Source organism: Colias philodice, chromosome 7 (assembly GCF_061535455.1).
Source record: "Colias philodice isolate Cphi_HAF_F1 chromosome 7, ilColPhil1 Martin Lab GWU primary, whole genome shotgun sequence".
Taxonomy (NCBI): domain Eukaryota; kingdom Metazoa; phylum Arthropoda; class Insecta; order Lepidoptera; family Pieridae; genus Colias; species Colias philodice.
In genome coordinates this window covers 5,677,231-5,734,927 of record NC_143092.1, presented here as the reverse complement: position 1 = coordinate 5,734,927, position 57,697 = coordinate 5,677,231, and the positions used below count along the sequence as shown (strand labels likewise).

The 57,697-nt window shown below is 33.5% G+C and overlaps 1 protein-coding gene across 2 annotated transcripts; it reads right to left on the bottom strand.

The window, feature by feature from the left end:
* Positions 1-14,080: 14,080 nt before the first annotated feature.
* On the bottom strand, positions 14,081-48,385 carry Tis11 (Tis11 zinc finger protein). Of its 2 annotated transcripts, XM_089697322.1 has the most exons (3): positions 47,688-48,385; positions 24,570-24,611; positions 14,081-16,924 (listed from the first exon to the last, which is right to left on the bottom strand). In XM_089697322.1, the coding sequence occupies exons 1-3, from the start codon at positions 47,745-47,747 to the stop codon at positions 16,208-16,210; spliced, it is 819 nt and encodes a 272-aa protein (XP_089553448.1). In that variant the 5' UTR covers positions 47,748-48,385; the 3' UTR covers positions 14,081-16,207. The 2 variants fall into 2 exon arrangements, with proteins under 2 accessions (XP_089553448.1, XP_089553449.1); XM_089697323.1 differs by lacking the exon at positions 24,570-24,611 and having other exon boundaries at positions 47,688-48,383.
* Between the last annotated feature and the right edge of the window lie 9,312 nt (positions 48,386-57,697).

Sequence of the window (57,697 nt, the reverse complement as noted above, 5' to 3'; positions counted from 1 at the left end):
ATCGGCGCAGTGTTGTGATAAGGAGGTTATTGCCCCGGCTATCGGTCACAACTCACAACTCACATCGCGACCCGCACGCTGGCGAATGACGAACGATGTATGCGTGTTTGTTGCATTTTAATTATGAAGGTACCTACCTCTATTGAAGAAAACATCAATAAATTTCAGATGCCTATGGTTTGCGTTAGCATTCCATTTGGTTTCACGACTGCTGATTTACAATATAATATTAAGTAGGTACCCAAAGCTATTAATAACAATCTACCTGAACATACATTTTTATCTATTAAATCTATCCTTGTTTTATATGTGAACAAACACATTGTAATTGGCTTATAATACTTAAATACTTATGTGTTAATTGTTGTTGTTTCGATTGGTAAGCACACAACAACCTACGCCTGTTTAAATGTAAAACAATGTTGAATAAAACACATTTATAATGTAAATAAGTTACAGGCGCTACAATCCATACTAATATTATAAATGCGAAAGTAACTCTGTCTGTCTGTCTGTTACTCAATCACGCCTAAACTACTGAACCAATTTGCATGAAATTTGGTATGGAGATATTTTGATACCCGAGAAAGGACATAGGCTACCTTTTATTGCGAAATATGTACCACGGGCGAAGCCGGGGCGGACCTCTAGTTGTTTATAAGTATTAGTAAGTACCCAAATTATTATGTATTTACATAAAGTTATAATTGTGAGCTATTACCAATTTTCGACAAAGACAGTTTAAATGTTTGTTTTATTTTTTGTTTGGTTTTAATCACAGCGTGTGGTCTAAAGGGTCGAAAAGATATCCTTAACAATAGAACAAAAAAGGTTTTAAATTTTAATGTAATAATGTTAGCAGTTGAAACCTAAACGAACGTCTATTTAACAATCCTTGGACGTAGGTCAACCTTTATACGTCGAACTAAAATAGAATGCTTAATGAGCAACAATCATCTCATTATAATGACTGATAGCAGGAACATAGGCTGCCTGATAATAATGATTTATATGCTAGTAAAAACTGTCTTAAGCTTATATACTTTATCGGGCGTTGTTGTTGATATAGAAACTAATTAAACCTAGATAAGGACACGATAAGCGATTGTCTCTGACAATAGTTAATGGGAATTGGGAACAATACCTAATCGATTAAACAAGGCTCCACTTACTTGCACTCTTTAAAGTCGTTTACCAAAGCTTAGTAAGTATAGATAAGACAGTCAAATAATCTTAATATTGGTGTACTTATTGATGCTATAATTTAATATTGGTGTTGGTACTTATTGAGGCTATAATATGGCATGCTATGTTGTTGATGTTGTATGTATGTCATATTATGTGTTATGTGAGTAAATGGTTTGTATTTAAGGCATTCTACACCCTTGATGATAATAGTATTCTGGTATAATTTTTGCAATAATTAGAGGTAGATAATTCTCAATCATACTATCTTACTTTCTCCGACTAGATTGTTTTATTACTACGTGATAACGGCTTCGTTCTTTCTTTTTTGCACTTAATAATAATTGTTTGGTTTTTCGTTCAATGACCCAAAATAATTATAAATTCACAATCTAGGATTAATTTATGAGTGTCTGTAAGCAAAGTACCTGTATACTTAATTACATAAAAACTTTAATATACTTTAATTAAAAACTTAAGAATTTAACTTTAAAACCGTTCCTCATAAAAAGAAAAGTACACGATATTTGAAAGCAAAAATACTAAACAAATACAATGTAAGAACAACGTGTATTGATACAGATATTCCGTGATGTAATTACACCTAATATGCACATGATCATATGAAACGATCTCAATTGGCACGACGGACGTCTATCAACGCAATCTACGCAACAACGTACTCGTAATGTACTATTTCAGGAAGGGGGTCAATGACCAGTGTATCGCTCATTTAGCTATAAACAAAGTTTATCGAACGTACCAACAATACAATAGAATAACAGCGACAATAAAGCACCAGTCTACGGTGAACGCAGCGCATTTTTCCGCGCCATAAGTGTCGAGCACATTACTGCGTTCCATATTTTCCTGTTTATTATATGCTGCGATTACACTGTTTATATTATAATACATTACAAATTAAAATAAAGCTTAAACTTTAATTATACCTTAATATGCATTAGAATTAGAATTTTAGAATCATGCATTATTCTTCTTTTATTTATTTTTTCAATAGATATACATATACTTACATACGGATACCACTTTTGTTAGGCGCTGATATTATATTGTCTTAAATTTGTGTGCACAAGTTCTTATACGACATTCCCATATACAGGTGTTAAAATACAAGGTGGCACTTGATTAAATATTAAATAACCGCGTGTTCCAACTTAACGAATAAACGTGAGGACAGATTTTTTTATCTGTAATGATGTAGCTATATAATAATATTTTTTAGGAAACATTATTTTCTTATAATTATTATTTATTACATATAAGTTTCTGTTAAGGTAGCTGCAAAAACTAAAACAAAAAAAACTAAGTAAAAGTAGATAACTAAATAAATTTTACCTCACTCGATAATATTTAAATGATGTAAATTCGCGTTTTTATTTTGGCAGTTTGTTGACCTGATTTATCGGACAATTTATAATGTTGAATGTTATCGTTCTAACTTCTAATCGAAGAACAAAATATTTCGAACTACATAATTACGGCGACTAATTTAAAAATTGTCTCATTTCCTTATATTTTAGACATTACTTATAAATTAGTTATGTTAATTATTTTTTTCGCGTCTGTAGATCTTTAAAGAATGGGATAGAGAAAAATTGTTCCCTCATCGTCCTCGCATGTCAGCACTCCGGGTCGATTACATGATTATTGCAGAAGAAAATATTTATATCTACAATATTACTAAAGAAGGAGAAACAATGCCATTAGAAAATTATTTCAATGCGGATTCGGAATAATTGACAAATCATACTTCTTGGTTTATTGACCCAATATTTACCTACATTTATAATAGTACCCATAGGTATTCTTAACCTATGGTTCATCATCCTATAGGAAAACTGAGACACTGAGTCATTGCGTCTAACTGACTAGAAGGTTCGCGGTTAGGAACTCGTTCTCGACGCATTTATCATTTGTTGTATTGTTTGACAGTTACCATCTGCTTGAAGACACTGAATTGTCCACATAGCGCGTAACTATGAGATGTCATAAGTTGCTGATACTATGCATAACGTTAGGTAGGTACTAGGTAGTTAAATCGGTTCTGAGCGTTTTAAGTAATAGCCAACAGGTGAACATAATTATTATCTACAAAAAAATAACATTCGTCGAATTCAAATATCCTTTTTTAGAAACCCGTTAATAATAAAAAAAAGATTTTTGTTTGGCGCCTTTTAACTTTTTCCACATTCATCATCATCAGCTCATATATGTTCCCACTGCTGGGACACGGGCCTCCTATGAGGGTACAGGCCATAATCCACCACGCTGGCCAAGTGCGGGTTGGCGGATGACACATATCGTCGAACTTTTGATTCTTCGACATGTCTTCCATCACCGTTCGAGCAGTGGTGATGTTACAACATGCGCAGATAAATTGAAAAATCAATTTATTATATAAATTTATAAATCAATTTATTTCCTGCGCGCTCGCCCGGTCTCGAACCCCGGACTTATCGATTCGAAGTCCGAGGTCTCACCAATGAGCCACTACTGCTCACTGAGCCACCACTGCTCGTCAAAAAGTGGTGTTTGTTTTAACGTACTCTATCTACACGTGGCAAAAGACAAGATACAAAGTTCACGTCTTCGAATACTAGTGAATATTAATGTTAGAAATCTTTACAAATTAATGTAATTAACCTGTCTTTGTTGTTGTGTCGTAGCATTTTATTACAATGAAATTTAAGGAAAATGTATACCAATATCCGTGCATCTGTTTACTGTGAGAGATATGAAATAATAGAAATGCAGACATTTTTACGAATTTTTTTCTTTCCTGAATGTCACTAGTAAAATACAAAAACACAACAATTATGACTTTGTTATTATTATCTATATAGAAAATAAAATATGTGAGTAAAATTCTTATAAAAGCTGAAGTCATCAACCGCGTTTTAGACGTAGAAGAAACCACTAAGTCATAAGGTCACTTATTATTCATGCAAGAGTTTCCTGTACCAAAACTACGAATTTTACAAAGTTCTATTATTATTATTTTTATTTATTGAAATTATTCTTACAAATTATTACAATAACTTAAGTCTAAGTCCCACAAAACTGCACATGCAGTTTGTCTGTGGGATCAAGCCTATAACTAAACATATTATATAATATATCTATATATCTATCTATAACTAAATATATTATATCATATTACTATCTGTTATAAAATATAATTTTAAGTGAATAGGTATATCTATTTATGAGCTTGTGTTTTAGCATTCTATTGACTGAAGAAGGTGTTTCCTTAATAATCTTTTAAATTTGTGAATATTTGCTTCTGTTCGTATGTACTCTGGTAAACTATTGAGAAAATATGGTAAACGTTTATCTAGAGTTCGATCTCCAAAATAATTGTTGACTCTAGGTACTTCATATTTTCCTGAGGTCACTGACCTCGTTGTATGATTGGTATTTAACAGATTTAGAGAAGGAATAGAGCTATGGTTGTTTACAGCAAGAAGATATTTGTGCTTAAGGGGGCGCATAAAGCAAAATAACCAATCTTCTATTAGATGATACGTGTAATATGCAAGACCAAATCTAAAAAATAAAATATATATCAAACTAGATGATATGTTCAACGATTCTGTTTAATCAAAAACATAAAATATTAAAATTTACTCGATAAAAAAAAATCACCAAGTTAGCTCTAATTTTCACACTTTTACGTTTTCTACTTGACATGGTAATACTTATTAATTATTATGATTTTTTTTTCATAAACAATTATATTAAAACATTTGCAAGATATTTGTCAGAGCATTTTGTGTAATTACTTTTAGTTTTGGTTTTATCTGCGATAAACCACTTTTGGCGCTCTTTTTTTCTCGAGATAAACGTTTGATTTTGTCACGATAAAAGTGGTTTATCGCAGATAAAACCAAAACTAAAAGTAATTACACAAAATGCTCTGACAAATATCTTGCAAATGTTTTAAATTTTTAATATAATTGTTTATGAAAAAAAAATCATAATAAGTATTACCATGTCAAGTAGAAAACGTAAAAGTGTGAAAATTAGAGCTAACTTGGTGATTTTTTTTTATCGAGTAAATTTTAATATTTTATGTTTTTGATTAAACAGAATCGTTGAACATATCATCTAGTTTGATATATATTTTATTTTTTAGATTTGGTCTTGCATATTACACGTATCATCTAATAGAAGATTGGTTATTTTGCTTTATGCGCCCCCTGACTGGAAGAATATTACAAAATTTAAATAGCATTCTATAGTTATGTTTATATTTATGTTTTATTTTTTTACTGACCAAGAGTTTTAAGAATCTAATTTTCATATTTTCTAATTTGTTTAAGTTAGTTTTAGTAGTAAGTCCATAACAATCAAGAGAATAACTAAGTATTGAATCCACAAGGGCCATGTACAGACATTTTAAAGTCTTTATAGGAACTTTGTAACTTATATGATAAAATTTACCTAACAACAAATTGAACATAATCATCGCCTTTGAGATTCAGAATAATATTCTGTCTGAGAATCGTTTCGAAATGATTATTAATTATTATTTATTATGCCTTGACTATGAGGGTATACCTACAACTTGCACACGCTTGCGATAAATTTAATCACTATGCTGTCATACATAAATAAATCTAAACAATGCTTTCGAACAGTAGATAGCATATTATTAAAAGAAATATCTTAGATCATGGAAATAGCAAGACTTGAATGAGAAAAAAAGTTATGTTGTCGTACCAGTTGGAGGCTCCAGTAGTTCTGTAAGAAATATGCGTAGAAAATTTTAATACAATATGAAATAAAAATATATGTATTCAAAACATAAACATGGAAAGCATAGTAACAATGCCTATGTTATGGTGTGTGCTCGTGTTACGTAAGGCCTACGATACACAGCGTATCTTTATGAGCCTTTGTCTTGATTGCTACGAAGCGTAATGCGCGCGTACAGTCGCTTTCAACAGTGAATTAAAAAATATATATACATGGCATGGCATGTCTAGTGCAGTAATGATTAAAGCAACGTTTTTCAAGAACAAGGAAAAATATGAAATAGAGCAACAAATAAGGAACCTATAAAATTTTCAATCTACCAAATTAGGAAGCATTAAATGTATTCCACTATTAACATAATAGTTCCATAAAGATAAAACTGCCTTTGTAAATTATTTAGATAATGAGGAAATGCACACAATTCTACCTAAAATATTCGCAATAAGATCGGATGCGCAGTTCAATGATTTCAAGACATTTTTTGCACAATCAAGTTTACTAACGAGCAGGCTTTTTTCCTTCTAATATTGGCAAAAATGTCGATACTCATTCGGAAACTTATTTTCAGTTCGTACATTAACTCGGCAGGTTAAAGGCCAATGAACTTTAAATACGCAAATTTCTTTACCGACATTTTCTAATTCATTTCCCATTAATTTATTTTATAATTTATTCAAAGTGAACAAGATGGAACATAATAATATATGCATGTAAAACAATGTTTTTGTTGTCCTTTAACTACACTACTCAATCAATATTAGGAATCATAAATATTGCTACCGATTACGGGGCATTGAATGTGGAAACTGGATTTTTGCAGTTTCATTTTCATTAAAAAATGAAACAGACTATGAAAAAAGTGTTGAATGAAAAAATTAAGAACATATTATTATCTTGTATCCCGCGTTACGTTAAATTGTAAAAAATATATGCATGCTAATTCGAAATAACGCGCAAGATAATTTTATATTGCTTAAGTAAACCTAAATCATAACTTATCTATTAAATATCAAGTTAACTTAATTATTAAAGTAAAGACAAAAGTTTGATTCTATAATTTATATGATGCGATAAATATTAACTGTTTTTTTTTGTACCACTGGACGTGGTAAATGTAAAATAGTTAGTACAAAACTTATCCTGCTTATAGCCCCCGAATTTTTTTTTATAATCTTTATCTTATATATCTATGTATATAAAACTCAAAGGTGACTGATATAGTGATCTATCAACGCACAGCCCAAACCGCTGGACGTATCGGGCTGAAATTTGGCATGCAGGTAGATGTTAGGACGAAGGCATCCGCTAAGAAAGGATTTCCCGAAATTCTTGCGGGAACGGGGAAAAACGGGGATGCACGTACCAAGTCGTGGGCGGAAGCTAGTTTTACATATAAGAACAACAAATGTTTTATTTGACGATGTAAGTAAGTAATTGTTCGCGACAGTACCAAGTAGCGGTAGTAAAAATCATATCTTAGGCTACCGGGTCAGTCGCCGATATGCTCAATACATATTGTACGTGATATGAAAGTATATTAAATATTCACAACAACCAAGTACCTGCTAAACTGAAAAAAATATTTAACCCATTACGTTTATTAAAAACTAATTTTCTTAAAAAAGCATTGATACTTAAAATATTTCAACATGCTTTTATTTTTATTCTCATGAACCACAGTAAAAATGTACGCAGAATTATGAAAATATATAAAGGCTAGTTGGAAAAAAATATCTTATCGATGGTAAGCGGCTAAGCCCATAAATAAACACGGAACAATTTCGACGGAGCGGATTGTAAGTTTTGCGATTTCCTTTTTTAACGTCTACCCTTGAAAACGTGACTTTCCTTATTTATTTATTATTAATGATTTGGAATAGATTTTATTTGTATATGCTACGTCTTATATTCATCACCACTTAACAATAGATTATTATTATTTTAAGTTACTTTTCTTGCATTTTTAATCTTTCCAGAGTCGAGAGTCGATAATGTATCGCTTAGCAATGTAAAATACGTTTTATCAAGCTTTGTCTTATTTTCAATCCATTTTCCAAGTCAAATTTTCGCCGATTCTATGATTCACATTATCAGTTATCACCTCCAGCCTCCTGATTCTCACATACAATTACAAACTTGGGTAAAAATTACACACAAAGCTATATAAAGGAGGAAAACAACAAATGATAGCCAGACTTTTCATATGTGCATTAATTAATTTGTACTATTTTATTTTTCAGCCTAAAATACCCATAAATTGTCAAATTTAGTCTAATACATCAATGATTAACCAGACATTAGTGAAGTCACAAAAGAGTTATTATATACCGATATATATACTTACAGTAAATTTTATTCTACCACACATCTTGCTTGTTATCTAATCACAGTTCATTGTACAAATATTAGATAATGGGACCCCTTATCACACCCATCCAGCAGCAATTATTATTATCACTGAACTAACATTCGTTCTCGTATTTACTTTCTTGCGTTCAAAATGTCGACTGATACAAGACAATTTTAAGACGGCTTAAGCCAACTTCTTATTTGGCTTATATTTCCATATAATTGATAACGAGCAAGGAAATGTTCTTTCTGCCGGAAATATCGGCTCTTATGTACTTTGATAGAATTATGTGTCTGTTCAATCTGTTGCATTTATTATGTGTATAATATTATGATGATAATACTTCTGGTTTGGTGCAAAATATTCTTGTAATAGTTACTATGATACTAGAGTCTGGCCAGCCAAAGCTGAACCCAGTGTTTTTTGTAGCGGCCACACTATGGAATGTCATCATGGCGTTTCTGAAATGTCAGTTTTGTTGAAAACGGTTCAAATAATTTGCTTTAATAACGTTTAAATCCTGCATGTGTTGTGTTCCTAATGTACCTATATACTATGATCACCTTTAAGAATATTAAAAGTATCAAAATGTTTTTTTCCTTCTAAAGCCGATGTTACCAGGTCCATATTTTTTGAATTTGCCGCACTTTACTGGGTTCAGCTTTGGCTGGCCAGACCTTATGACTTATGTCAGGTAAGTTCGTTTAACTGTACAAAAATTATGCAATTGGCTTAAATGTCGATTTATTCAAGGCTACACACAGAGTCGTATAAATATATGATCAGCGTTATCTTTTACTATATTATCGGTAAGTAATTCATGCTTAATGTATAAAAATTATATTAGGTACCTACATATATCGTTTGTGAAGTATATTTAAGTTTATTTTTACATGAATCTACTAATAGGGCCTATTAAAATTATTATCACTAAAAATACCTAAGCCAGCCCTAACTGTAGTTCTTACCAACTAACCCTGACATAAGTCCTAAGCCAAATTATTAAAATTAATCATTATTCTTCAGATTTCACAATATCGATATAAACTACATACCTACATGCTCAGAAGAAAGTATCTTTCTACCTACATATTGTTTTTTTTTGGTCTGCAGTCAGGCCTAGGGACATTGTGCAATAAAACTACATCGAAATCCTTTTAGTCGTTTCACTGCATATATTTCGGTATTTTATTCCCGACTGTAAGACGACGATGTAATCAAACTCAAAAACTTTAAATATTTAACTTACATTATACAACAAAGTACTCACTTAAAACGATTCCATAATATTGTCTATGATAATATATAATCGATAGATAAACTAAAAGGGAATTTTTGCAAACAATTAAAAATTTCTACCTACCCGCATGTGATGCACACGTGGGGTAACCATAAAATGCATTCGTGCGTAAAAGTCACATTGCTTTAGTTTATTAGTTCTATTTATCAAAAGTAAGTCTTAATTAACAGCACACCAAGTTTATAAAAATGCGTTCATTATGTACAGCCAAGATTATCACATCCGTTTTGTATGTTTAGATGTATTTGCAAAAATGTACTTTAACTGTACGTGAATAAAGATTGTTTTATTTATTTAGTTCTCATTTGGCCGGGCCCGGGCGGTTTTGTCAAGGTTCGGCCTTATCTGGGTATTTGGTTACAAGAGTGGCCGACTGGGCTCCAGGAATTGCAACTCGATGCTAGTTAGTAAACTTCTAAATTAACAGTTTTTATGTTTATGAATTAAACCTACTGATATGACAATATCTAAACATTGTACATATGATATGTGTATAGTAACTAGGAATAAGTAGTTACTAACAAACATTTTTATTATAAATATTGCTTACTTTAAAATTAGAGATTTTATGAGCTCATAGTAATTATAAAATGGTACCTAGTTCTTCTAGCTAGTTTATATCGTTTGTTATTTATTTATTTTGTTTAATTTGTATGTATTCTTTAAGTTCTAGCCAGTTATAGGCCACATTAAAAAATTAAAACGTTTTCATAACAAAATCCAAGCAAAACTTTAATTCAATAAGACAATTTAATTACTTATAATAACTGGTACAAAAACTTTAAACAAATCTGCTAAAGTAAATTGTGTAGTTAACGAATGTAGATTACATTTTTAACTGGTATATATAACTTTTTATAATTCAGCCCCAAGGCCGTACATATTTAAAACCTCATTGTTCTGCTCACTGGTTACTCACTTAACGATAAAAAGTTAATGCGTTTTATATTGGTGTGGTTTTTACCAACTTTACTTTTTAGTAATTACTCTATTTTTCGATAGATTCGTAACTTGGTCACAGTTCCACTCGAAACATCTAAATATATGTGTATGTAACATTTGGCCAATAGGTACCTGCGACTTCTTACGCGTGGGTATAAACTAATCTCTAATATCCAATTATATCCATAATTAAGGTGTACCTATATAATATCCAGGAAAGTAATTTTTTACATTGTTATATGGTATTTCCTCAACTTTCATTTCTTTTTTTTTCAACTTTTTTATGAAACTCGGTTTAGTGTTTTAGCTGCTTCTTTGAACATATTGTATGTACATGGATGGTGGATGCCCTATAAATTCTTCCCACAATTATTTATTTATTTATTTGGTAATCCAACAGCTTTACATTTAACAAGACCACTATTTTGCTGATTAACCTTTTGAACGCCAATGACATCTATAGATGTCATGCGCAATCGTGCCCTGTGCGCCAACGACGCCTATACATGCCAAGAAACAGATCATAGATAAATACAAAATAAACATATTAAACGTTTACTTTTACGTGTTTTATTTATACAGTTTATGAACTGAATCCCCAGTTATTACATAATTGTACACAGTAAACAAAATTGCCAAGTAGTTATTAAAATATTTGATGACAAAAAATAACTTAATTAATGGCTAAAAAAGCATGTTCTCTCGCGCCAATGACATGTATACGTGCCTACTAGTGATGTAGTGTAATATTCAAGTAACTTCATTAAAATTTCAGCGAAATTACTCTAATTCGCTTAATTTTTGTAATAACTACAAAAAAAATATATAAGCTTAGTCACTGAGAAAAAAGGTAAATACTACATTCTTTGGTATAATACCATATTGTCTATATTGTGGATATTGTTGATTTGAATATTTTCCTTTTCGCCAATCATGCGCATCCCTAGCACAGTATCGATATGCAATCCCTTCTGCGCCATTGACATGAATAGATGTCGGACTGGTGACGTCGTAAGCGCGTGCCGTGTTGTTAAGTGCGGAAAGTTGTAAAAATATTTTATCGAGTAGGTATCTACCAATATTATAATCGCAAAAATGGCAAGTGAAGAGTTTTATAGTACAGAAGAACTATTGCGCATTTTAGAAGTTTTCAAAATTTATTACCTAATAAGTCTAATTAGTGCCTTTATTAGAATATTCTTATGATACAAATTGTCGCTATGTCATATCAAAATATGGTAATTGACCTAAATAGGTACCTACATATAATTAGTATTTGTAATAACTCAAGTATTAAACTAAATGTTTGGAAAATAAATATGTAGTTTTAATGCAATTCCCTTTATTTAAAGGTAATAGTTGTTTTGATATTTACAAATAAACACTCCACAATAATACCTATAGTTCATATAAACTTAATAAATAAACTCGATAAGTTATAATAATATACAGCTACACATCCCTAATCAGAAGCGAGAGATTATAAAAAAAAGGATGGTTGCCCGCGCCATTGGCATGTATACATGCCAATGGGGCGTAACTGATAGAGAATAGTGCTGTAACTTGCTGCAATTTTATATGTATTTTTGTATCTCAAAAGGTTGATTTTTTTTGTTGATAGTTGCTATAAATGTGGTCTTAAGTTTTTACAGTAGGAGATGAGGTTCAATAAATATTATTTTTGTGTTATAAGCTGTTTATTCAAATATTCAGACGTGAATTATTATGTTTATCGATAACATTTTGGACTCCCTACTATTTTCAAGGTTATCTCATTGAATTTGTGGCTTGGCGTGGAGGGCACGGCGATGCGTTTTTGCTCTGGCGGTCAAAAGGTTAACTGAACAAATAGCCAATAAGGATTACAACATAATATCATTCTCAAGAATAGACTATAAACTAGTAACAATAATATTAATAAAAAACATAACATAATGAGTGTGTGTGTGTGTGAGAGTATGTGTGTGAGTGTGTGTGTATGTGTACGTGTGCGTGCGTGTAGGTGTGTGCGTGTGTGCTAGTGCTTGTTTAAAAAACCATTTATTTTAGATATTTCATTAGCAAAGCGTTGTTTAGAGAGTAGAAAAATGTCAGCACTTGTGTACTCTGCGTTGTATACACGCATAATGCGATTTAACACACCGTTTCGTGCATAATTAGTATTAACTTTAGGGATGTAAAATAAGTTAGTCTGGCGCGTACGAAAACCGGGTACATTCAATTGCATCGATTCAAGCAATTCTGAGCAGTCAATGTGGTTATTCCATAATGCGTGAAGCAACATTAGATCACTTCGTTTACGTCGTATTTCTAGCGGTTCTATTTCGTAGCGGACACAAGCTTCGTCATAGCTGTCAAAATAAGTAAAGTTTTTAAAGCTTAAAAACCTGAGAAACCTTTTTTGTATTGATTCTATTCTATCTATGTATACGGCGTAGCTGGGAGACCAAATACTCGACGCGTAGTCGAGTATGCTTCGAATATAGGCCGAATATAGAGATTTTATACAATTTATGCTGTTAAAATCTTTACATGATCGCTTTATGAAACCAAGTTGTTTATAGGCTTTATTTACAATGATGTCAATATGTTCCGACATAATCAATTTTGAATCTAGCGATACGCCTAGATCACGTACACAGTTCACTTCTTTTATCAAAACATCGTTTATTTTATATTCAAAGTTTATTGGATATTTTTTCCTACTAAAAGTGATTTTTTGGCATTTATTAACATTTACACTTATACGATTCTTAATATAATATGCTGCCAGTCTATCTAAGTCACTTTGAATTAGGCGGCAGTGTTCGACGGATTCAATTCCGTAGTAAATTTTTTTGTCATCAGCGTACATTAAGTAGCGCACGTGTTGTATGCAGGTAAATATGTCAAATAAGTAGGCATTGTACAGCAATGGCCCGAGAATAGATCCTTGGGGTACCCCAGATACTATGCCCACAAAGTCACTCCTAGCAGAACCCAAAACTACCGCCTGTGTTCTGTTTATTATGTAAGAACAAATTATCATCTAAATATTTCATTTTGCCAATCACACCCAGAGTATTTCATATTCTTTATGGGATATCTAAGAATATCACAAAGAATATATTATTTACATTTAATATGATGAATTTGACGTCTCACTATCATTGTCTAAATATAAAAGTCTATATGCATCACAGAACAGTATTGTTTCATTAGCAACTAAAATAAATAGTTTTCATTAAATTTAATCGAAACATTACTTTCATCTTCATATAATATAGCTTTAGATAATATAATATATCTGTATGGAAGCAATTCACAAAGCATCAAGCTGGTTCGCCAACGCTTCGTCTCATGCCCAACTTACGTAATGAATGTAGCAAAAAACGTTGCAAACTATTGTGTGACTTTGGTTCCGGGTTCGATTGTTTGTTACAAGCTCTTTCACAACCACTACATATTTCGACTTATATTTCTTACACTTAAGAATGTTATAGGATTGCAGGATATGGAACTGGGAGGACAAGAAAACAAAAATAAAAAAATTTAACATATTTTGACTATAATTCAATAAAAATGCAGATGGAAAATAAGGGAAACTTACAAGAAAATGTCATAAACAAGCTTTAGCCTTAATTTGTTTTGTCCGTAAGAGATAAAAGTCATTTTTTGGAAGATTAACTTATAATGAAAATTAAATTAAAAAATTAAATACTTAATTATAAGTGACATAGGTACTAGAGTTTTAAACTAATGCCTGTTATATTAAATGACTCATGATAATATTACTAACATTAAGTTACAAAGTAATCATACTTATATTCAAATGTCCGTTTAAATACAAAAGAAATTAAATAAATCAACTTTAATGGTTTATAATTCGTAATGAACTGATAATAAATAATATTCGCGAACTTCATGAAAACGCTTAAAACTAAATACTTAATATTAGGTACAAAATTATTATCTTTTAGTGGTCAGCATGCATCGACTTGAATGACACGGAGAAAAACTGAAAATATTGTATAATCAAATATACTGGTTAACAAAACAACAACACTACCGCCTCAGTTCTATCATCGTCAGTTATAAATAATACAAAACCAAGAATAGGAAAAATGCTATTTTATTATACGTTAATATATGAGAGTACAAAAATAGTATCAATATGTGGCGCGAGGATACAATTCCTTTGTATGTAAGAATAACATGTCGTCTGTTCATATCAGAATTTCTCCTAATCACTTAATTGGTCCCTTAATTAAATCTTTAAACTTTGTTATATAAATATTATAAAATATCACACTTTAAATTCAAAGAAAAAAACTATTCTACTTCGAAACTAATCACTTAGTTCTGTCAAAAAGTACAAAATAATAACTGTGCCAATTTGAATATTATATTCAAAAGAGACAATAAATAAACAATCCATCTATTTCGATAAACTAAAAATTAAATATTATAATCGATTTATTTCTGTTATAAAGTAAAAGGCACTCATTGTGTGCGCGGTGCGCGGGCGACGGCTTGGAAGCGCGAGGGGAGAGGCCGCCTCCACGCACCCTGCAACCGCTCGCCATTTGTATCAACTGGCTTCTTACACTATTGTCTTCGATCATTTTATAATACAAGTACGTCGGTACAGAGCAAAGAGACATTGACGGGTGTATTCTCCGATTTTTATTTGCGTCCGAACACGATAGCATCGAGCGAGGGGCTCGAGTATGGATGAAAAAAATAACCACCAAAACTGAGAAACTGGTTTGCGTTCGCTGCTCGCCCTCGCTCGACGAAAAAAAGAAAAATCCTCGCAGACGAGCCGCTGGAGGCGGCGCGCGGCAGGATCGCTGCGATAGCTCTTAAATGAGCTACAGATGATTGATATGGCTAGCGGCATTCGTTAGTCGCAATCTTGTAATCATGTTCAGGTTCGCGAATATAAACTAGGTAAACAATAGCGCAATATCTCTGAGAATAAACCCGTAAAGTCTAGGTAGTCGGTCATTTCCACTCGGATAATTTTGTGGCAAAACAATTAAATTGAGGTACCAAAAGTGGAAGCGATCGACTCATGAACTGAAACGAGCCACGTCCCGTCGACGCGTACCTCGTCCGTAAGCGGTGCGGCATCGCAGCTGCTAGCTACAAATACAATAATTATAGTTAAGAGACTCGAAATAAATAATAAATTATTATCTTAATCCTTAAAAATAGATCACGAGCGCCTTCTCGCGGTACGGTACCGAGCGCGGATAGGCAGTTTACGAAATAAATAATAATAATGTAACTATAAACTAACTTTACAGAGACCACCGCTCGGCGGAGGATCGCATCGGGAAGACTTCCGCGAGCTACGCAATAAATATCTAATATTATAAGGTGCCATTTACAAGTGCGTGCCGATAACTTAAAAAGATGAATACCACTATATTCACACCGCAAACTTTCGAGACGCCAGTAACACTTTTATCTTTAAAATATTACAGGGAAATGTACTAAGGACATCAGTAGACTGGAGATCATTCGTTGAGCGGGTGTGCGGGCGCGAGGCGCGACGAGCGGGACGGCTCGGGCGCTGGCTGGAAGACGTCGAGTAGGCACTAAGGTGACGGACGATCCTTATACGCTACGCTCGATTCGTTAACTTAGGACTAGGCAGTTCGCACCTAAGCGATCACAAGATCGCCAAACGCTGATGACAGGCGGTTGAACACAGGCAGCCTTTCCTCTTCTGGGTCTGGCGATTGCGTGGGACGGAACGCAAAGGCTGACGCATGCGCGGGCGGTGACATCGCTTGAGGCGATTGAGGAGTCAACGGAGATTGCGGGGTCAACGGGGAGTGTGGGGATCGCGGCGAACGGGAACCATCGCTCATGTAAGAAGCTAGAGAACCACCGGATGACAAGGACGCTAATGAACCACCGGGGGATGAGGGCTCACGGCGTCTCGCCTCTTCTGCGTTGTGGACAAAGTGACAACGTGGTCCATATGGACAGAAACCGACCGAGTGGAAAGTGCGGCACAATTCTGTCTTGTATTTTGGGTGGCGTTGAAGATTGCGAAGCTCACGGACGCCATGAGCGAATTGACACTTGTCTCCATATTTGCATACGCCAGCTTCCTCAAAAGGTCTGCAAAGTTCGGTCTTGTATCTGCTGGTGGCTGGCGGTGGTGGGGCCGGGTCGCTGGTCGTACGTTCGAGTCGTCGATGGCCTAGGCTGTTCAGGATCCCTGCGAGAGCTCTCTGTGCAGGAACGGATGCTGCGCGTGTCAACACGGCGTGTTGGTCCCATGTGACACTGGTGGTGACCGTGGTCGCACCAACGGGGCCGAGCGCACTGTTTAGCGCCCCAGTCATCGTCTGCACTGGTCGAGATTGGTTCTGAAAAAAAGAAAACAATAGCTTTATTTAAAACCGTCACATGGATAAGAAATTGGGTGTTACCGAATACTGATATATTTAAACAGTAATTGAAAATAACCTTTAAATATCACTCAAATGGGCAAAAAATAAAATGAAATTTGAAGCAATATTTATAGAGAGATAACTAAACAACAAAATATATGGCACAAGTTTTTCTAAAGTACGGTTTAAAATTTTTTTGCTAAACAAAAAAACTTATTCAATCTGGTTGCGAAGGGTTCTATACCTGCTAGTGAACAAAAAAAGATCCCTTGGCACTGCCTTCATCTACCTGCTATTTTGGCGATGGCTTTAAGTTAAAATTGTTAATATTCCCAATTAACTAAACCTTAACTGGCACATTACAACCCCGGGGTGAACCGAATTTTAATGGCTACAACCAGATTGTATCCGTCCGGTCTCCTGCCGTGAATTATTTATTTTGTTTAAAAATGGACGCTTTCAATGTTAGCTGTTTCTTATTCCAGCGGAGTTTAAAAATGCAAATGTTCGTTTGGTCGCCTTTTGTTTCTTAGGATCGTCGAACTTAGCTACGAGACATCACCATAACAATATAAGAGGCACGGGTATAGTAGTATAGTCGCTGTGATTGTATACTATTGTTCAGTAAACGTCGTTCCGTTGCCGCAATGAGGAGTAATTGTTATCGCGACAGTATATTAGAGAAATGGTCGTCATTTGAACAGCATTCATTGATTACATGATTGCTTGTGATAGTTATTTCTGGCAATGTCTGGTATTTATTACAAAGGGTTAAGCGGCTAAACTTTTATTAGGCGTTTTATATATTAAAATAAATATCGTATAGTATTATTATTATTTTACCATCATACAGCAATAAAGATATTCTACATCAAATTATATATATGTACCTACAGCTATGCAATCAACATAGGGTAGATTCTAAAAGGGCATTGTTTATATATCATTATTCACAATATTGTTATCCAAACTGAGAGATTAACAGCTATAACTAAGGTCGTCTAGCTCCATGGTAGTTACATTAATAGTTAATGTATCTCCGCATCTTGTATGCGGCCTCAATCGATGTGAATGACACATCATTGTATATTCTATTCGCCTATGCTTTGGTCGGAGCTCATAAATACAAAAACACTTGTGTTTTAGAATACAACAGACCCATTATTATGTCTTATGATATACGCCGCAAAATCAGAAATAATGTATACCGACCGAGGAATAAACTTGTTTAAATTCTCCGCTGTTTTGGCATTTGTTGTATAGGCAATAATTCCAAACTTATTTTACATAACCTTTAGGACGCTTGTTTTGAACAATTGTATTAAAGATAAGACAATAGACAAAGACGTGCATAGGTCGGTTCGTCATTTGTTTACTCAAGTAACTTGAGTAAAATGTCTACTATAAGCATAAAGCGCAAGGCAAACAATTGTGCCAGAGCATTAAGGGTATGCGAGTGCCTATTGTGACTTTCTGTGTTTCTAGTTTCACCAATGAGAAAGATCTATTGCTAAGAATTTTCAATAAGCGATGAGCCGGCAAATTCCAGGGAACCTTTGCACTAGCTTATATATTATGTTGGATATACCTATGGAGCGGAGGATGCCATTCACATCGTAACATCTTTAACTTGTGTTGAAATAAAATAATTAATTCTAATATTACAAATCGAAGTGAAAATTACAAAATACATTATAATAGTGATTTTAAACGCTAGAAGGCGAAAGTGTGACCAACGAATGAACGGCGTTGTTCCATCTCAAAACTTGGTAGTGAAAAGCTCAAGGGTTACAACTCCGGTCACCAAGTGTCGATGGAAAACGGTGACCGAAGTGTAATTAGAGTTATCAGAGCGAAACATTGGCTAAGCGCTTTCCATCGGACGTTGCGCCGACTGAGCTGTAGGGAAAATTGTAATCACTGTCGATTTCAAACGGCCGCAACTACACCGAGGGCAATCAGACGCTATTATACACAATTTACATTAGCATGTAACAATTAGAGAAACGTCACGCCACCAGTTTACACAAGCCACCAGTATATATGCCTCCGTTTAGCAAACACGGTCTAAAGCATTTCCAAGTATAGCAAGAAAATTCCAAAGTGAGCACGGGCGATGTATCATCTCATGTGTGTGCTGTGTCTATTAGCGTGCGATTGTGTCAACCGAGCGGACACGCGGCCACAGCACTTGTTTGTTCTTCTCTTTGTTAGCAACACGTTGCATAAACCACACACTCCAATGTGCCCGAACAGGAAACTAAATTATCACGACGTATGTCGACCAATGATTAGAATACCATTTAGGGATCACTAAAACTAAAATGACTTACTTCATCGTGATTCAAGCGATTTGTAGAAAGGCCATTGACTTTTCAGATAATACTTGTGTATTCATAAAGACACAATTTTTATCAACGTTTTTAATCAGATAAGTCCAAATTATACAACGCATCAAAGATTAGATCGTAAGGAAACAGCGTAAGTGCAATTGCAACCTGTACATAAGTACATACTATTTATTAGTATGCGCCTAATTCATACGTTATGTAATAATGTAAGGCGATCTAAATCCTCTACAACTGTGGAATACACGATGATCTCAAACATATGATAATGTCAACATTACGAAAACCGGCAAATCAGCTTAAAAACCAAATGAGGATAACACAAACAGGATTTTATATAATAATTATAAAATTTACCGGCCAACTTATAAAAATGGCACCGCGCTTCGTATAGAAATGCGTTAAAGAAGGTTACCCAAATGTTTTTATTGAATATGTATCTATCACTAAAAAGATATTATTCATGAATAATATTCTGTTAATTTTTTTTTATAGTTAAGCTCGAAATAGAGTTATTTTTGTGTGGTTATCGACCCGACTGAAAACACTCATGACAGCATGTGTATTTACTTTAGCAATGAGTAAAATTTACACCTCGCCGATTCTTGCGAGTGTACATGCGAGGTCCTGCTAAATATATTCTGTTTTCAGATAACCTAAGAGGGCAACGGCACCGCAACAAAGAGACAAATTCAGGTTACCGGTTTTCAGCAAATGTTAAACGGTACAAAGATCGAATTTTAACAATTCAAATCACGACCGCGAAAAGATTTAAAACTAACCCAGTTTATAACAAAGACTAGACTAAACATTTTACATCTGTAATCTGTATACATTTAAAACAAACGCAAAAGTTATCGTATCACATTATCTAACTATAAATGTTGTTAAACTATAATATTGCTATAACGATAATATCATATTTTATTATCTTGGAGACGTTTTCATTATGGATACGTCTATTATTTCCTGCAACATAATACAAATAACATGAACTCGATTCGAAGACAGTCTCGTGACAATTGATATAGCGACAACCAAACAAGGGACCACTCGTAGCTTAATTGAACGTTAATTGGTTTTAATCAAATGCGTTCTATATTTAAATGAACTTTTAACGATATAAAACGCTCGGTCGTCGCAATAACTTTTTTGTTTTTATCAGAGATGGATTTAATGTCTAGACTTCTGCTAATCTGAACACTTTAAAGTTAAATTATCAACAAAGTTTAACATTAAACTAGACTTCGCGTGGGATTTGCGACACATGCGTCATATAGGTGGGTCCTTTCTCGGGACAGAGCTTAAATCAAGGGAGAATCAATTGTTGAATCGTTCATCGTTGTTCTTTTTCTTGTACATACATGCATTATTTAATTAATTTATTAGAAAAGTAAAACATATGAAAATAATATCAATATATTTTTTTGTAATATCCTATGATAAACAGGATTATTCATTTGGTTATGATCAAATAAGTTTGACGGGCTATCCAAATTGGCCCATTTCTCCAAGAGCCAAGACGAGGGTCTTGTCGATTGCTACCATCACGTTTATTGAATGATTGCGCGAAAATAACCAGCGCAGAGATCCTGTGTCCCCTCGTAAGTCTCACAAACAGCCTCCAATAATGGCAATATAGTCATTAACCTTTCAATCTTACGCCTCGCCCCTTTTGTCTTATATAAAAACGTTCTCTTTGTTTGTTTAGATTTGCATATAAGGGAGGTTGGTGTCGCGAGTCGCGGTTAATACTTGCGCGGATGTCTCATACATTGTTTTTCTATTGTTAAACTTTACGACGCTATTTTGCATTCGTACATTGTTTACGTATTACTATGTATAGTTCAATAAATATTGATATCTTTATTGGAGATACATAAACAACGAGATTAATAAGGCTTTCTTTGAAAGCATTAAATGGAGTATTTTGAAATCATAAACAAAGAGCTATGAATCAGTCTGTGACAGAGCGTTACAACTGACTGCTGTCTGTTTTAACTGTGTGTCGTTATATAAATGACGCATTTACCACAACCGGTCTCATTATTACAAAAGATAACATTACGAGCACATATAAATGTAATAATTGCCATACATTCCATAATCCATTAATAGCTAAAGAATGTCAATTTGTACGGTTTATGCTCTCCCGCAAAGACTAGGAATCCGATGGTAACGTAATTGGAACGAACACTTGTTGATTAGTGCAGTTGGGGAGAAGATAGAATTAGAATTGAAACATATACGAATATATTCAACGAGACAATTGCTTTTTTGGGATGTAGGAATTATGAGATAACCACGCATGTGGGCTGTGATAATTATTAAAGTATGTTGATGACTAATGAAATGATATTTCAGGATGCTAGTGATCCTACACACATATCGCATCACGCATGCCTATCGGCTATATGTTAAGCGTGACTTCGCGCGACTGGTGGGTGAGTAAGACCGGACGCGCACCGGCCACCTCGCATGCAGATTGGCCGCCGACTCTGATTGCGATGCAAGAACGCGCCGCCTATGGTAAAAATTCCATCACTCGTTCACCTTTATTTGAATACCCACAGAACGATTGTTTCTGGTTATTATTCGAAACAATACGACATATTGAATTTAGAATTTTCACAGAGACGCTAGCCGTACAGGAAATCACGTAGTAGAAGCCGATGTTTCGAGAATCGTTGAATCGTTGTCTGTTAACGACTATTACATTACGTTATTAACGACCACATCTAATGCACATATGAGTTCGTTGACATAAACAATGGCACGATATTGACACGCGGCAGTTAAACTTATAACCACAATCTCACATTGTTGAACTAGTCGACTTCGTGAAACGTGTTATAAAACAACAACAGCGTTGGGACATGACACGTAGGTACATATTGTAAAGCGCAGTCGAGAAATAATATTTACATCTTTCATCGGAGCGCTGCAACTACATGATGACTAAAGCCGCGTATAAACTAAGCGCGGCAAACCATCGAACATAGGCGCGCGCGGCGGCCGCGCACTATGTAGACGGGATCGCCGCGCGCGGCGACGCGAACATTGCCGCGCTCGAACGTGCCGCGGGGCGATCCGCTCACTGTCGGTTTTTGAGACCGCATCAAAGGAGCTTCAGGCGTTCGCTCGCGCGCCGTGTGGACGGTTTGTAGTTTTGGTGATTCGGCTCGCGCGGCGTATACGTAAAAATGGACAACGAAAAGTGCCGTTTACTAATACAATTGTATGGCGCTAATGAATTTTTGTGGAACAGCAAATCCTCCCAATACCACAATAAATCGCTGAGGTATGATGTGTGGGTAGAAATCAGTAAGAAAATGGATATACCTATTCCTTACTTGAAAAAGAAAATGACTACACTTTTGGCGTCCTACAGAAGAGATGTTCGTGATGGATCGCCTGCCGCGCGCGGCAACTACGTTCAACTTAAAATATATCTACATATTGGCTCGCGCAGCAAATGAACGTCAACTCTGGTCGAACATTGGCTCGCGCGGCTGCCGCGCTTAATTTATACGCACCTTAAGACGTTTGAGCTCGATTAAAGATGGACGAACGCGGGTTATGGCGGGCCAGTGTGGCGTGTTTATTGCGAGCGCTATAAACTTCGAAGCGAGGTGGAGCCGTAAAGCGAGTGTCAACAAAGGGCTCCGTACAAGTCGAGCATGTTTACCCCTCGGCCGTTCAAAGCAGAGGAAGTAGTCCCCTGGTCGGGCCGCTTTTAGCACCTCCTTATTTATAGATGCAACAACAGAAAGCTGCCTCGATGTCGATTTGCAGAACAGGACGAGTAAACAACGTCGCTCACGACAACTATGTTAACAGTCAACTATGGTTATAGTTATGATAATGTTTAACACGAGTCGAAATATGTATGTTAAAAATGTTTGAATAGAACAAGTCATTAGTGTCGATCATTAGGGACCTTACGTCAATCATATCTCGTTGCAGCAATTCCTTTGTCCGCGCAATTTTTATTGTTGCGTCACATCGGGCAAAACTTTCCCCGCGATTTGTAGAATATGACTAATACAAAAATAACAGTGAACAATGGAAAAACATTTTCTATGCCCAACATGTTGTTAGCTCCTATTGTGTTGACGGTCAAGTACAAGCAAATTTTCACTGCCCATTTAAGAAAGTTATCAAAACCCTTTTAAAGCGTAATGAACATAGTCTAATTGTTTTTAAGCCGAGTTGAATGTCAACAGTGAGAGATAGCGAAATGGCTGAGGACGAGTACGTACACAATTATATCTTGAAACAAAGGAGAATGGGCATTTTACTATGGAAGTTGGGCCTGAACCCTTGAGTTGGACCAATACACATGAGATATTGTTTTTATAATAGATCATAACACATACATAACGGGAAAAATATATATAAAAAAATAATCAACCGGGTTTTTGTACAGTCACATCAAGTTTTATTTCTTTGTGTATAATATTTTTTGCAATAAATAACTTTTATAAGACAATGACAATATGTTTAATGTTTATGTTACTCCAATTCACTTTCACTTACAAATACGTACTAATCTTAAGCCTTCTAATAACCGAAATACACTAATATTATGTTTTGTAGCAGGTACTACCTATACCGTGTTTATTATAATTCAACGTAGTTAGACGTTTTTTGTGGTTAAACTCAGTCACTCCAGTGACATTTAGATTTATATTTACTTCACTCTAATTAAAAACACCGTTATTGTGCGCAAAATAATAGCCAAATAAATAAAACTTTTTGCCTTGACTGTACAAGAACCCGGTTGATTTATTTTTTATTTTATTTTTTTCGTAAGGTATGTGTAATGATCTTTCACAAAAACAATATTTCGTGTGTATTGGTCTTAGCCCAAGTTTCAGGCCCAATTTGCCCATTCTCCTTTATGTTGGTTAAATACTTGACGAGTAATAATTTCAATAAAAACCTCGACCGCCAGCAAATAGACACTGTTTAGTTGCAAGTGCATCGACATTGCAAGGTCAATGTTAGTTACAAGGTTACTAGATAGCTTTTGGCTATTTTTATACTAGACTCCTAGCAAATATGATTAGATTTAATATCTTGTAATATGTATAGTGTGAAATTATTTTATATCTAATTAGGTACTATTAAAATTCGTAAACGATGCGATGACTGCGAAGCGACACGATATAACGGATTTCTTCAAAACATTAAAAATTTAAGAGCAAGCATGCTCGAAAAGTTTAGGTCATCATTTTTACGAAAATGATTGAGTTAACAGTTCAACTTACAGAGTTCGTTACTCCATCATCGACCATGTAATCGGGTCTCACCTGAAATAAAAAAAATGTTTTAATTAAAGGCATTGCATTTTTATAGTATGTATCATGTATTGGAGGTTATTACACGCATACAATGTGTAAATTGATCATAAATAAATATAAGTAGGTATAATAATATACTTCTCGATAAATGCTAAATAAGCAAGACAATAGAAGTCCTCCAAAAATGTGCTGACCCCATTAGTAAATCATCCCAAGCATTTAAACTTTTAATTTAAACGTATCCTGTAGGTTGAATAAAATTAATAAGCATCTAGTAGGCAGCGAACCGGTCTCGGATGAAAGCGATAGCTTCCTATAAGAAAGTAAAACCGTACTCTACGCCAGCTAGCGCCCGGAAAACTAAGATAATTAGTTATTTTGTACTCAACAAATTAGATCATATTTAATTTACACATAAAAGCAACAGCTGAAGATTGAAATTATATGTCATAGTCTTACGGTATACATAATATATTCGTATAGAAATTCAACAAGCCATGATAATTATTTAAGAAATTGCTCTGGGACCTACTTTGACACTAGGTAACACTTATAATGAAATAATTTTAAAGGAACTTTATTGATAAATATTCACTTCAATTTTATTAATTATAACAACAACAAAGGGTTTCAATTTGACTAAATATTTTGTTCACAATCTAACACCTGTTATCATAAAACATCTTTAGATTATTTGTGAAAATACATATTAACTAAAGAATATCGTGTTATTTTCTTTAATGTCATTAAAATCAAATTGTACGAAATTACCTACTGATCCCGCATTCCGTTGGCTAAGTGAACGATTTGTTTTATCATTACGTTAATAAATATGGCAAAACTGGTTTAACGAAATTATACCTAATTATTTATTTTACGTTAAAGTTTTAAAGAATTTATAGATGGTCTAGGAGTAACATCTTCCTATATTAAGATTTGTGGATACTCGCGAGACAGTTGACAGGCAGCACTCAGGTCCAGGGAACATTCACTTGTGAACGTTACGTCACTTCATCAGAATTGACCCCGGTACCCGAGTACCAACAAACAAGTCATCCAACGCAACCGGCTGTACCCTAATTAAATCAGACGACGATGTCTTCAATCTCACTTTGACACACAATGTAATTACTTCCAAGAAATTATATCATATCTTCTATATTCAATAGTATGCAATATACAAGGGCTCTTTCAAATTTAACAACATTGGCAGGTAAAGGTATAACGCGAATCATGTAAAAAGAACGCTGGATGAAAGTTATGGGGTGTGTTTTGGCATGTATCGAGTTTAGCACGAAAGTTATTTGCTGCTTATTTTATTGTTGAAGTAGGCTCTCGAGTCGTGGCTTCGCAACTACATATTTGTTATTCTTATACCACCTCATAACACCAAATAGACCAATAAATCGCCAATACGCAGCTTAACCGTCAGCGTTCTTTTTACATGACCCGAACTATAGTAGTTATTCATTATGCTTGTTTAATGAATACGTGAGTAGTTTTCGAATGTTTATAACGATTTTAAAGATAATCATAAAATAAATGAAAATAACCCGAAAGGTTTTCTCAATACCGGTTATTAAATGTCCGCTAACACACGGTAAAACCAAGTGTTTACGGCTCGTAACTTACAAGATGTTTATTTTAATTATATTCGTTATTACTGCCAACTAAATAAGTTTACAAATAAAAGTTATGTATAAATTAAATATTTCAATACATGTACAATTTCGCGATGGTTCTACATTGAAATAAACGAATTTTTAACGGTTTTTCATTTAATGGTACGGTGATAAGGTAATGTATCCGTGACGAGTAGGAATCGGCGATTTAATATCGTATAAAATTGTAAAGGAAAAAAAAAATATCTTCAAGCAGTTCTTGTTATGTGTAAGTGACAGTTGGAAGTCGGGTTCAGTTTTGCGCACGATCAACGAAGCAATCGCAGCCACTTGTGCTAATGAAACACTTCAATTGAATTGGGGACATTAATTCAGCGAGCGTATCGTTGCTGTTTACATTGCTAACAAATAATAATAGATACCTCCAGACGCGCATGGAAAATTACTGATCAGCCAAGTTATTACAATTTTGCTTTAAAATTAACTGTATATTCGAATAATTGAAAAGAAATACTAATTTTAAGGAAATACATATACATAATTTGCGTTTGAAAGACACAAAAAAAAACATACCGGCCGAATTGATAACCTCCCCCTTTTTTTGAAGACGGTTAAAAATACCTATGTTAAAGGGCTAAATCTAATCGATCCAAAATAAATTCAATGTTCGTCCGTATCATCAACCGTTTAAATACTTAAAACTTTAAGTACACCAGACGTTAGGATGTATGCAATTAACGGCTGATAACTGCCATAAAATAGCCACAAACTTTAATGATCGTGTTAACATCGACTTACGTTGTCTAGTTGATCAACATTATTGGATTATCTTGTAGTTAATTTACTATCATAAAGTGCATGTACGTATAAACTGTTCAGTTTTCATGACAATGACTTTCATAAGTTTCTGTCAGCATTTTCAATTACCATTTCCGTTTTAAATAAATATGATATTATTCTGTAACCTCACTTCAATGACTCACACCGTCTTACTGTTTTCAAGCTTAGGTGATAGGTGTAAGTAAGAATATTTCAATAATTATTTTATATACATAGTTAAATACGCAAGGTTGTAATAAAAGGCATAAATAATAAATACATAGTCCATTTTGCTGTAAATTATTACAATAGATAAATCGTAAATGCAGTATCTGTATAATATGTAATTATATAAACGAGCGCCGACGTCAAGGCCGAGAGCAACAGAAACATTTAATTAAAAATATTAGGCAAGAATATATTATGTCTGAATCTAATAAAGAAGTACATTGTGTGTGGTAAAATGTCTCATATAAAACACGGTTCAATTGAAAGTAGGATGTGATAATCACTAATTAAATGAGTGAGCAAAAATCGGATTTTCAAATTATAGCCTTAGTTTTGATGTCGTTTCATTAATATAAAAATATCAAAGTATTATAATGTGTTTATAGACCAGACTCGAATATCATATATCTAAAGCAATGTCGTATAATATTTCAACACAGTCCCGCTGTGCAGTGATCAATATGACATTGTGAATTGAAAACCACGTGGCGATTCTATGAAACCAATCAAATATGCCATGCTACGGACTATCGTACATTATAATTTACCTGTTGAAACCAAGGAATGTTATCTAATATTTTTTGTACATGTCAGATGTTTCTTTTTTAACTCATCTACATAAATGAAGATTAAAACAATTGAGAACTATATAGTTAAAAATTAAAATATTTCCAACAACCTCAAAAATGTTCAGTTTTATTTGTGCACTTAAATATATGAATTCAAGATAATTATGTTAAAGAATTAACTTCATTTCTAGTTTTAGTTTTATTTAATGTAAATCTTAATGTTATGTAGGCAACATGCATTCTACAATTATTATTTTAGTGAATATGTAAAACCTAGTTTTGAGCATATAATTTGTGCTTGTTACTTTGTCGTGATAATGCGACGTTATGGAGACATTATATTTGCGGATCTACGCTACAGTTGCGGGCGTGATGCACGCGACTGCAACTCTTGCGCACGATGTTGCAATCACAATATATTGTCACGCGAGTCGCATCATAGGTAAGCACTCGCAGATAATGTGTTATTCAAAACGCAGCAGCTACACTGGATTAAAATAGACAAGCATTCACTGATGCCTGTCCAAGTATGCACTGCACTAAACCTTCAATACGCACAAAATTTCAAATAGTCGCTAGAAGCATGTAATGTAAAATAATGTTAATGTACAGAAATTATCGTTCAATGTAATCTTTTCGTAATGTTTTAAAAAATAACTCTCATTAGCTAACATGCATTTACCTAACACTTACGCTAATGACATTAAAGCAATCGCAATGCTGTTTGCATTTAAGAATAATTTAGTTGCGTACATCCCGGAAACTTAACTTCGAAGGTCGGAGAGCGACAAGACGGCCTTGCCGGCGGCTGTGCCACTTTCTCCCTGTACCACATAAGATCCCACGTGCGTGCAAAACAATGCTCAGATAGTCGTTACGAAACACTCTATGGAACAGCTGACATAATCACAATTTACGTTCACTGATGTGGATTCCGCGGTGTCCCTGTGCTGGCGCATTGTCTTCGAGAGCCTTGGTTTCGGCCTATGATCACGGAACACAAGTCTTATAACTGCCTGTTATTATTTGGTTTTGTAACGTTGGCGTTTATTAACTACATAATTATACCTTAAGTGTATATAGCAAAATACATTATTATATAAAGCACTTCCTATTACTGAGTCAATAAATAAATTATTAAATGACATTTCCCTTTCTAGATTTTTGAGTCAACTCAATTCGATTATGTGGTCATAGGATTAAGAATCAGTTAATATACAATTAAATGTTTGTTCCCATCACTAACGTCAATCAACCGTAATGAATATTTAATTGTTATTTAAATACATTTCGTATAGGCCAGGGCTCTAAAGCAAAGCATTAGTATTCTCAGCGCTGTGATTTCGAAATGTAGGTCTCTTGTGTAATTCAATGTAGCTTAGCACGGGCAGCATCTTTACTTGAAATGTGTTAAATAAAGATACTCTCATAGGTCGTCATGAGATTGGTTTTGACGAGCAAACGCGAGTGTGTCATAATGAGGGAAATCGAAGGTTGTCCCGTAGCGGGGATATCGTTGCAAGTGTTGCATCAAGAGGTAACACGCTCGCGTTGTGCAACCCGGCGTTTTCACAACTTTACTGAAATACTGGATTAGCAACATTGACCACGCAGCCGACGCGGACGTGCCCACGCGCCTTCAAATTGTTTTCGTTTCAATTAAGCATTTGCATTCATAATAACAATTTGGTAGCCGAAAACCTGAATTGAACCTATATGCAACCACACACTTCACAGCATATAAATGGCATGAAATATGCTAACGTCTATTAAAATTTTACTAAAATTCCAATGTATTATATATTATATTTAACTCAGTACAAATCTATTGTAGTACCTAATAAGGATCTGATATAACAATTATGTAATACATAAATTGTTATATGTAATCTTTTTTTTAAAAAATCGACAGAATTTCCTTTATTCGCAAAGCTTGAATAATGGTTGTTTATTTCGTTATGAATTACGAAATTTATAAGTCCGTGTGATTTATAAATGAGACGAATAATGAATATACATAAGCTCCCAGTCCCAAGCTCAATCTATAATTTAAGATAGTATGTCAATATAAATTCAATAATAAAATTATTATCTATTAGCTAACTATCGAACCTAGTGGAGTCTGTTGGCGTGCGTCGTTCCAATTATATAATAATTAAATATAATTTATTTATTTATCGTGGATGAGATGTTCGGTCGTCAAGCAAAGACGCCGCGGCCGCGGCCGTATTGTGCGAGCGAATGGCTTGACCTTCGCGCGAGGCGAATGGGCCCATCAACAAACGCTTCACCTATTTTATATGCATATATATTTTATGCTTTTAATAATTACTATTCTTATGATTATCTTGCCACCCATTAAACATGCTAATAAGGCGATATTAACGAAGTTATTTGATATGAAAATATCATTTTGGCTCTAGCGGATATAAGGATAATTCATTAAACACTTTATTATTATTATTTGTATAATTTTGTAATCAAAACATTAATTCGTCATAATATGTATTAATTTATTATTTAATGTAAAATAAAATAAGATATCCTTAGAACTATTTACATATTGCGATCTATTTAGGAAATATTTATCAAAATAAAAGTTTGTATACTTAAACAGCAATAAGTAGTTCATATTTCATAAATATTAAATAGCTAGAATTGAATCAGTATTATAACAGCAAATTACACAAAATACCATAATTTCATTTCTTCAAATAGTTTGAAGAGTAAACTGTTGTTTGTATACATAATATTATAAAGCAAACGTAGATATCAAAATCACATTTATAGAAGTAATTAGATTGGTAATCAAGATAATGTTCATAACGTTAAGAATATTGTGTTAACAATCCTTTCATCGCTCGTCTAGATCAATCAGTTGATATTGATAACAAATCGCATTGGTAAAAAATTAACAATTACAAAGTATAAACTTAAATTTTAAAATTAGGAAGTGCAATAAAATGTTTAAAATAGGCTGTACAATATGGGTAACATCCTGTGAGTCGTGAGTAAGATATTGTAACAGTACCTAAGTCAAGTAGCGTCTTCAATTGTTCAATTACGGGCACTATTCGTCCATTGTTGGGGGTGCACGGAAATGGAGGGATGTGAACGCGCTTGTGGAATTAATTAAGAAATTAGACTTTTTATTAAGTATTAATATTTATTAAACCAAATAAACAAATCTATCAAATTTGAAATACCTACCCTTATATATTTTTATATATTTTTCTCATGAAAATCATATCAAAAGACAAAAATACAGTACTAATTCTATTAAACACAATATTAAATCAAACAAACGATGATATCCTACAAATTATTTGCAGCGAATTTAAAATTCATGCCAGCCCTAAGGATACATTGTGTGGGACACATTATGCGAACATACCCGGGTCGTGGGCATTCTTCTCGCTAATTACTTATTATTATGTCTCCAAGGCAACAGATGTGCCACATCCGCTTACAAAACGCGCTCAACTTTTCCCACTGCGAATTAGCGCAAATTATTACACTTGACATGACATTTCAAATGGGTAGGTACTTAGGTTTTATAGACCTAAAAATTTTAAATCCGAAAATCTGCCCAAAATTTAATGTTCAAAGAATCGAGATAACCTTACCTATAGATTTATTTTGACAAACAATAGAGCAAAAAAAAGTCAAACTAAGGAGAGATTTGGTGAGGAATCATTAGATTTACTTCCTCAATATTATGATCATCTCTAACAATTCAATTAAAACAGCGCGAATACGTAATTGACCTTTGATCGTGCGATGTTTTTCTTTATCACACACGTTGTAAATTAAATATGGTTGTCTTTATCTTGGCGGATGCGTCAGTTATGGCGACGATTGCAATAATTATGGTTTAAATTTATAGGATTATTACATATTGATGTTTACATTTTAACTATACTTGAAATGCACTAGGTTTTTCTATAATAATTATTGCAGTCTACATTGGTATATCAACTATATTCTAATGAAGTTCTTTAAATCACAAATAGTGCAAAGTATATCTACATATCACGGCATAACTTTGTGTGTAAATCAAATTATATAATATGGCAATTTAGTCGAGGCGACGAGGACGTAGGTGTTGTATTGTGCTAGTTTTGTAAAATGTTTTGACAGTAATGAAACACACCAAACTCAGTCGTGAATTATTAAATAATGCATGTTCAAGAGAGGCGTGTAAAAACCGTAAATAACCTTTTGTTCAGATGTTCCAAGCCCACGGATCTGTCAAAAATAGAGAAGTTCAACCACGATTACGACCAGTTTCACTTTCGTTTAACGACGCATGCATGCGGGTCAGTGTTGTGCATCGTTACTCGCTTTGAGTCGAATAAAATATGCGTAATACTTTCAAACAAGCTCGCTAGTTTAATTTAATATCAAATAAGCTGCCGCAATTATGTATAATGCATGTGTGAATTAGCAACATGTGTGTACCACTTCGCTTAGCAATTCATAGAAAGATGTGTTTGAGAACCGGACGTGACTCCTGCGCGATTATTTTTAGTGCATCGGCCATTGTAAATAAAGCAGTGAAAACACAAAGCAGGTTGAACAAACTGCGGTAAACTGTCGAGGAAACAATATCAGGCGGGGGTCAATCCGATAACTTTTGAACTGACTGTACTAGTTTCGGATAAGTTATCAACTTGCGTCACGTTCCGATTATTTTTATGTGACCCTTGTTTATTGGAAACATTGAGTGGTTATCTACTTCAGAATATGTGTAAGATTTCCTGTAACGAAAACAAAAAGCTCATTAGCCTCACGTCTTATGCGAATTTAATTGTATGAAATAAAAACGCGAAAGGAAAAGTACGTTAAAATTTTCCACGATGAAGCACTGATGCATGTCTGACTATCATGTCATAGATCACCCCACTTGTTACGGTGATGACTCCTCACCCAAAAGTTATGTGTTAGGGTACATAATATCGTCGTTATGAAATACTTCACTGGAAACAAGTACCTATTATATTTTCTAATTGTGTATTGAGTTGTCACTATATAGGTACATAATATATTTCTACATTATTTATCTGCAACTCATTTCTCGTTAACAAATAAATAATTAATGTTGGGAAACGCTTCAGTACAAGACTCTCATGTTTGTTTTAATTCATAGCGAATAAAAACCGTCTGTTTAATGAACATATTCGTAGAATTGATAAACTAGCTAAGAATTTACAAAAAAAGTATAATATAAACGCCAAAGAATAACCTATTTCCATATTTAATTAAATAAGAAGGAATATTAATCATTAGTATTAAGCGGTAAGCCATAACAGAAAACGAAACCCTCCACCCAATTCTCCCGAATGTGGGCCTATAAAAATTAACGAGTAACATAAACTTAATCTTCACCTTGGCCTTTCCCTACAATTGAATAATTAAAGTTCTTCTGCTAGAATAATAACGGTTGTAATGAGCACAAGAGCTCACTTTAATAATTCACGTGCATGCTTTGCTGCATTTCATGGGCCCTTGGGTACGTAGGTACGAATCCACTCGTGCGCATCAGTGCACGATGCATGCGAGCCGCGATTTGATAATACCGTGCTATCACTGATCTATACACAATCTATGAACAGGTATTTTATGTACACTCGTGTGATCCTTTACGTGAAACGAGCAATTTTATTTCATGCTACGTCTAAGAGTAAATATTAATTAAATATGTAAAGTTTTTGTGCTCAAGTTACTGAGTTTTTTTGTCGGACAAAAGTGTAATTTAAAGCAAATTTATATCGGAATACTATAATTATTAACATGTCAATTACATGATCAGACGTATTCAAAGCACTTGTATAGAAATACTAACGTATTAAATAACAACTGTTACATTGATTGATAGATTAATAGTGAATAGTCATTCAACTCTGGTACTAATTTATTAATGTTAGATTACATCCACATTACGTGTATCTAGTTGCGTTGTTACTTAGATAACCTCGGTAATAATAACGGAGTGTAATACAAGATTATGTACTGCACTTACGTTCTAATATAACATTACACAATATAATAACACAGTTAATAAGTGACCGAAATTTAAATTACATGCGACCTATATTCGTTAACGGAAAAATTTACATAACTCCAATACAAAGCAACAAGTATAAGGACTTCATTATCACAATAAATAAAGCGAGAACAAAGCAGTCATTAAACATTTCAATACGAATTTAGCTCGGGGAAGTGTCTGTGGATTGCAAAGGCGGAAATATCTGGGGACCTTGGGAAGTTCAACGCCTTTAATGACAATAATAAGTATATCATTTTCTTTACCTACCTACTTGAAATATAACAATGAAACAACTCTTTTTTTATCGTTATATGGTAGCGTAGGAGTTCATTGACACTGATAAACGACCAAGACGCTCAATACCCAATATGACGACATCCTAGCACTTCCGTCACCTGAGAGAAACCTGACCTTTGAGCTTTGCACTTTTGCACGCTCAACATGCACCATGTTATAAAACCGGTAATATGCAGTTCTAGATATATATAAAATATAAATTATAACCATAGTATTTATATCCACGTAGGCACTTAAGATAATGCGAGTTTCCTTAATCAATAATGACATTTCAGAACTCAAGGAAGATAAGTCGTCCCTACTAGTCTTTGTTATGATGACGAGGCTGAATCGTAAGCGACGAAATAGGAAATCTAAGTGTCGATCAATCGGCTACACCAAAATTGGCACGATGATGTTCACTGTGACATAGATTATGCAACAACCACGGCACTGACCTACCGTCGAGCAATGCGCCACTTTCATTATTGACACACTATCTATAAACGGAGATCAGAATTACTATCACTGAAACGAGTACGTGCTCACAGATCGAAACAACACCTGTAGCGTAACACTTATTTCACTTGTTATTCACTCTTCATTGGTTTCCTAATTCCTTATTTGGCAATATTGTGGAATTTAATTGCTTATTTATAATAAGATTAATAAGCTAAAGAAACTTTTAATCATCACTACATAGTATAAAACAAAGTCGCTTTCCCTGTCCCTATGTCCCTTTGTACGCTTAAATCTTTGAAACTACGCAACGGATTTTGATGCGGTTTTTTTTAATAGATAGAGTGATTCAAGAGGAAGGTTTATATGTATAATAACATCCATTAAATAGTGGATAAGTATTTTTGAGGTTTCTAATGTGATGTCGTAAAAAATTACATTTTTCCCGCTTAAATTGCAAACGCAGGCTGAACCCTACGAGTTTTATCAAAATAATGTACTAAGTTTTATACACATTGAAAAGGTCTACAGAAAAGTCCGCGATGGTATATGTCTATCTCTTATGGATAACCCACAATAACTTTTTTTTGTCATTTACTTTTTACGACAAATAATGGCTAATTTTCGATGCGATTTTAACCAATACAGCATTAATCCTTAACCAATTAAATACCTTGAATACATTGTTCATTTAATATAGATCTATATGGCCCTTTACACCGTATGATTTAAGTGAATATTTTCGAAGATATTACAGATTTAAAAACTGCGGGACGTACGTAGCGTTTGCTGCAGCGCTACAGGCCGGCCGGCCGGCTATCTATTTTATACCCGTGCGAAGCCGGAGCGGGACGCTATGTTTTTAATTTTTATATACAACGTTCACAGTTTTTCTGTAGTGTATTTAGTATCAGCATTGCACCCGTGCGAAGCCGGGGCGGGTCGCTAGTAATATTATAAATGCGAAAGTAACTCTGTCTGTCTGTCTGTTACTCAATCACGCCTAAACTACTGAACCAATTTGCATGAAATTTGGTATGGAGATATTTTGATATCCGAGAAAGGACATAGGCTATATAAGTACCCATAGAAAATATAAAAATTGAAATGTTTGGAAAAATACTAGTTCGGTCTCGAACGAACAAGCTATTCAGAAGTCTTTAGTCCGTTCTACATTTATGTAATAATTTTAGCTAATTGGAAATTAAAATAATACGATTTGTAATGCTACGTTTAAACCAATAAGTCATTAGTGAACGTGACGCTAGTCACAGTGATAAGTGCTATGTATATTTAAGTGTCCATTGTAATAAACAAGCGATAAACGCAATGCAATTGCGTTTCATTAATTACCATTTATTTACACACATTAGGTGAATACAAACAATAACTACAAAATTATACTATTTTAATGCGACTTGTAATTTATATTTGTATTCACAATACAACTACGTAGTGTTAATAAAGTGATTATTGTAGCTTAAATAAATAATTATAATACTGACAAACAATTAGATAAAACGCGTCTTCAAATTGTAAGCAATATAAGCTGATAAACTTTGTTTTATCATTGTAATATTGTGTCGTATGCGTAAACACTATTTATGTGTAGATTGTAGACTACTTATAACTAAATGAAGCTTCAATAAAAGTTGGCCACAAAATTAATTCAAGATAAGAATTGGAAGGGTGGAATTTATAACATTTTGTAATAGAATTAACATAGCAATGACTAAGTTAATGAAACACGGATCCATAAATTATAATTTTACATTAGTTTAAAATACAATGTGTCGGGTCGGATGACACATGCTGGCTCGCGAGGTCGTTGGTTCGTTTTACAGGTGCCCAATTGCGCAGTGCTTTTTGAATTGGGGTGACACCCTATTTACATAAAACGGAATAAGAACATACATTTAATAGTGTTACTTGTCGTTAAGTGAATGTGAATTTGATAAGTAATATATTATGAAGTCATTAAATTTTTCATTTTAAGCTAAATATTTATCGTGTAATTAATAAATTTCACACCTCCAAATCTTCCAAAAATAATAACGTTATAATATAGTAGGCAAAAAGGATATAGGCTATACCCATGTTAAAAGTTACGTGCTATTTACGCAATAATAAAATGTTGTAATGGTTAGAAGCCTAGTCATTACTCAAGGTGTACTCTGGTGTAATAAAGAGACGCAATAATATGAAATAGTAGGGATTAGGAAGGGAAATTATATAGGAAGGCGAAGCGGGTACAATGAAACAATACTAAAAGTGAAAGAGAATAAAGTTCTCTTCCTGCACCGTGAGCACATAAGATATCGCAGCACGCGCGAATTATAATCACTGTAATAGCAACGTTTGTGCAATGGTCTTATGCAAACTGCAATCGTGCGAAACATGCGCAATGTGACGCTGCAACTATTGCACTCATCTCGTTTATGGTTGTTGGTTACGGACTTTACGTATGGGCTGCCTAGCCAAATTCAGTAATAATTCCAATTTTAGGATTAATTTCATTAACTGTTAGTAGAAATGATTCATGTTAAAAAAAGGTTCAGTATTGTTAATAGCTGTCCCATAGCTGGAGAAAATAAAAACTATTTTTGAATTAAATAGTTTTTGACACCGTGAAATGAGATACGGTGCCTTCGATACCGCTTAACTGAATGGTGTATTAAAATCGGTTGAGTTAAGATTGTGATTTGTGAAACAATGACTGCGCTGGAAGGCGTCAGCTCCTCTCCGTTCGGCCATGTCATTACGAAACCAGAAAGGAAAGTTAAGACCGTTTCGGCCGAGAGAATGTCGCTATGCTCGGCTTACGCTTATGCTGTTATTGTAATGCATCTCAAAACCAACACGACGTGCCGTACACAACCAAGAGACGCGCGGTCGCAGCTCCTAAGCATGCTTTGCTGAATGAACGATTCGAGGCTATCATACTTATAACCCCTTCTCTTCCCATCTAACAAAGTCTTTTAAACACACATGACCATATATAAAATGGTTAACATAATTAGCGATAAGCGAAAAATATTCATCAAGGTTAAGAATATAAAACAACCATTCTCGAAAACATTATGTGTATAAAGCACCTACCCAATCGTCGGGTACTAAGATTTAATCTGCCTTACCTCATATGTGCATATACTTAAACTAGACCAGTCACGAAACAGTGACCCTCTTAAGCACGACCAGAATATCAAATGATGTTTTGCTGTTGCGTAACAGCACGCTGATACGTTCTTTACGAGCAATTATGTAAAAACGACTAGCAAAAGTGGGTAGGCGAGAGCAAAGCGGTCGGTCGATGCCGCAGTTATGGTAAAAGTGTTACACGCCGTGGCCTGTGCTCGATTCCGAGCAGCTGTGACGCAACAGTTGTGGCGAATGTGTGCCAAAACTGCAGTCAAACCCTCGACATGGACGTTGAGCAGGCTTAAGTATTACGTGTATTTCTATACACGCTTCAGGTGAAACGGATATCGGAACTGATTTTGAAATAATGCCAATATACAGATTTATTTCTATTCTACCTGTATAAAGGATACAAATTCCTGACAGAATATATCCCTTCGGTTGTTGTTATGATTTTTTGAAATTATAAAGACAAGGATAAGCTTGACAAAGGTATTTAAACAAAGGTTTGAACGACAGTGAGTATACAGGCCACATTGTTTTCTGTAGCAACACTAATAATGTTCCAGACGTTATCAGTCGTCGAGATAAGATAGTACATCACCCTTTGTTTATGCACTGCACTCCAACATAAGACCTCAGATATGCATTATCAATATGTATAAGTACTTACGCTAACTATTAACTTGTTTGAACTCTCTAATTTAAAGTCACGTTAACAATATAGGTAATACGATAAAATTGTGGATAAAATATTGCTTTATGAATGATATGCATTATGTAGGTAGGTACTTAAAAATGTGGAACCGCAATTATTATAAATCGAATTAACCATACTGATAACGGAGTCATGATTTTTTTACTGATAGAGACATTTTTTTTTATATTTAAGCGTTTATCATTATTTGTTGCGTATTCAAAAATTTTTGCAGTAGGTATAACGTGGGACTTAAAATGCGAACATTTCAAATTCACGTTTAATAACAAAACATGTTAACGATTTGCGATAATAGTTTGCGACACGTGACTGCTTATCAGGAATGAGTTTCCATTGAAAGCAAAGCAGGAGTCTTAGAACAGCGAAACATTGGAGGTAAGGTTTTGGAAAAATAGGAAACCAAACAAAAAGTATAAAACACACACGTACGTACATATTATTATTTCAATAAGAATGTGTCATCCTAGCATAGAACGCGAACGTAGGCGATACTCGTCACCGCCTTCACGGCAATGAACCTTCGCATTTGATGCTAAAGCAATTAGCAACGTATTATAACTACTTCGATAACATTCACTTGCATTATTATTATTTTTTTCAATATTTTTACGTTTATATTAAAAAAAATTGAGTAAGTAGGTATAGGTACCTATATGAATCTTAAAATAACACGTGGGTGTCAATATTGCGGCAATATCTGTAACCTATGCATCAGGGCCATACCACATTTGTCTTAAATTAAGTGTCCCCCAACGGTTTGTCGAAACCGATGCGTAATGGATTCTTCAGTGTGAACGATGCCCGTTCAAGGCAAGCCGCATATTAAAAATCTAAACAAAATTTGTGTTAGAAAACGCAATACCTTGACTTGTGTTGACTATAAGTGAAATGTCGAGTGGTATCCTTTTAGCGAGGCCAGGAACAAAAGGTTCCCTTATGACCGGAGACAAACGCGTAAAGCCGGCAAAGACGCGTAAAGAGACAAAGCTAATGTAGGAATTCTAAAATGGACGTTTTAAGCTAACCAGTTCAAGCTATCCTCACAATTTGCATGCAATATTATTTTTTTTAATTAGTTATTTTTTATTCATTACAAGGAGAAGTATTCTAATTACATGCAGTGAATTTATAGCTTGGGCAGCGAGGCGTTAATCGGACGGCATCGACCGGTTGCATTAGACTAGAAGTTGCTACTACGGTAGGCCCATTTCGTAATATACGTAAAGAGGTGAACGGAACAACTCGATGGATCTCGATTCTCGACTACTTAATATGAACGTAAAATACTCATAAGAGAGAATATTGATGAATGTATTGTTGTTAAAGCCTTGAAACAAAGATAGGCAATGTTGACTTTTCGTTTTGCTTGGATCAGCGTAGCAAAATGGCGCCTTGACGTCCCACGCGGAATATCATTTCGCTAACACAGCATGCGAGGAAATAATTCGATATTACTTATTGTACACGAGCAATGCAAACTGACACCACTGCTCCCACGATCGACACTTATTGTTCGAGCTGCACTCGAAGGTTTCTGCAATGTCTAGCTGTTGGGAAACGGAGGTGACTGAGGCCAGAACCGGCCGTTTGAGAAACCTCACAACTTGATTGCGAAAACCGTGGAAAGTTTGTGTTTACTTGCATGAAGACTACCAACTTTTGTACGCATTCATATTTACATGAGAAAATTTTCAACCATAACTTATGAATATATAAATGTGAACGGAAACCATGTAAATGTGTAGGAATCATTATATAAATTCTTTTATTAAATGTAAATATCGGTTATATAAATTTAATTTAGCTCGTTTTATTTCGACAATACTGATTACTGAATATCAATGTCGTCATACACAGCAAAATTTGGCAATGAATGAAGCAGACATATTGGTTTTTACTTTTTATCAGCACACGTGTAAAAATGATCGCGTCGTTTTACATAAACATCTTTATGTGAGATGAATATTACATGTAATAAATCATTGAAGCATTACTGATAACATTAAATAAAATATCAAACATACACAATCTTTTTTCGCATTTATTAATAAAATGTTTTAAGAATTTAGCATACGTCTGAAATGACACATTTTTAAAAATAAAATATTTGTACTCTCTAAAAATGTATATATATATATAATTAAATACATCTGAAATTCTGTCTACGGCAAACCTGATAAAAGCTTTATGTTACATCTCGTCTACAATATTACAATAACCCATTATTTTAAATAACCCTAACCTACATCGACGCAAACGCAGCGCAGAATTGAAAACATTAATATTCCGATAGTTTTGCGAATATTATTGTAATAATAACGTATAGTGCAATATTCAACATTAGTGCGGCTCTACGCGATAACACGCTTCGATACCCCACGTGATTACACGGCTTACTGACCAACTAACAATAGGTAATAATAATAACTTAAGATTTTGGTATGCGACTAATTAAAAAACGATTAATTGACCTAAGTTTAAATAGAAATTGAAATATAAGTATTTCATGCCCGCATCATTCGACTTAATTAGACTAGATACTTATTTGTATTTCTGTAAATGTCCACCCTCCATATTAATGATGGTATGTAAAACTAAAATTGTTTACTATTTGCGTCACCTTGCATCGACTCGAGTTATAAAAAAAGTTTTTGCAAGTTACTTTCCAATTGTTTACACTCCCCTCGAACTTTGGGATACAACCTTGTAGAAATCTGAACAAAGCTATATCTACAGACAAAGACTCTTTATCTCATGTCTGGCAAGTTGTAAAAAAATTCAATATAATGGCGTGTATTGTAAATAGGCATCAGGTAGACGGTTGTAGGTGTATTTATGAGCACAACGGTTCGGATGCTTTTCAACGGCCAAAACTCTAATAACAAAAAGTTGTAAAGGCATTACGGTGCACCTTTAAAAATTCCCACTGTCATTTATCTGAAAATGTTTAACTGCAACTGAATGTTATCATGGTAATTTTAGCTTTACGGATATCGATCATGTTTGTGGAGTTACTCAAATCGTTATTTTATTATTTTGGGAGATCGATTATAATTTATAACATTCAACCCCATTTTATCCAAAAAATATATTATGTATCTAATACATAGTTTTTTAATGATGTTATAATTTATAACATTAAAGGTACGTATATCACATACATAATATACATTTTGGGCCTTCATTTAACGTTAACTTGAATGCACTGTAAAACATTTTTAATCTAGTCTCCACTCTACCCCACCGTTATGTGCTTCGTTGAATATAAAACAGGGCAACCCTAAGCAACAAGTGGCTGTACGCAATATAAAGAAACCACAAAAACCGTGAGCAGGTAGCGTATACAAGAACAAAACGATTTATAACCATGTGATTTAGTTAATAGAACTGGTTTTACTCTGCTGCCACGAATGAAGACAAAAAGTTATCTATAAACAAGTATGACTCTTACGTCCAGGGCATAAGGTGCATATCTATAAAATTGAATAATCATAATATGAGCCACACCAGTCACACCACTTAGCCGCGTCTGTGCTTCACCCCTGCTGAGATTTGAAAAGGATTTGTCAAGTAATAACATCAGGTTCCATAAGTTATGCTATATAGTTGTCCGTATTTAAGCAAAAAGGAACCACCCAGCAAATACGCACTTCTGAGATATCAAAGGATTTACAAAAACTTTTGCAGCTCTCTTAGATGAAGAAAAATTAAAATTAATTTTATTTAAATTCATTGATAAATTACTTATTTAAGTATGTGTGTATAAATTTGCTCTGAATACTCTTAAACTTTCTAGATAATTACGAAAATGTGCATGTGGTTCCTTTTAACATTTATCAATTGATAGGTTTTCTCTTATACAAAAAGGAACCACAACCCAGGGATTTAATGATATAAATGAAACTATGTATTTATAATATCGCAATAAAGCTTTAATTAAAAAAATATATAAAATAATACTTATAGAGGACGTTTCGATGTTATCATCAAATTGCATTTTGAAATCCACCGTGTCTAGTCCATCTATGTGGTCTTCTATTGCATCATCACTAATGAGACCGTTATAAAAACTGTGCATCTTGTGGAATGAGATGTAATATGGACTGAATATCGCTAGAAGGTGAAGAAAGCTTCTCCAGAGGCACCGACGTATAAGGTTCTTCGTTATCTTCTGTAAAAAAAAAGCTTTAAATCAAAACAAAGCCGCGTGGCTTTTATACGTAGGTATATGGCGACAGCAAAATATTATTAGTTCTTATAAAGCCGTGTCTATGACTATATTGTATGTAGGTACATGCGCCATGTACAAAAAACTGGCTAAGTGCGAGTCGGACTCGCGCAACGAAGAGTTCTGTACCATTATCTATAAAAACGGCAAAAAAAAAACACGGTTTATTGTATGGGAGCTTCTTAAATATTTATTTTATTCTATTTTTTGGTATTTGTTGTTACAGCGGCATCAGAAATACATCATATGAAAATTTCAACTGTCTTACTATCAAGGTTCATGAGACAGAGGGACAGACAGACGGACAGCGGAGTCTTAGTAATAGGGTCTCGTTTTACCCTTTGGGTACGGAACCCTAAAAATCATACGCAACAGTGGCACTGTTGCGTATGATTTTTAGGGTTTTTTAGGGTTAAAAATTAAATAAACTTGTGACCCTAGCAAAAAATTAAATAAACTTGTGAAAATTTTGAATTTCGCAGGCTAGGGCCTTGTTCCGGTCAAAACAGTGGCCGCGCGAGTTTTAAAATCAAACAAATAATAATTATATGCACTGAATCATGTGGCTGAATGTACTGTACTGAATCTGAATCTAAACACATTTTACCAAAATAGTAGATAGGTACCTAGATCATCGACAGTTATTTTTTAAAACAGGGTTTAGTAGTTTCATCTCACAATGACAGATGAATCGTAACAAAATGACTCTTAATTCGACTCGCCTTCGTGAACAACAACATTGTCGTTAAAATACGTAAATCCACAGAGGATTCCTCTTGCACTTACTTAATGAACTATCTTCTTAAAATCACACCACAATCGGGAATGAATCAAAAGTGGATAAAGCGTACCTGCATCTCAGATTCAATAAGTACCTACTTAAATGCATTAAATAAAACTACTTACCCGTTGTATCTTCATTATTATCTTCGGTTTTCGTCTCCAATGCTTTTCTTACCAATTGCTTGCTTATTTATTTATTACTAAACATTTTCACATTTAATTTTAAAGGTAATTAACAAAAACAATAGAACTTACTTCGCGGAGGAAAATAACACCGTCACGTATTCGAACTACTTCGTTGAATATGTCACCTATATTGATAGATGTTCGACGTTTTACTTTAAAAATTGGAGTTTTGCACTTTGAGCTATTTAAGTATTGAAATACGTTGTTTAAAGATGAGAAGCCTTGTAACAAGTCAAGGCATTTGGTTCCATATAGCGATGATGGGTTTCAGGATGTTTTACAATATTTATTTATGCATAATAGAACCGAATGCTTGTGGTTTTATTTTGCAATAAAAAGTTACAATTAAATTATGTATCTATTTTACGCATAACCATACCACAGAAACCTGGTTCCATTTTGTGTATTAAAAATAATTGTTATTAATAGAAATATGTGTAATGTATAATGGTACCAAGTAGGTGTGGATCTGTTTTGTATAAAATGACATGATAGTAATATCGTTTATTTGTTTGAACAAAGCAGTCCCGTGGTGCTGTGGTTCGGTTTTGCTTAATATGTAAGTATTCGTTGTTGCTGGTGGTTCCTTTCTGCTTTTAGTATACCTTGTTTCCAACGTAAAAATCATGTGGTTCTTGTTTGTATAAGAATTTAGACCACTTTTGAATGAGTATTCTTCAATAAAAGCAAAAAACGAAATTTGTCGAGTGGTTCCATTTTGCATAAATACGGACAGTTCAACCAAATACATAGCATTGGCATTGAAATAAAATTAGTTCGATCTAACTTTATATTTGAAGAAATAATTATAATACAATTTATCTTCACACTTTTATACAGATTACTTATTAATTATTATTTACTAGATTTCCGCCCGCGGCTTCGCCCGCGTTTTCAAAAGAAAACCCGCATAGTTCCCGTTCCCGTGGGATTTCCGGGATAAAACCTATCCTATGTGTTAATCCAAGTTACCCTCTATATGTTTATTATGTGTGCTAAATTTCATTGTAGTCGATTCAGTAGTTTTTACGTGAAAGAGTAACAAACATCCATATTCCATACATCCTTACAAACTTTCGCCTTTATAATATATATTAGAATATTAGATGTCCTATATAGTATGTATATGTATATATGTACTACCAAATAATATGAAACACAAATATAAGAATATTTAAACAGAATTCCTTGAGGTAACACTGACATTATTTTACGTGAAATAGGTAACTTAACCTACAAAAAATCCCCATTTCTGGGAAAACGATAACTTTAAAAATTAAAATGTAGTTTAAGAGCATTAAGATATTATTATGAACAATGAGGTAGTTTTAACAATGTTACACGTACCCGCCTAGGTACCTAATTATAATTTATAATAATTGTTTTAACTATTTTAGGTTCAGCCTATATTTTTAATATTTAATCTAAAATCTTTTGTAAACATGTTTTATTAGTAAGGTATTACCTACCTATTCACTTTGCGATTACACGAAATGTAAAATTATTGTAGGTACCTAAGTACTATAATCCAAAGATTACTGATTTTTAACAATAAAGTATTAATTCGGTTCGTTGTTCACCTATAAGTTTTTATATGCCACTGACAGATACCTATATTAGGTATATTATTTACTGAAAATACGACAAACCGCCAGTATTTCTCAAGAGGCTGTAGTATCGAGTTACTTTTACTTTTAGAGGAAACTGGCTATTCGCCTGGTCCGATCAGATTTTTAATGGAACTACCGGAGTGTACAAGTCCCGCAACTAGGTATCAACTATGGCAACATCACGCAACAAGTTACTGGTTCCACAGATTTTCCGTAATCTGTAATTACGGTAGTAGGAACCATCGAGTTGAGCGGTAAAAGGTATTAGGGTAAAATCAGCTTAAAGGCTTATTAGACCACCCAATTTTTAGGGACCCTAACCCTAACTAAGAGTGGTGTAATAAGACTTAGGGAGTTAGTGTCCCGATTTAGGGCGATCGGGTCTGCCCGATCTGCCTAACTCCCTAAGCGCCCTGCAGATTGGGTAATGTAATAACGTTTAGGGCGGTTAGGGAGCTCAGTTGCCGCGCGACTAGTGCGTGGAGTGGCTGCTTTTGTATGTAAGGTGTCACCAAACTTCCCTACTACAGGTTTATATAACTTAAAAGGGAAGTTCCAAATGTTTGTGATCACACCGCCATGTTAACAAATAAATAAATTGTTTGAATCAATTGTTTATTTAATTGTTTTAAAACTCAACAAGTGATCAAATTGTTCTGCACCTACTCTAATTAATTCATTAAAACTCCCGGTTCAAGCACGCTTAGTATTTGCATATTTGAAAGCTTTTCACGTAACCGCAAATACTCTTTCACCCAGATCTTTCTCTTCTTTTTTTAATATTTGTTATTGCGTCAACGGTTGCCACTGCTACAGCAACTTTTTGAAGTTTCGATACTGACGGCGGCATAATGTAAAATGCAACAATACGTTTATCTCTCTAGACATTCGCGTATAAACTGAGTTAGGGCCCAATTCGCAGAGAAGTGTAATAAGCGCCACACTAACTAGGGTACACGCCCACCCTAGATGCAGGGCCCTTCATATCGGGTAGTGTAATAAGCCTTTTACCTTGTAAAGCTCGATTTAGCGTTGCGGATGGGAAATTTGTAATTAATAATATAGAACGTAAGTAGGTATTCTGTAGAAATATTTATTGTAATGCTATTCAAGCTAGCTTATCCAATAAATGATATTAGGGGATACCTATTAGACAAAATACTGTAATGTTTTTAAAGTTTTGTTGTGCTCCATTTACCTATGTATTATTATTTCAAGTGTTATCAAGCCTTTTTACGTTAGCGTTAAAAACGCCTACAACCTACCTACTTCTATGCTGGAATATCTTAAATACCAAGCTATAATTGGACTAAAGAAGTGAAATAAATACATTACCGAAGGGATAAACTTACGTAGGCAATATGATGTAATACTAGGTACTTATGTATTGGTAAACTAAGCAGTCGATACTTTGTTTAATACAAGTTCGAGCAGTTACACGATAAATTACTTTTATTTTCAATTTGGTATTGATGCTATACGTCAATAATTGACGTGCCTAATATGTAATATACCTAGGTAGTTACCTACTCAGGTTGTAAAATATATTGAGGTCTCTGATTTCCTGCATAATTACAAGTAGGTGCCTAAATAACAAAAAATCTTAAAATAATAACAAAGATGACACAGTCATACAATAATTACAGCGCAGACGTCTTTTACTACAGACTTTTCTTTAATTGTTGTAGGTACCCTACTTACTGCCTACACGACCAAATCACAGTATTACAATATCTATAGGAAATAATATTGTAATACTGCAACTGTGGAAATGGAAAACGAATAGGTAAGAATGTAACTAATTGCTGAGGTAGTATTTTCTGTATACCTTCCTCTCACTAGTGAATTGATGTCGTTTCCTGGTTTTTTGGAATTTTTATTTTGATAGCTTTTCCAATAAATCACTACCTAACTATATACCTACCTAAAAAATACACGACAAAGTTTATCGACGTTTTGAATCGAAAAAAAATATAAACAATTATCACCACGTGGTATTCAATTAAACAATATCAAACGTTTTGGAAGCGAGGTAATCAATTATTATTATGCTTGCGATATGGTTGGATTAATTTATGAGTAAATTTTTACTTACCTACCTACTTATTGTTTTTATATCATTCAAACGTTCGCAACGCGATTATCAGATTCATTTATGACAAAGATAAAACAGCTAAATACAATTCTGTAATCAATTCATTGTAGGTAGGTACTAAAATCGAAAGGTAAGGGTAAACTTTTATATAGGTCATCATTACACGTAGGTAGACATTGTATACGTCAATATTTCATTTAAATAAAGTTCAAAACCTATAGGAAATAAGCAGACACAGCTACAGTAATCAGTTTGTTGATGATCGGTCATCGGAGAAAAATTAAAACTGTAAGAAGTTAAGTTACCTTCAAGAACAGATCACCAAAGTCGTACAGCGCAGACTGATGCATTATGGCAGTAGACATTATGTAGAACGAAGAAGGCACTAAATTTGATCCAGGTTTTAATACTTGCTTCGCGCTTCTCTTGTCGCGAACTGATCCACTAAGACAATTTTTAGGTTAGGATTTCACTGTAATTTTTTTGCGCGAGCTAATAAAAAGTTCACGATGAATTGAACAAGAATTTTAAAATGCTGCTGTAGATCTGAAGTTGTAATATATGTGAATCAATGCGCTTTTGTTTTTTTCGTTCGGCGACCACAGATTGAATCCGAACTAGATGGCCGGGGGCGGTTTTTTTTTTAATTCACCCTCCACGTAAGTGCCAGTAAATTTTTGAACACAATTTCGCAAATGATGCGAAAATGTACAAAACAGTTCTTTGATTTCGAATTGTCTTCTTCACTTGTTTTTCGCGTCTATACGGAAATTCACAAAAAATGGTCAAAACTCTGCGCGAACTACTTAAAAGTAAACTCAGGACAATAAAAACTTTTTATTTGTCCGACTTTATACTCCAAAACGTCTTTAATTCTGGTTGTATAAATCGCAAGTTAAAAAAAAATAAATCGCAGTGTCAACGTCCGCGCAAAACGCACCACACGTTCATTCCGTATCACGCTTGCTCGCGCACTGAGCCTGCAATTCGGTTCGCCCGTGACTCGTGAGCCGGCAGCGGGCGGGTGGATTTTGTTTTCAAATCAAGCAGCACGATCACGTTTTGGAACGAGATTCGGGTACTCTCGGCCGCTATCGACAAATCTCGGCGAACTGTTTTGTTATTGCCAGCCCGCCACAACAAAAATGACAAAACTCCTTTATCCTTGTCTGTCTTTTCCAAGTACCTACAGCAAATTTGATATAATATCATATAAGTAACTTACAGAAAATAATTTATAACGGAATAGGTAATATTATGCTAGATAGTATTTATTACGAATTCAGAATACCTACCTAATAGGTATAAATATTTCATTTTTTGTTAATAAATGTACCAATATTACGTACTTATAATTTTAAAAGTAAGATGACTAGCACTAATTATGTAATTATAAAGGCAAGTAGGTACCTAGTCAATGAAAATTTTAAATTTAAATACTTATTGGATACGTACCTATATAATTTAACTACTATAAGTATTATAAATTAATATCAATTACCTACGTACCTATCAGTATTTTATTATTTGATACAAAAGTAAAATTCTAATTGTTTCTCTTTTCACATTCATTATTAATTTTAAAATTATTTTCTTCACTTCTATTAGGTATTAATATTTAGGTAATTTAGAATAATAATAAACATATTTAACAATTAACAATTACCACCGATTAATTCTTTAGTGCCTAGGTATTTGATAGATATCTGTATTAATTACATATTATGTACATATTTAGAATCATCCAGCAGCAAGTTAAACAGGTCTGTAAATATAGGTACTTAGTACTTCTATGTATATTTATTCATTTTGGCGAGGAAGTGCTAAAAAATAAGTGGCCAGAACGGTGAATAAACGCAAAAAGTAGTAATTTTAGAGCTGGTTCGACCAATCGAGGTATCCGCTGTTCGTGCTTATGCGAGAACCGTGTTCATTTATACCTTGATTTATACGAAAAGAGCGTTTTGAATAAAATTGGAATGTAAACTGACAGTTACAGTACTAGATTATCTGTGGTACTAGTACACTATTATCTGTAGAAGCTATGCTATGATCGTATGATGTATATTCTATATTCTTGACTTAAAGGTATTTTATTTCTATAATAATTTTACAAATTTTCAATAATTAAATGGTCACTCATATAACTTTATTCTGTCCTTTTCACTGAACAATTTCCATACGATATTAAACTTCTAGTTTGCAAAACTTCAAAAATCGCAGTAGGCTGCAAGTATAAAATATTTTTTAGGGGTTTTTATCAGCTGAGTTGGGGACCTATACGTGTAGGATAGAATGTCTGTTCCATAGTAATCATTTATCATGGTAGGTAGCACAGATCACAGAATCTCTATGGTAGGTAGTGACTAGTGTATCTGCAAAATAGCTTCAAAAATCAGAATATAAATACTTATAAATACTTTTTTTAACTTTCACGGGTAAAAAAATACTATCACAATAATTTTTAGTCAAATACTTAGGTATCTATTTCTCTTAATATATTATAAGGATGATTAGGCATTATAATTAAGTATACTCGCTTCCGCTAAAGCCTGTGGCATAGTCAGCGCTTGTAGCGTCCCTCGAACAACTTTTTATTATGGTATTCGTTAGTTGCAAACTTGTTTGACTCTTTGGTGTTATGCGCTATGTTGCACGGGCTTACGGGAATTAGAAGGGTTTCCAAACACCGTGGAGCTTTTTGTTTGTACATATAATATATAAGACAATTTCGAGGACGCGTCTAATTTAGCTGGCTTTTCAAAGTAATAATTTAACAAAATGTATCTCGGATTCATGTCAAAATTTTTCAAAAGAGACTAGGATATTTTTTTTATAATGTGTATGAATTGAATATGTAAGTTAATGAACGAGGTGTGTCCAGTGTCAAATAAAATTATTAATTAAACTTTTTCAAAATTGACATGATTCTAAAATATAAATTGAACAAAAATGCCTTAGTAAATGTTATGATTTATTTATTAATAATATTTGATTATGTAGGCTTTCTTTATATATTATGTTTATTAAATTCGATAACATTTTAAAAACAATTCCTCAAAGAACAAAAGAACTGCAGTCGTTATATGATCTATTCTCTCAGCAGTGTTATATTTCGCATATATAATTTTATAATGAAAATATATAGTATTTCTTGCAATATAGCTAAATAATAAATATGTATGGCTTTTTCGCTCTCATAGGAAAAATTTTGAAATGCGAGCTGAAACACAAACTCTTATAGGGTTTAGGGATCTGTAATAACATTTATTATGAGTTCATTGCTCAATGTAATATCACATCACATTTAAGTAGGTACGAGTTAAATATTTAGATATCATAGAATTTGGGATAAGCGAACGCAGATTCTTATTTACAACGAAAACGATGAAAGGAAATTCAAAAGGCATTTTCCAATTTTACTTGTGGTAATAGGAATATGCAGACTAGAAATTTATATTTAAAAGTTGGTTTTATTTTATCAGGGGACAAAAAGCTGCGTCTTGATAAATAAGTTCAAAACGACGAAGTCAAATAGTGTCATTGACTTCAATACATAAAGACGTATTACATATATGAAATGAAGTTTTTTTTTCAAAGTATTAAATTTTATAATATATAATTTAAAATCATCACACGTGACGCTATGGGTAATGGGTCAGTGTCAAATGTCGGTCACATAATGCTTACTTCTATAACATAATGCTTAGAAACACATTGTATGCAAACATAAAATATTATATTCAAAAATTCTCTATTCAAGGCAATAATACTAGCTGTGTACTTCGTAACAGAGGTGCTCCGTGCTCGGAACTTAATATTCAAGGAGATTTTTCAACATCTGATTTTTAGTCGACTTCAAATAAACGATGTCAATTCGGTTTTTTCATGACTTCCATTGGAAGATTAGTTATAAAATCATACAGAAGAAAAACATTTAGTCCTTATAATCTCGTCTGTATATAATCCTTGCGTATTGGTATAATTTTTAATATTTAAATAGATAAATATAGTAAATTTATAATATACGTCTGATTTATCTGAATGCTTACCACAAAGTCTTTTGTGCTATTAATTAGCTTGACACAAATTAAATGGAAAGTAAATAAATTTCATACCTACGAATTGTAAGGAACAACTAATTCATTTCCGAGACAAGAAAAGGCCTTGAGCAATTCGGTCTATTTGACTCGAAAGCCGAAACATTGACTTCGGTTATTCGCAAGTCAATTAATTTGCCTTTCAATTTGTATAACGCCCATTGCTCGCATATTTATGCTTATTAAGATACGTATAAATGGGTTCAAGACTCAAGATATAAAACGTCTCTCTAACAAGCTTAGGAGTTAGGACAGATAAATGCCGCTATTGTATTGTTTCTGTAACTATCTGTATTTACTGTTTGTGTATTATTATAAGGCTGCATAAAGTTAAGCTGAAAAATCGTGCTATGTATGAATTTATTTTCACTTAAAGATCAGCATTAGTAAATCATGATTAAAATATATTTTCCTGGTTATTTTAATGCGGGTTTCCTAAGACTACGCAAACAGATAAGGCTTAAAGTTCTTATCCACGCCGTAAAAAATGGAGATATGTAGATCAATTTTCTATCTAGGTTAGTGGGAACCGTATAAAAATTGTTAATTAAATATACTGTAGTTTACTTGCATAGGTAATTAAATACGACAAATATAGACGACCAAATTATTGCACAGTTGACCAGTTGACCTTTTCGAACTAGCGTGACATTTTTGCGTAAATAATCATCTAGGTTTTTCGAGGTCTCGTGTAAATTATTATTAAAATATTTAACAAACAACATATGATTTTAGGACATCTTATATTGATATTCTGCTGCATCAAATAAACTGCAGGCTTTATGACAGATATTTTTGTTACTTTTATGTCAGTAATGACAACAATAACGATGTTTTAGAAATCAGAGTTATCCCTCTCAGTAATCTCTTCTTCGATAGTTTTTACTTTTTATGCGAAATAATTTTTCAGATCGGACCAGTAGGTAGTACCTACCTAAGATTAGCGCGTTCAAACAAACCAACAAACTCTTCAGCTTTATAATATTAGTATAGATTTAATTTTTATTACGATTGGATTATTATTCTGCTCTATATATAAGTATGTATGATAAGTTAACTCGCTAAAAATAAAAATATTACTAAGTAATATTATTTAACAATATGCTTTCATTAAAGGTTTTCATAGTTGACCTGCAGTTACTACTTTTCAAACAAAAACATCACGAATAAAAGTAAGTATACTATAAAAAAATAAAATAAACAATGCTCGTTCAAATTAAGCTTTAAAATAATAATAAAATCTGCAAACCCTCTATTGACTACGACTCTACCTAGTAGAAAACAATTACAATAAGGGATAACTCTAACAATACGTAGCGTATTGTAAGTTAAAACAATAAAAGTTTTACAACAGAATGTTTCGAAAGCTTTAAATACTAGAATGGATAAAATATTATACTGTATATATATTTTTTAATTCTACGTCGCGTCGTCACAATAGTACACTAAGGCAGGGCACTGGAATCATATTACTTTAAGTATTTTGTTTATTGTTACTAGAAACCTATTATTGCAACATAAAATAGATAATAAAGGTGACATTGCACAGAGGTTTGCTGATATACGACCTACGTTAATGTATGGTTATTATATTTAGCCATAAAAGTTGACTGAATGCATTACGCAGTTACGAAAACCAAACATTTCACTGCTGTAATCACTAAGATAGTGTGCATTTTATGGAAAATATAGTAGGTAGATGTAGCAACTTAAACTCACAATGTAAAGTTCAAACAAACATACAATTAACACTAGAGACCAAAAAATGGACTAAGTTCCAAGTTCCAACATCAACTAATTTAGTAAATGTCTATTGTCTATAATTTAACCCAATAAAGTAAGTAGGGATGTAACGATACATGATTTTGCCGATACGATACCGATACCGATATTTGTAGTAATGTATCGGCGATACCGATACCGATACCGATATATACGTTATAGATACCGCTTGGTAGAAAAATAAATAGTGAATTATGCATACAAAGTTACCAACATTTAACAGAGACAACTGTTAATCGTATTCTTTGAAATAAAAATGCCAAATCAAAAAACAATAAAACCATTTATTTTAGTATCATTATTTTACAAAGTCAGTTAAACTTCAAGTAATACACATACAATCAGTACCTAATAAAAGTTTACTATTGGTAGAGTTTTTTCAGAAAACAAAGAGCGCACGCGCGGGTGGCCTTGTGGCGGTTTTGAATTTTTTGATAACATAATGCAGTGGCAGCGCTCGAGATGAAACGGGAGATCGGTCCATCTCTCTCTCGTTATACCTGCGATCGCGCTCGTGAGGTTTTGGTGTGACACAAGTTTATGAACATGTCACCCGACTAAAACGATTTTAAAAACGTTATCACGTTAAAAATTAAAAAAAATCAAAATTATTTATTTCTTTCCTTTACATAAACAAATTTGTGATTGGAACACTCCTAGTAAGCAAATAAAATGCTTGTGTCAGGAGGTACCGCTCTTCCTTAACACTATTACAGAAACAGAAATAAAACAATATGAATGAATACAATGCAAAAACATAAAAGAAAAGAAAGAATTTAATAAAAAAATATCGGTATCGGTTGATTTATTATCGGCGATACCGATATATCGGCTTGCCGATTATATCGGCCGATATATTATCGGTATCGGTATCGGTATCGTTACATCCCTAAAAGTAAGTATAAGCCTTTGCTTATAGTACGTAAATTGCAAACATTCAAATTTCATCTTCTTGTACGTACCTATACTTTATACCTATGTCAGATTTATAACAAAGTTAAGGTTTCTATTCATAGAATTTACGAAAGTAGTGTTATTTATTACAAAATTTTAAAAGCTTTGAACGAGTTCAAGTCTCAAAATAAGACAGATATATTTTCTGATCATTGGAATCATTAAAATTGTCATCACGGAATGCGACGATACATTTTATAGCTTCCAGAAAGTTATAAATAGGTGAACGTTCATTTTATAATATGTAGGTACCTGTTCAATGAATTTTGTCTGGAAGTTAATATAAATTATAATACATACTTACGTAAAATAAAGTGCTTACCTTATAAAAGCCTTACTTTTATGTTCACCTGTATATTAATTATATTATCATAGTATTGTCACAGTATTGTATTGAGAAGTAAATATATATTTTAAATAAAAAGTGTTCATGTAAAAGTATATTACTTATACTTAATAAATAAGAACGTTCATTTAGTGATTATAATGATATCAACAGAATTAAAACAGAGAAAAGTTAAGAAGCCCTTAACGTTCATATTTACCTAATCAATGAAGCATATTCGAAAGAATATAATAAGGATAAAACAATAAAATTGAAATTAACTTTTTAGCGCTCTTCTACGGTCAGCGTTTACTTCTTTTGCTCTAGTTACGTCACTGGTTTGTACGTTGTAAGTCCTTCAGGTGTTCTCACGTCTAGACGCAAGCAATCTTAATATTTATACCTTATGCGTGGCCATTGTATACAAATAATAATTGTCATTAACTGATTTAGACGACCTTGACCCAATAATTTAAATAGAATAGAAGTGGGCGTGTCATGTGCACACTGAACTATTTCATTATTCATTAATTTACATGTATGTAAATTGTAATATGTAGTAGGTTGTTTAAAGGAGCATAATATTTCGTAATAACCCCAAGCATCGAAAACTTGTATGTGGTTTAATATTGTTCTTACTGGATGTCTAATTCAGTTATTTCTTTTTTTAGATTCACCAGTATGATAAAAAATAAACGATTCATATAACGAATAACAGTCGAATTATGAATGCGACTGGGTCGAATATAACGTGAAATTAAGTAATTATGTATTTAAACATTAAATATATTCTTGTGCAAGCATACTTCAATTATCTACATGTAAGTATCTAAAATTATATTTTTATAAAACACGCAATGAACGTTTATTATTATTACACAAAAGTTAGAAGTATTTACTTTGACATTATATTATATTGGTATAGAAACGATTGATTGCCAGCTATTTGTATATTTATAAGAAGGTAATAAAAATGTGATCTGGTGTAATAGACCTTTCCGTTACTAGGCAACTGTTAAGTAACACTACCATGCCCAGAGACATTAAAATTTTAGAACCATCCATATATGCGGGCCTGTAAGCAGACGTTGATATATAAGTACTACTGGATATGCTCTAAACATTGATGTACAATTTGTTTATAGCATCTAAGTCAATTGTTTTTAAACATGTACCGAGGTCCGAGATTGACCTGAGAGAGAGCGTCATCAATTTAATGCGTATGTATACCCTTATTATTTATCATTGGAATAGTTAAATATTCAAACAAACAAAACTAGATAAAGCATTGTAAAGATGAAAATCATGGATATTCTTTTGGTAACCTGTAAGTAAGGCATTGTTTTTAAAACAATAGACCGTTTTAAGAATTGATAATGTGTCACGTAATACATTTTACAAAGAATTACTAACCAGGAATTTATTTCAAACCGCCAGGCAAGATAGCCTCTCAAAAATATAAGGCCAGAATACAAACGAAAATCACAGTCTACTTGCGTTACTATTGTATGCATGATACGCATATTGTGGTTGCAGTGACCTGCTATCCACGATTTCAATATAATTGCCAAATACTTAAAACTAGTTTCTGTTTTGTTAATATACGCTAGTGTGTCCAATTACGTGCTAATCTTTATGATAATACGATTCTCAGTTGTAATCTATTGCGCATTATCATTATTCTTTTTCCAAGTTGTGGTACTGTGGTTTACTTTCGAGTTATTTTATTTTTCATAGTTTTCTCTTTACACAAGTTATAAATACTATAGCAATAAGTAAATAATGTTTATGCCATTTTTTAATAATAATTGATTCAATCATGTTAAAAACGAAACTTTAATTTATTTCATACTCGTTTACAGTAGTTTTATTTACTCAAATCCCTATTCGTATTATTTTAATCTTATCTCTACAGCAGTTCTCGTGTCGTTTCCGATTTGGATGTACCAAAGGCATGGAAAATTTAACTAGGTATTTGGACAATTCTCAAATCGTATTATAAATCCACAAATGTCAAATCCAGTGGCGTATATACAAATGTTTTGTGCGGACGCCGCTTATCACGAACGCGAACAAATTGCAGAATAGTTTGTAACACGATAAACGATATTTACTGCTCCAAATACTTATGTAATGAAACTAACAGCTGTCGTGCAATCATATTTTTTATACCTATCTACCGAACTACACGCACGAACAATCGTATTGCACGCCTCATAAGCGAAGCGTTGAGGTGGGTACTACTGTCACTTCGCGCAAAACATCTGATTTTTCAAACTTAAAATGTCTTTATGTATCATACATTGCACTTGTAAGATAATACATACACACACATATTAAGAAAAAACACTATTTTTAACATTCATGATATTTTTGATGTCATTTTTGTTATTTAAACTAGTTAAAAAACAGTTTAAAAAAGTTCTGTCTTGGACGTCCGTGTGTCTGTATGTGCGGATCCTTTTTCTTGTTAACACGATAGCGACCGAAATACTTTACTAATCGAGTCTTTTTTTTTCTCTTACGCTTGAGTATGCTCAGGAATAGAACCCTTTCATTTTTCAGGGTCTGATTCGATGTGGTTTAATTGTTATTAAATAAACAAAAATAATAATTAATAAATAATTATTAAAAAAAAATTATGAGGCGTGCACTTTTGGATTTTCCAAATTATTTAGGTTTATTTTGTGTTTTATATTGTCATCTTTTACAGTTTGTAAATAAAACTAGGTACATGTGTTTTTGTAATTATGGAAAGTAAATGAAACAATGATAACAAAATAGCAAAGAGATAGCAGAAATTCCTTAAAATTACACGTGCTTCTTTGTATGAAACAAGGCAAAATAGAATTCAAGGTTACAACCCATATAGAAGTAGGTACATAAAGGGCAAAAACAAAACGTGTTCGACTGTTCGTGTTTATAGTATTTATAAATAAATGAGTATGATGTAAAATCAGATTCTCTTGTTAGTATCAGCACCATTGCGATTTATGCAAGCTTCTTATGGATCAGTGAGCGTGCTAAAGTTTCATAAATAACATTAAAGGGCAAAATATAAAACAACGATAGTTCAACACGAACTATCTTCCCTGTATGGCGTACATTCGATTTTAAAGGGCACTTCACTGATTACCTCGAGCGGAGATTACTG

Coding starts and splice junctions, on each gene's coding strand:
- Tis11 (XM_089697322.1), bottom strand. CDS start 47,747: ATGTCTACTGCCATAATGCATCAGTCTGCGCTGTACGACTTTGGTGAT. Junction 24,612..47,687: donor TTGGTGATCTGTTCTTGAAG/GTAACTTAACTT, acceptor TTTTTATTTCAG/GTGAGACCCGATTACATGGT. Junction 16,925..24,569: donor ATGATGGAGTAACGAACTCT/GTAAGTTGAACT, acceptor TCTTTTTTTCAG/AACCAATCTCGACCAGTGCA.